We start from the raw sequence: 60,948 nt of genomic DNA, 5'->3' as shown, positions 1-60,948 counted from the left end.
CATTTTGTGTGTGTTGCTATTATTCACAGCGTTCAATCTGATTGTATAAAAGGTACTCTATCGTTTTCATCTTTTTTGATGTACCTGATATTGCTCTCCTCCAAGCGACACACACAAAATGCTGGTGGAACACAGCAGGCCAGGCAGCATCTATAGGGAGAAGCACTGTCGACGTTTCGGGTTGAGACCCTTCGTCAGGATTAACTGAAAGGAAAGATAGTAAGAAATTTGAAAGTAGGAGGGGAAGGGGAGATCCGAAATGATAAGAGAAGACAGGAGGGGGAGGGATGAAGCTAAGAGCTGGAAAAGTGGCAAAAGGGATAGAGAGCTGGAGAAGGGAGAGGATCATGGGACAGGAGGCCTAGGGAGAAAGAAAGGGGGAGGGGAGCACCTGAGGGAGATGAAGAACAGGCAAAGAGAAAAAAAAGTGAGGGGGAAATAAATAAATCAAGTATGGGGAAAGAAGGGGAGGAGGGGGTTTAACAGAAGTTAGAGAAATTAATGTTCATGCCATCAATGTTATGTATCCCTTTTGCCAATCACCTTTCTAGCTCTTAGCTTCATCCCACCCCCTCCTGTCTTCTCCTATCATTTTGGATTTCCCCTTCTCCCTCCTACTTTCAAATCTCTATCTTTCTTTCAGTTAGTCCTGACAAAGGGTCTCGGCCCGAAACGTCGACAGCGCTTCTCCCTATAGATGCTGCCTGGCCTGCTGTGTTCCACCAGCATTTTGTGTGTGTTGTTTGGATTTCCAGCATCTGCAGATTTCCTCGTGTTTGCTCTCCTCCAAAGCCTCTTCAAGTTGGCAACAATTAGACCAGTGCCTAAGAAGAATAATGTGAGCTGCACTAATGACTATCGTCAGTAGCACCCACATCGACAGTGATGAAATGCTTTGAGAGGTTAGTCATGACTAGACTGAGTTCCTGCCTCAGCAAGGACCTGGACCCACTGCAGTTTGCCTATCGTCAACGGCAGACAAAATTTCAATGGCTCTTCACACGGCCTTGGAACACCTGGACAAGACAAACACCTATGTCAGGATGCTGTTCATCGACTATTGCTCAGCATTATACACCATCATTCCCACGATCGTGATTGAGAAGTTGTAGAACCTGGGCTTTGGTCACACATCCGTACCAACATGAGTGACTGTCTTTATCATCTGTCTCCACCCTTGCTTTAACTTATCCGGAGGATGTACCTGTTATTGCTCAGGGGTGGGGGGGGGGAGAGAACAAAATATTCATAAAAGAGTCCTTGTATTTCAACATTTTCCTCCATATTTCACAGATAAATTGATAATTTATGCATCAAGTATGTTAACTGTTATTTTCCCATTTCTGTGCTCGTAGTTGTATTTTTGTATCCCATGCGTGTATTGAAAAATACTGGAGTTACTCGAGAAGGTGGACTAGAAGAGAACAGGTGGAAATATGAAGAATAGGAAGAATTATTATGGAGAGAGGAAAGAGATCTTACATTCACCTTGATGATTATCTATCAGAACTGCAAAAAAGTAAAAGATGTCTGTAACTGAAATGAGAGTAAAAGCGATGGGTAATTCTATTGCAAACTGAGTATCTATATAAAAGAGTGAAAAGCTATGAGACTTTAGATGCTACCCAGCCGCAGGAACCCTACTATCAACACTTCAGAATCCATGGGTAACCCTCCCACGTCAGGTGACGCGGACCGAGCTTTCCCGGATGTGACGCAGACAGTGTCCCCTAGCAACCATGAGCTCGTTAACAGCGGAGGACTTGTGGCAGGTGATGAGGCTTCAGGTAAAAGAAAGCCGCCCGGTCAGGACTGGCTGTCAGTGGGATGTAAATCAGGAGCTATCCCGAGGTGGGAGTGAGGTTAGGGAGGGCTGGATAGTTGTTGGTCCTCAGAATGGGGAAGGTGACGAGAATGGATTGAGATGAATAGGAGATCTCCAACTCTAGTGCAGTGAGGATAGACTCGTGCAGATTACATGGAGTATCAAAAGAAACACGCTTGTCTCCCTAATTATAAGGAAAGACGAGTATTTATGCAATACCTTTTACAGCTTCAGAGTTGTGTAAATTTGAGTTCGTTTATTGATATATAAACCTCTGATTTGCAGCCAATAAAACACTACTTGGAGCATTCATAATGTTTTAAAAGTGTGGTAAGTTTAGATAGATAAAAAGTCAATAAACATTTAAAAAGTACACACCAGATAATACTTTTCTAGTGTGCTTAGATTAAAATAATTTAATGGTGGACTAAACTACCCTCACCGCTTAAGAACTTGACCAACTCTCGTAACTTTCCTGAGGATTACACTCCAGTAAAAGCTTTAAAGCATAATGGATGGAAAGAAGTTTTAAAATACTGTATTTGTACATGGTATTTCATTAAACGAGTGAATATTGTAATCATTATTTTGTACGCAATGAAATACTGAAAATGTAAGTTATATTGATTCATTTTATGTCCTTTTGATTCAAGAGGATTGACGGGACAGATAATGACTTTCCAGGTTCTGGATGCCAGGTATCATATTGAACTAACATTTAACAGAACCTATTGCCAGGAGATTTGCATCAGATATCACTATATCATTGTGGTCAACATCACTTGAAATTAGTGGGGCATTTTGCTACCTGTAAAATTAAGATTAGTTTGATAATTGAGGGTTAAATGGTGGTCAGGACATTGGGGCAAACTATTGGTGATACACCATTATGGTGCAGCTCAGTTTGGCTGCCATGAAGAAATTATTACTGTGTACAGCTACTGACTACTGCAAGCAGACTAGATCTTGACATTATTCATCATCTAGTGCTGTCACATCAGAATGATTGCTTCCAGCTAACAGCATCTTTTAATCTGGATTTATTCAGGAGATAGTTGCATTTTGTTATCCAGCATTACACTGCTCATCTTCTGCAACTGCAGCCTGAAAACATTATTCCTCCTTGATCTATGTTGTCATTGATCTATATTGGGTGATCATGTCTTCTGACCCACAGCACATTAAGCCGTAGATGGTATATCCTAAAGGCCTGGCTTTGAGACACCCTGTTGGGCCTTTGACAGCATGCTTTTGTCAAAGACCTTTTTCACTGGTTTCAAATATTGCTGAAAGTCGGAAACATTTCAAATCAGGTTGAATAAATTTAAACCAATGTCAGAAAAATTAATCACATAGTCCAAAAATTAACTAACCTCGTTTGTGCTTACATTTTTAATCAAGGATGGAGAAACTAGAAAAATCCAACTCATTACAGGATCCTGCAACAGTTTAAACTAATTTGACAGGGGTATGAGAATTGGAGTGATAGTGCCGAGGATGAGGTAGTTGAATATAAGAGCAAGGATGTAATGTTGAGGCTCTAATAAAGAACTCATGAGACCTACTTGGAGTATTGTGTGCAGTTTTGGGTTCCTTATCTTAGAAAGGGGGGGGGGGAATCTCATAGAAACATTCCAAATGTTAAAAGGCCTGAACAGATTAGATATGGAAAAGTTATTTCCCAAGGTAGGGGAGTCTCTGACAAAAGGGCGCGATTTCAGGATTGAAGGACGTCCATTTAGAACAGAGATGCGGAGAAATTACTTTAGTCAGAGGGTGGTAAATCTGTGGAAGTTGTTGCCACGAGTGGCTGTGGAGGCAAAGGTAGATAGATTCTTGATTAGCCAGGGCATCAAAGGGTATGTATGCGATGTAGGAAGGGGAGTGAAAATGAATGGAGGAATTGGATCAGCCCATGATTGAATGGTGGGCAGACTCGATGTCCAAATGGCCTACTTCTGCTCCTATATCTTATGGTCTTATATTTGTCTCCACCACCACCCTGGCAGCACATTCCAGGCACCGAGCAATTTTTGTGTCAAAATAAAAACTTGCTCTGTACATCTCTTTTGAACCAACCCCCTTTCCCTTTAAATACATGTCCTCTAGTATTAGATATTTCAACCCTGGGTAAAAGATATCTAAGCCTCTCATAACCTTCTGAATGTCTGTCTAATAATAATAATAATTTTTGACAGAAGGTAAAACATCTCTTATCTTAAGGAAAAATCACAAATGACGCATATATTACTTGTTTACAAACTATAAAATTGTAACATCAGGGATCTTGCAACTGCTCACCACTCACTTAGATACCCACAATATACTTGTGGAAGTGCAGAGAGGATGTCATGGGGCATGAAAGGATGTAAAGAACAAGTGATAATAGATTCTGTAATTCTAAATCAAGCCCGGAGGAAAAGCAGAAATCTTTTATGTTGCCACATTGACGACCAAAAAGCACTTGATTCTGTCCCACACTCATGATAAATAGAAGTTCTTAATATATATAAATTATACCCAGTATTCTGAAATTTTAATAATATGTGATGAAGCATTGGTGTGCTATAATCATCCTGTCTATTAACAACCAAAAAAGAACAATCACAGTTATCAGAATAAACTGAGGCATTCTTCAGGGTGACTCTCCAAGACCACTATGATATTGACTAGCTTTAAGCACACTCACTAATTAACTAGATCAGAGGAAAATAGGGTATCATATCAGAAACAACCAAATTAATCATATCTTGACACACCTATATATATGGATGATTTGAAATTAAACCCCCCTTGATCAGTAAAGCTGAAGTAATTAATTCAAGTAGTAGAACTATTTTCAAAAGATATAAACATGAACTTTGGACTAGAGAAGGGCAGAACATAAAGGAAGGTGCAGTAGAGCTAATAGAATACAAGTCAGAGCAGCAGAATGCAATACAACCAAAGAATGAATATGGAATTATAAGTATTTGGCATATCAACAGGCAAAGAAGATAGATCATACTGCAATAAAAGGAAAGTTTTCGACAGAATTTATTTTAAAGTTTCAGAAAATCTGCCAAACAACTTTGTAAAAATATAACAAAGGAAATAAACACCTTCACTATGCCCATATTGACATATTCATTTGGCATAATATCTTGGTCTGAAACTGATCTCGGAAATTTACAAAGAAAAGTAAAAAATGAAATGACTAATTTTAGAAAACACTATGTATATTCACCTGTACAAATACCCTTGTCAGGATGCTGTTCATTAGAAACATAGAAAACCTACAGTACAATACAGGCCCTTCGGCCCACAAAGCTGTGCCGTACCTGTCCCTACCTTAGAAATGACTAGCTTACCTATAGCTGTCAATTTTTCTAAGCTCCATGTAGCCATCCAGAAGTCTCTTAAAAGACACTATCGTATCTGCCTCCACCACCGTTGCCGGCAGCCTATTTCACGCACTCACCACTCTCTGAGAAAAAACTTACCCCTGACAACTCCTCTGTACCTACTGTCCACCTGTGTCCTTTTGTGGCAACCATTTCAGCCCTGGGAAAAAGCCTCTGACTCTCCACATGATCAATGCCTCTCATCATCTTGTACACCTCTATCAGGTCACCCCTCATCCTCCGTCACTCCAAGGAGAAAAGACCAAGTTCACTCAACCTATTCTCACAAGGCAAGCTCCCCAATCCAGGCAAAGTCCTTGTAAATCTCCTCTGCACCCTTTTTATGGTTTCCACGTCCTTCCTGTGGTGAGGCGACCAGAATTGAGCACAGTACTCCCAAGTGGGGTCTGATCAGGATCCTATATAGCTGCAAAAATATGTCAGGAGTGGGATTCGAACCCACGCCTCCAGGGGAGACTGCGACCTGAACGCAGCGCCTTAGACCGCTCGGCCATCCTGACTTGTAAAAAACCCATTCTGACTTGTGGAAAATGTTGACTATAGCTCAGCATTTAAAAATAGGTTATAGAATTTGGGCCTCTGTACCTCCCTCTGCAATTGGACTAACTGGAAGACCACAATCTTGTGGATCGGTGATATATTCTCCTTTTTGCTGACGATCAATATTGGTATACCTCAGCAGTGTGTGGTTAGCCCACTGCTCTACTCCCTCTATACCCATGACTGTGTGACTAGGTATAGCTCAAATACCTTCTATAAATTTGCTGATGATACAACCATTGTTGGTAGAATTTCAGATGGGGATGAGAATGTGTACAAGAGTGAGATATACCAGCTAGTTGTGTAGTGTCACAGCAATAATCTTGCACTCAATGTCAGTAAGACGAAAGAGCTACCGTAATTGTAGATTTCAGGAAGAGTGAGATGAGGGAGCATGAACCAATCCTCATAGAGGGATCAGAAGTGGAGAGAGTGAGCAATCTCAAATTCCTGGGTGTCAAGATCTCTGAGAATCGATGCAGCTGTAAAGAAGGCAAGAATGTGGCTATATTTCATCAGGAGTATGAGGAGATTTGGTTTGTTACCTAAAACTCTCAAAAACTTCTATAGATGTACCATGGAAAGCATAGTATCCAGGACATCTTCAAGGAATGGTGTCTCAGAAAGGCAACGTCCATCACCCAGGGCATGGCCTCTTCTCATTGTTACTTTCAAAAAGGAAGTACAGTACAGAAGCCTGAAGGCACACACTCAGCAATTCAGGAAAAGCTTTTACCCCTCTGTCTTACGATTCCAAAATGAACATTGAACCCATGAACACGACCTCACTTTTTCTCTTTTTTTTAATATATTTTTGCACTATTTTAATCTATTCAATATACAAACAGACAGACATACTTTATTGATCCCGAGGGAAACTGGGTTTCATTACAGTTGCACCAACCAAGAATAGTGTAGAAATATAGCAATATAAAACCAAAAATAATTAAATAATAATAAGTCAATTATGCCAAGTGGAAATAAGTCCAGGACCAGCCTATTGGCTCAGAGTGTCTAACGCTCCGAGGGAGGAGTTGTAAAGTTTGATGGCCACAGGCAGGAATGACATCCTATGATGCTCAGTGTTGCATCTCGGTGGAATGAATCTCTGGCTGAATGTACTCCTGTGCCTAACCAGTACATTATGGAATGGATGGGAGACATTGTCCAAGATGGCATACAACTTGGACAGCATTCTCTTTTCAGATACCACCGTCAGAGAGTCCAGTTCCACCCCCGCAACATCACTGGCCTTACGAATGAGTTTGTTGATTCTGTTAGTGTCTGCAACCCTCAGCCTGCTGCCCCAGCACACAACAGCAAACATGATAGCACTGGCCACCACAGACTCATAGAACATACTCAACATCGTCCAGCAGATATTAAAGGACCTCAATCTCTTCAGGAAATAGAGACGGCTCTGACCCTTCTTGTAGACAGCCTCAGTGTTCTTTGACCAGTCCAGTTTATTGTCAATTTGTATCCCCAGGTATTTGTAATCCTCCACCCTGTCCACACTGACCTCACACTGACACTGAAGCAAACATATATATGCTTACTGTAATTCATTTATGTGGTTATTTATTCATTTATTTTTCATTCTATGTTATCATGTATTGCATTGAACTGCTGCTGCTAAGTTAACAAATTTCACAACACATGCCGGTGATAATAAACCTGATTCTTATTCTAATAATACACTCGGACACACTTAGATTAACATTACCTAGGACAGAAGGAGGAAGTGGAATAACAGACATTAAAAAAATTACACAACAGGATATATTTTCATCAATGGAAGCAGGATCCAACACTTTATGTGAGTAATTCTGATAAGAACTACATAGCACTAAAATGAAAGCACAACCCAGAAAAGTGAAGAAATTACCACTATAGAAGAAAAAGTTAACCAGTGGAAAAGCATGATCCTCCATGGAAGACATCCCCATGATCCGAATAGACTAGATGTTGGTAAGGAAGCGTTGAACGTCTGGCTTAGGGTTGCAGACCTCGTGTCTGAAAAAGAGGGGTTCCTTGTCGCAATACAGAATTAGGTGATCAACACAAAAAAATCAAACACGCACAATAAAAGACCAACAAATTTCAGATGATAGATGCAGAAAGTGCCAAGAGAAACTAGAAAAATCCAACTCATTACAGGATCCTGCAACAGTTTAAACTAATTTGACAGGGGTATGAGAATTGGAGTGATAGTGCCGAGGATGAGGTAGTTGGTTTACAAACAAAGGTAATGCAAGCAAAGCAAGGAGAGGCTGATAGGGCAAAATTGCAGTTAAAAGGATGAATTACAATGTAAAAGGCGAACAAAATCGAAAAAGTTGAATACAGGACTGAAGGTGTTGTATTTGAATGTGTGCAGGATACAGAACAAGGTAGACGAACTTATAGCATAGTTGATGTATGATGTTGTGGGTGTCACTGAATCATGGCTGAAAGAAGATTATAGCCGGAAGCTTAACGTCCAAGGATACACATTGTGTCAAAAGACAGTTAGGTAGGCAGAGGGGGTGGCATGACTCTATTGGTAAAAAAATTAAATCAGTGATGTTGCCTGGGTTGGGGAGCATGCCTTACGAGAATGGGTTGAGTGATCTTGGTCTTTCCTCCTTGGAGCAGCGGAGAATGAGAGGCGACCTGATAAAGCTGTACAAGATAATGAAGGAATGCATTGATCATGAGGACAGTCAGAGGCTTTTTCCCAGGGTTGAAATGGCTAACACCACAGGGCAGAGTTTTAAGGTGCTTGGAAGTAGGTACAGAGGTGATGTCAGGGGTAAGATTTTTATGCAGAGAGTGGTGAGTGCATGGAATGGGCTGCTAGTGACTACGATGGAGGTGGATACGATAGAATCTTTTAAAAGACTCCTGAATAGGTACATGGAGCTCAGAAAAATAGAGGACTATGGGTAACTATAGGTAATTTTGAAAGTAAGTACATGTTTGGTACAGCATTTTGGGCTGCAGGGCTGTATTGTGCTGTAGGTTTTCTATGTTTTTCCCTGAAAATAACTGCTTTATATTGGCATTTTTCTGGGAAATCCATGCATTTCTAAAGCTTATTTAAAAGAAACCTCATTATTAATGTGAATACTGAGTACATGAACCTTGAACACCTGAAATCAAAATGAAAACAGTAGTAAGCATAATGCAATTGAACAATTGCCTCAGAATGACTAGCTCAGAAGTTAGGAATGGTTATAAAAATGAGGGGAACTCAATCTATTTTTGTGTATTTTAAGAACTTATTTTAGGTACAGAGGAGATATCGGGGCAAGTTCTTTATGCAGAGAGTGGTGAGTGCATGTAATGGGCTGCCAGCGGTGGTGGTGGAGGTGCAAATGATAGGGTCTTTTAAGAGACTCCTGGTTAGGTACATGGAGTTTAGAAAAATCGAGGGCTATGGATAAAGCCTAAGTAGTTCTAAGGTAAGGACATGTTCGGCACAGCTTTGTGGGCTGAAGGGCCTGTATTGTGCTGTAGGTTTTTTATGTTTCTATGTTAACATGAGCAGACAAAGCAGCACATGGGAATAGATTACAGGATGCAATCCAGAGTGGAATTGTAGACTGCCTTGTTACAGTTTGTCATAGAGCCATGCGGCATGGAAACAGGACCTCCAAGATGACCATTAAGCAGACATTTACACTTATTTCATTTTAATTTTATTCTCTCCACATTCCACAATTTACCCCATCCTTGCTCTAATTCTATCACATGCCTATGTATTAGGGGCCATTTGCTGTGATCAATTAACGTACCAACCCACATATCCACGTGATCACAGGGATAATTTGCAACTTCACACAGGCAGCATCCAAGGTCAGGATCAAACTTGGAGTTGTGAGACCCCAGTTCTACCAGCCGTGCTATTGTGCCATCTCTTGCATGCTTCAGACCTTTGGGAACTGTGTCCAGTTATTGAGGTATGCAGTTTGTTTGTAAACTTAATTACATTCATTAGATTTGTCTCAAGATATATATATATATTTTGGTTTCAGAAAGAAGATGGTCGTCGACTTTTAACAAAATTGCTAAAATGGGAAGATTTTGATGAAGAGAGAGATTTAAAACCAGGCATACTTCTTGACTATCTATATGACACTATTATATTTGCTGCTGACAAAGGATTTCCATGGCCCAGTATTGCAGTGGCCATTTGCTTTTCACAGGAATTACTTTGTGAAACTAAAGGTAGTAACAAAATTCAGTTTATTGCAATTATTTTTATAATGGAATTAGCTCAGGAACATAGCTGTTTTAAAAGGTGTTGATGATTAATGCACTTGTTTACACGTAATAATTATTTCTTGAATACTCTATATGATGTCCTTGGATATTGCCTACGTATCGCATGGAAATTGGGAATTCAAATTCTGATGTACAGATTGAAACTTTCTAATCCAGCACCCTTGGAACCCAACTGGTTTTGGACTACAAAAAATGCCAGATTACAGAAATAGTCCCAAGGACCTCTTGTCAGATTCTAAAGTAAATCTGTGAAGTCCCCTCCCCCCTTGAATCAGCGTCCTCCAATGGCACAAGTATCAATAGAAGAGATTACGTTGTTGGTTTCCATAGCAAATCCTTTAGGTGGCCTGTGTTGTGAATCAGCAGTCTGTAATCATAGACTTTGGTAAACTAATTCAATTCTCTGTATTGATTTATTGTTAATTAATTATTTAAATTATTTAATTTATACATTCATTCATTACTTGTTCACAGAAATTTCATAAAAGCATATTTTGATTCTACATCTCTGTTTGCTAGTAGTGATAAGTAAACTCCATAAGGGCAAATCTCTTTTACCATTACTGTTGTAATTCTAGGGTACATTGTATATATTATAAAGTTTAAAACAGAAGTAAAAAATGATTTTACTAATAAATTTGCTAATACCTTTGAGAGACACTCTGCAAACCAAAGGTGCCAGATTCAAAACATACTGGACCAGGAGTGTTGCCAGATCATATAATGCTAGACCAGTATTTTAGTATTTACTAAAATGATATAAACTGCATTTATTTTTTCTCCCTGTTGTTTCGAATGTATTTTCATGCTTTTTTTTTTAACCTTCACCTCCCATTAATGATTTTACCTTTTTAAAGGTGTTGCTATAGTATAGGTCTGATTTATTATTGAGGATGTATTTAACTATTTATGTTTGAAAGATTGAATATTTTCTCCTACATCAGTTTAATCTGTAACTGACTTTAGTCTTAAATGGATTGAAGAAGGTAGGTTAGCAATACCTTATAAATAATGGTTTTATCAGCTATGATCAAATAAAAATGTGTGAGATAATATATTGTGAACATTTCTGAGATGTGACTTTGAAAGAATACTTGAAAGATGACCGTAAAATATGTTCTTTAAATAACAAATGACTAGAAGAGAACTGTGAGTTTAAAAATACAGTCCAAATAGAAACATGTTTGAATGCATCTTCTATGAAAAATAGGAACATGGGAAGTTTTGTGGGATACTACATTCATGCATAAAAGTCTGGTCAACAAAATTTTGTACTAAACTTGAGATATCAGAAATTTAAAGTGTCCAAAATTTAAAGAAACCTGATCAACTATTGGAGATCAGCTGACTCCATCAATGGCTTCTGTTGAAGCTTTTCCAATAAATATTCAGATAATGTGGACCCCATTACGTACTGCACCAATGGTCTTACTTCCATATGTTCCAGAGAACAGCCCAAATTGCATTCAGCCAAATGTCCTTTGCACTTTGACATTTTCCTCACTGGGAAGCATGCAACCCAAAGTTTGCTTACCTTTCTCGCATGAGTTAAGAAATCCTTTGTCACACTGCATCATGAGATTAACTCAATACTAATCTCATGATGTTCTCAAAATCTATTTGAGCTGAATCAGACTCAGAGACATTTCCTACAATGATTTGAATCGTTGAATGGTTACAGTACAGAAAGAAAGGATTTAACCCATTAATTCTCTCCTGGCTCTCAGCAAATTGTTTTTGTGGGCTAAAGGTTCTGCGTAATATGGGTTTGCACTATCGTACTATGACTAGTATTCTCAATGGGCTCCAAAACGCACTCAAGTTATTTTCCCATCGAGCTTTTGATAACCCTAATTATCAATCCTTTTGTTTTGATTTCACTTTCAGGAAAAACTATTCGGGAAGCTATTGGAAGATTGTGGGATAAATGTGAACAATACCAAAATAAACTGAATTCTAATTACCTCCAACATTTAGCCAATTATTTACTTGGAACTTTCTTCAAACATTATCATCTCTACCAATTTGTACTGTGTAAGCTCAGAGAGGTTGATCAAACCGTACATGAACTTGTAGTCCATGTACCCCAAGAAGTTCCACCTTTAAGGAATGGAACAGACATTGAGCTTTGGGAATACCAGCAACAATTGGCAAAGCTCAGTGAAGCTGAAGCCCAGTTACGTAATGGTATGTCAGCATTTCGTGAGGACAGACTGTTAAAAAGTGAACAAGAAATGGACAAGTTTTACAAGGACCTTAAATTTCAAAATAGAGAAGCGATTGATAAAGCAGTAAGTAATCCCTTCTTTTTTTAAACAATTTCAACAATGTGTTCAAGTATATTTAAAAAGGAGAGGAGGAACTGAGAAAAGGAATATCATTTTTACAGGATATAGGGTGGGAAGAGATATAGTCAAGATAGCATGGGAATCGGTAGGATTATAAGACATCAGTTGACAATTTGCCTCTAGAGATGGAGACGGAGAGATCAAGAGAGGAAAGGAAGGTGTCAGAACTGGGCCAAGTAAATTAAGGGCAGAGTGGAAGTTAGAGGCAAAGTTGATTAAATTGACTCACTCAGCATGGGTGCATGAAGCAGTATCAATGCAGTCATCAATGTAACGGATGAAGAGTTGGTAAGTATTACTGGGGAAGGCTTCAAATAGGGACTGTTCTATGTAGCCAGCAAAGAGGTGGACATCCTTGCAGGAAGGTTTGCTAATGCTGCTCCAGGGGATTTAAACTAGAATTGCAGGGGGAGGGGAACCAAAGTGTTAGACCAGATAGTGAGGTGGAGAAGGATAAAGGTCATGCGAGAGCTGCAAGTATAGTACATGGAGTAAAGCCAGATAAAGCATATAAAAAGGCTTTGAGGAAAGAGAAAAAAATAAAGGGTGCAAAGGTAGTAAGGTAGAAGGGCTAAAGTGCGTGTACTTCAATGCAAGAAGAATCAGGAACAAAGGTGATGAACTGAGAGCTTGGATACGTACTTGGAATTATGATGTAGTGGCTGTTACAGAGACTTGGCTGAGACCAAGGCAGGAATGGATTCTCAATATTCCTGGACTACAGTGCTTTAAAAGGGATAGAGAGGAGGGAGAAAGGGGAGGAGGGGTGGCATTACTGGTCAGGGATACTATTACAGCGACAGAAAGGGTGGGTAATGTAGTAGGATCCTTTTTTGAGTCAGTATGGGTGGAGGTCAGGAACAGGAAGGGAGCAGTTACTCTGTTGGGAGTATTCTATAGCCCCCTGGTAGCAGCAGAGATACCGAGGAGCAGATTGGGAGGCAGATTTTGGAAAGGTGAAAAAAATAACAGGGTTGTTATCATGGATGACTTTAACTTCATTAATGTTGATTGGCACCTGATTAGTTCCAATGGTTTAGACAGGGCAGAGTTTGTCAAGTGTGTCCAGGATGGATTCCTGTCACAGTATGTTGACAGGCCAACTAGGGGGAATGCCATACTAGATCTAGTATTAGGTAACGAACCGGGTCAGGTCACAGATCTCTCAGTGGGTGAGCATCTGGGAGACAGTGACCACCGCTCCCTGGCCTTTAACATTATCATGGAAAAGGATAGAATCAGAGAGAACAGGAAAATTTTTAATTGGGGAAGGGCAAATTATGAGGTTATAGGGCTAGAACTTGTGGGTGTGAATTGGGATGATGTTTTCGCAGGGAAATATACTATGAACATATGGTCAACGTTTAGGGATCTCTTGTAGGATGTTAGGGATAAATTTGTCCCAGTGAGGAAGATAAAGAATGGTAGGGTAAAGGAACCATGGGTGACAAGTGAGGTGGAAAATCTAGTCAGGTGGAAGAAGGCAGCATACATGAGGTTTAGGAAGCAAGGATCAGATGGATCTATTGAGGAATATAGGGTAGCAAGAAAGGAGCTTAAGGGGCTGAGGAGAGCAAGAAGGGGGCATGAGGCGGCCTTGGCATGTAGGGTAAAGGAAAACCCCAAGGTATTCTTCAATTATGTGAAGAATGAAAGGATGGCAGGAGTGAAGGTAGTACTGATTAGAGATAAAGGTGGGAAGATGTGCCTGGAGGCTGTGGAAGTGAGTGAGGTCCTCAATGAGTACTTCTCTTCAATGAGAAGTATTCTCCAATGAGAGGGAACTTGATGACGGTGAGGTTGATTTTCTAGTGCATGCTGATATTAAGGGAGAGGAGGTGTTGGAGTTGTTAAAATACATTAGACAATAGACAATAGACAGTAGGTGCAGGAGTAGGCCTTTTGGCCCTTCTAGCCAGCACCGCCATTCTCTGTGATCATGGCTGATCATACATAATCAGTACCCCGTTCCTGCCCTCTCCCCATATCCCTTGACCCTGCTATCTATACGAGCTCTATCTAACTCTCTCTTGAATGCATCCAGAGACTTGGCCTCCACTGCCTTCTGGGGCAGAGCATTCCACATATCCACCACTCTCTGGCTGAAAAAGTTTTTCTGCATCTCTGTTCTAAATGGCCTACCCCTTATTCTTAAACTGTGGCCTCTAGTTCTGGACTCACCCATCAGCGGGAACATGCTTCCTGCCTCCAGCGTGTCCAATCCCTTAATAATCTTATATGTTTCAATCAGATCCCCTCTCATCCTTCTAAATTCCAGTGTATACAAGCCCAGTCGCTCCAATCTTTCAACATATGACAGTCCCGCCATTCCAGGAATTAACCTTGTGAACCTACGCTGCACTCCCTCAATAGCAAGAATGTCCTTCCTCAAATTTGGAGACCAAAACTGCACACAGTACTCCAGGTGGGGTCTCACCAGGGCCCTGTACAGCTGCAGAAGGATCTCTTTACTCCTATACTCATTCCTCTTGTTATAAAGGCCAGCATGCCATTAGCTTTCTTTACTGCCTGCTGTACCTGCATGCTTACTTTCATTGACTGATGTACAAGAACACTTAGATCTTGTTGTACTTCCCCTTTTCCTAACTTGACTCCATTTAGATAGTAATCTGCCTTCCTGTTCTTGCCACCAAAGTGGATAACCTCACATTTATCCACATTTAACTGCATCTGCTATACATTTGCCCACTCACCCAACCTGTCCAAGTCACCCTGCATTCTCATAACATCCTCCTGACATTTCACACTGCCACCCAGCTTTGTGTCATCAGCAAATTTGCTAATGTTACCTTTAATCCCTTCATCTAAATCATTAACATATATTGTAAACAGCTGCGGTCCCAGCACCGAACCTTGCGGTACCCCACTGGTCACAGCCTGCCATTCTGAAAGGGACCCGTTAATCGCTACTCTTTGTTTCCAGTCAGCCAGCCAATTTTCAATCCATGTCAGTACTCTGCCCCCAATACCATGTGCCCTAATTTTGCCCACTAATCTCCTATGTGGGACTTTATCAAAAGCTTTCTGGAAGTCCAGGTACACTACATCCACTGGCTCTCCCTCGTCCATTTTCATAGTTACATCCTCCAAAAACTCCAGAAGATTAGTCAAGCATGATTTTCCCTTCATAAATCCATGCTGACTCAGACTGATCCTTCTACTGCTATCCAAATTTGTCGTAATTTCCTCTTTTATAATTGACCCAGCATCTTTCCCACCACTGACGTCAGGCTAACCGGTCTATAATTCCCTGTTTTCTCTCTCCCTCCTTTCTTGAAAAGTGGGACAACATTAGCCACCCTCCAATCAGCAGGAACTGTTCCTGAATCTATAGAACATTGGAAAGTGATTACCAATGCGTCCACAATTTCTAGATCCACCTCTTTAAGTACCCTGGGATGCAGACCATCAGGTCCCGGGGACTTATCAGCCTTCAGACTCAACAGTCTATCCAACACTGTTTCTTGCCTAAGATAAATTTCCTTCAGTTCATCCCTAGTTCCTTTGGCCACTATTACATCTGGGAGATTGTTTGTGTCTTCCCTAGTGAAGACAGATCCAAAGTACCTGTTCAACTCTTCTGCCATTCCTTTGTTCCCCATAATAAATTCACCGGTTTCTGTCTTCAATGGCCCAATTTTGGGCTTAATTATTTTTTTGCTATTCACATACCTAAAGAAGCTTTTACTATCCTCCTTTATATTCTTGGCTAGTTTACCTTCGTCCCTCATATTTTCTTGGCATATTGCCTTTTTTGTTATCTTTTGTTGCTCTTTAAAAGCTTCCTAGTCCTCCAGTTTCCTGCTCATCTTTGCTATGTTGTACTTCTCTTTTATTTTTATACTGCCCTTTACTTCCCTTGTCAGCCACAGCCGCCCCTTACTCCCCTTAGGATCTTTCTTCCTCTTTGGAATGAACCGATCCTGCATCTTCCGCATTATTCCCAGAAATACCTGCCATTGTTGTTCCACTGTCTTCCCTGCTAGGGTATTGTTCCATTGAACTTTGGCCAGCTCCTCCCTCATAGCTCCATAGTTCACTTTGTTCAACTGTAATACTGACACATCCGATTTTCCCTTCTCCTTCTCAAATTGTAGGTTAAAACATATATTATGGTCACTACCTCTTAATGGTTCCTTTACCTCGAAGTCCCTGATCTCATCCGGTTCATTGCACAACACTAAATCTAGAATTGCTTTCTCCCTGGTAGGATAAGTCCCCAGGCTGCTCCACAAGGTGAGGGAAGAGATTGCTGAGCCTCTGGCTAGGATTTTTATGTCCTCGTTGTCCACGGGAATGGTAAAGAAGGATTGGAGGGAGGCGAATGTTGTCCCCTTGTTCAGAAAAGGTAGTAGGGATAGTCTGGGTAATTAAAGACCAGTGAGCTTTACGTCTGTGGTGGGAAAGCTGTTGGAAAAGATTCTTAGAGATAGGATCTATGGGCATTTAGAGAATCATGATCTGATCAGGGACAGTCAGCATGGCTTTGTGAAGGGCAGATAGTGTCTAACAAGCCTGATAGAGTTCTTTGAGGAGGTGACCAGGCATATAGATGAGGGTAGTGTAGTGGATGTGATCTACATGGAGTTTAATAAAGCATTTGACAAGGTTCCACATGGTAGGCTTATTCAGAAAGTCAGAAGGCATGGGATCCAGGGAAGTTTGGCCAGGTGGATTCAGAATTGGCTTGCCTGCAGAAAGCAGAGGGTCATGGTGGAGGGAGTACATTTGGATTGGAGGGTTGTGACTAGTGGTGTCCCACAGGATTGGTTCTGAGATCATTATTTTTCGTGATTTTTATTAACGACCTGGATGTGGGGGTAGAAGGGTGGGTTGGCAAGTTTGCAGATGACACAAAGGTTGGTGGTGGTGTGGATAGTGTGGAGGATTGTTGAAGATTGCAAAGAGACATTGATAGGATGCAGAAGTGGGTTGAGAAGTGGCAGATGGAGTTCAACCCAGAGAAGTGTGAGGTGGTACACTTTGGAAGGACAAACTGCAAGGCAGAGTATAAAGTAAATAGTAGAATACTTGGTAGTGAGGAGGAGCAGAGGGATCTGGGGGTACATGTCCACAGATCCCTGAAAGTTGCCTCACAGGTAGATAAGGTATTTAAGAAAGCTTATGGGGTATTAGCTTTCATAAGTCAGGGGATAGAGTTTAAGAGTTGTGAGGTAATGATGCAGCTCTATAAAACTCTGGTTAGGCCACACTTGGAGATCTGTGTCCAGTTCTGGTTGCCTCACTATAGGAAGGATGTGGAAGCTTTAGGAAGGGTACAGAGGAGATTTACCAGGATGCTGCCTGGTTTAGAGAGTATGCATTATGATCAGAGATTAAGGGAGCCAGGGCTTTACTCTTTGGAGCGGAGGATGAGCGGAGACATGATAGAGGCATACAAGATATTAAGAGGAATAGACAGAGTGGACAGCCACTGTCTCTTTTTCAGGGCATCACTGCTCAATACAAGAGGATATGGCTTTAAGGTAAGGGGTGGGAAGTTCAAGGGAGATATTAGAGGAAGGTTTTTCACTCAGAGAGTGGTCAGTGCATGGAATGCTCTGTGAGTATATGTTTCGCATAGCATTGTGGGCCAATGGGACTGTATTGTACTGTAGATTTTCTATGTTTCAATGACCACAAAATGGTCATTGCAATTGCAGTACCCTAATTAAGTGATGCTCATGCTTCTTCAGAAAATATGTTAAATTTGTGCTACCAATTGCTCCTAGATTGCTACGTGCAGCTACCTGTACTTGCATTGTTCATTTCATATTTACTTCAGCAGAGGTTTAACTGGGAGAGGGTAGATGGTATGAAAATGCTGTGGACATGGGATGAGGTGGCATAATATATTAAGGGTGGAACCAACATTGCAAGTTGCTGTGGCTATTGAATGCTAACCTTCTTTAGTATTTGCAAGAAATAATGAGAGACGATTCAAAACTGAATCTTGTGCTGTAAAATATGGTTCTCTGTCACAGCTTCAGTGTCTTAGTGAGTGAGAAGATGAAATGTCCTGTATCCATAGAAGGGCAGCAGGCCCACATGGCACATACCCAAGAGACAGAGTGAAGAAATAACAGTGGAGTTCAGTGCCAAGAATTTACTTTCATCAGTATCAGTGTTGTTTTGCAGAAGATTAACAAACTGATAAAGATTTTCAAGGTTTTATAGAAATACTTCCAGTATCATTTGCATTAGTTATTGCTCATTTCTCCATCAGCTACCTTCCCATAATTTTCATTAGTCAGTACATAACCTATGTTTAGGGATTGAATTTAAGAGCAGCAGGGTTATGCTGCAACTGTACATGGTAATGGTGAGGCTGTACCAGGAGTACTGTGTGCAGTTCTGGTCTCCTTACTTGAGGAAGGATATACTGGCTTTGGAGGTGGTGCAGAGGAGGTTCACCAGGTTGATTTCAGAGATGAGGCATTAGAGTATGAGGAGCGATTGAGTCGCCTGGGACTGGACTCACTGGAATTCAGAAGAATGAAGGGAGATCTTATCGAAACATATAAAATTATGAAAGGGATAGTTAAGATAGAGATAGGAAAGTTGTTTCCACTGATAGGTGAGACTAGAGTTAGAGGACATATCCTCAAAATTTGGAGGAGTAGATTTAGGGTGGAAATGAGGAGGAACTGCTTTTCCCAGAGGGTGGTGAATCTGTGGAATTTCCTGCCCAATAAAGCAGTGGAGGCATCCTCACTAAATATATTTAAGATAAGGTTGGATAGGTTTTTTACATATCAGGGGAATTAGAGGTTATGGGGAAAAGACAGTTAGGTGGAGATGAGTCCATGGCCTGATCAACCATGATCTTATTGAATGGTGGAGCAGGCTTGATGGGCCAGATGGCCGACTCCTGCTCCTATTTCTCATGTTCTTATGTTCCATAGAACCCTCCCTCCTCCCTCCTCCATCACTAACCATGACCACTGGTGGCAGCAATCGAATGATGATGATAAAACCTGCTTATTTAACATTTCCCCCATCCCACAGAATTTTTTTTTTACAGTACTTGAATGCTACATAGACAGTAATGTAAATGTGCACCACATTCCCTTCATCAAAACCCAACTCTTACCTGCTTTTTACTTCAGGTATCCAATAACTGGGTCCTCTCAATCAGAGAGAAAGAAGGAAGGAGATTATGAATATGGGGAGAAATGCGCACTTCATCTGACACACTTTTTCTAAAAGCATTGTAGGAGTGATATGGATGTGGTATAAACCAGGTTAGGGATGGAGTATAACACAGGAACCAGCTTGCTGGCAGACATGGTTGCGCAATAATTCTGCTTCTGCTGTCAGAACTTCTGACAATTAAGCTACAGTTGTACAAAACAAAGTAGGATGAGGGAAGCCTGAAAGAAGGAAGATATTCTCAATTTATTCATCCCAGCCAACTCAGATATTTACAGGCCTGGGACATTGGTTATTTCTCTTTCCATGGATGCCATCTGACATGCTGAGTTTTCCCAGCATTTACTGGTTTATTTCAGATTTCCAGCATCTGTGTTTTATATCCTTGTGCTTCAACTCTTGGGGAAACACCTTGGAGAAGCATTTAAAGGATTGGCACCGAAGAAATTCTGAAGGGTTAAATGTTTGATTTCATGTACGTTATTAATGCAAATTTATAAAATTGAAATTGAACTTTGTTTTTATAGAGGATTTTTATTTTGTTTTGGTAACTGTATGATCATAGTAGCAGATATAAAGGAAAAGCATTGACTGGAGAAGTATGTTTCAAAATACTGAATTGCTTATGAATAGTATCACTTGGAAATTACCATATTGTAGACTTTCTTGTCTGTTATGTTCTTCCAGATGTACGTATATATTGCTGTTTTGCAAAGTCTTGTTTCATTATAATAATAAGATAGTACAATAAGTAAAATGCTATCACTGTCTTGGTCTGCACAACAAAGTAGGCTTGGGTTCCTCCAAAAGTTCAAGGCATTGAAAACAATGCTTGAGAATGTCTTGAAGATACTGGATGGATGTTGCTGCCAGCTGAGTACCCTCTCCTCTCTTTCCTTCTGTAACTTCTAGCAACTTGTTTTTCTCTGTGGTCTCTTTTCATTATTTCAGTCACGTTCAATTTCCAGAAGCCTAATTAAGTATCTCCTTTCATCACAAATTCTTAAATATTTAACTAGACTATTTCCTGTATACAATGCAAACATTACTCTAGTGCAGAACAGGAATGCAACAATTAGACCAGTACGCAAGTAATCCAGCTACCTATTTGCAACTATTTCATGATCCTTTTAAATATTGCTGATGGGGGCTTTATCATTCTATTTAGTGCCTGTTAGGCAGTAGAAGCTTTTTTTAAAGATTGGAATATAGTGTAATTACCTTACTGCTTTACATTTTGTTGGAGTAGCTCTCAGATCCCTTTTGGAACTTTGTGACAGTAGGGTGAGTAGAAAGAAAGAGCATTCCTCAGTTTTCTAGAAGGTTGGTAACTTTTGTGTCTTTGATTTTGATCATAATACTGCTCAGTTGACCTAGAACTACTTTAATTTTGCAGGAGTGCAACTCTTGAGTTTTATATTTTTAAATCTTTTTATGTTGCATTTGGTAAATTTAACAGCAGAGGGCAGATTTTCTAACCTGTGACCACCTTGCAGAAATTTCTAACGATTTATAAATGAGGAAGCTCACTTAAGATTTTGTATTAGAGTTTCCTCTCTTCATTCTTTCCTCACCAAGTTTATGTCTTTGTAAGGTGATTTAGAAACAGAAAAAGCAGGTTTTTGCTGCATTTTGACAAGCAACCCAATATTAAAGCTTTAAAACACTGCACTCAAGTTGATGAAAGTGGAGCTATGTAATGTAGAAGTACATTTGCATGGTGCATGAGCAAACTGTGTTTCTTAACTTGCTTACAACTATATAGTGCATAATGTGTATATAAATATCTATATATTGCAAAAGAAACCAGACATCCAACTGTGATGTCATTCATTATGGCCAATGCCTCTTTGCAACAGTGGAAACACGAGGAAATCTGTAGATGCTGGAAATTCAAACAACAACACACACAAAATGCTGGTGGAACACAGCAGGCCAGGCAGCATCTATAGGGAGAAGCGCTGTCGACGTTTCGGGCCGAGATCTTTCATCAGGACTAACCGAAAGGAAAGATAGTAAGAGATTTGAAAGTAGTGGGGGGAGGGGAAAATGCGAAATGATAGGAGAAGACCGGAGGGGGTGGGATGAAGCTAAGAGCTGGAAAGGTGATAGGCGAAAGTGATACAGAGCTGGAGAAGGGAAAGGATCATGGGACGGGAGGCCTCAGGAGAAAGAAAGGAGTGGGGGAGCACCAGAGGGAGATGGAGAACAGGCAAATAACTAAATATGTCAGGGATAGGGTAAGAAGGGGAGGAGGGGCATTAACGGAAGTTAGAGAAGTCAATGTTCATGCCAGCAGGTTGGAGGCTACCCAGCCAGTATATAAGGTGTTGTAACAGTGGATCTCATTTTTAATGAAAAAGCAGCATTGTCTAAAAACAGTACAAATGTTCTTAATTTACCCCAAGCCATTGCAGTTAAACATTGCATTTTATGATCTATGACCTATACTTAACATCATGTAATTTTGTACATAATCTGTGTGCAATTACAAAATAAAGAACAGATCGACAGCATATTAAAATCCAGCATTTGTTAATAAGTAAGCTAATTAATATGCCTGGCTCTCTGCCTGACATACCATTACTTTCTACTGTTAGATTGAAAAGTAGATTCTCTTTCAGAGACTTCCAATTATTTTAAATGTGTTCTTTACAGTGGTCTACATGTTTCTTTCTTTCTTCTTTCAATCCTTCTTGGTAAAGCTTGGCACATTATTCCCAATGTAAAAAATTCTGTATGTAAAATTCTATCTAACTCTCTGCTTTTAACTTTAAATGATGATTTTTTTTTAGAAAATATAAGCCTCTGAAGATGTTAGCTTATTTGGCATACTGAAGAGTTTGGCTGGCAGCAAAAATATTTACATCCAGAAGTATACATCAGGATTTGAATTCTAGCTTAATTCTAGTTTTTAATTCTAGTATAAAATATTTTATACCATTATGATCTCAAGTGCTTTGCCAAATTTACAAGGGAAGTAAATAAAGGGCATAAGACCAGAAGACATAGGAGCAGAAGCATGCCCATCGAGTCTGCTCCGACATTCAATCATGGGCTGATCTCATTCTTCCAGTCATCCCCACTCCGCTGCCATCATCCCATACCCTTTGATGCCTTGGATAATCAAGTACCTATCTATCTTTGCCTTAAATACATCCAATGACTTGGCCTCCACATCCACTTATGGCAGCAAATTCCACAGGGTTACCACTCACTGATTTCTCCACATCTCAGTTCTAAATGGACATCCTTCAATCCTGAAGACGTACAAAAAAGCTGGATGAACTCAGCAGGTTGGCCAGCATCCGTTGACTGCTTCGTTCAACGGAAGTCCTGACGAAGGGTCTCGACCTGAACCCGCTTCTTTCAACGGATGCTGCCCGACCTGCTGAGTTCATCCAGCTTTTTTGTACCTCTTGATTTGACCACAGCATCTGCAGTGTACTTTGTGTCTTCAATCCTGAAGTTGTGCACTTTTGCCCTAGTATCCCCCACCATGGGAAATAACTTTGCCATATCTAATCTGTTCAGGCCTTTTAACATTAGGTATGTTTCTATGAGATTCTCCCCATTCTCCTGAACTCCAGGGAATACAGCCCAATAGCTGCCAGATGTTCCTCATATAGTAACATTTTCATTCCTGGAATCATTTTTGTGAATTTTCTCTGAACCCTCTCCAATGTCAGTATATCCTTTCTAAAACAAGGAGCCCAAAACTGCACACAATAGTCCAAGTGTGGTCTCACGAGTGCCTTATACAGCCTCAACTTTACATCTCTGCTCTTATATTCTATACCTCTAGAAATGAATTCCAACATTACATTTGCCTTCTTCACAACTGACTCAACCTGGAGGTTAACCTTTAGGGTATCTTGCACAGGGACTCCCAAGTCCCTTTGCATCTCTGCATTTTGAATTCTTTCCCCATCTAAATAATTGTCTGTTTATTTCTTCCACCAAAGTGCATGACCGTACTATTTCCAACATTGTATTTCATTTGCCACTTCTTTGCCCATTCCCCTAAACTATCTAAGTCTCTCTGCAGGCTCTCTGTTTCCTCAACGCTACCCGCTCCTCCACCTATCTTTGTATCATTGGCAAATTTAGCCACAAATCCATTAATACTGTAGTCCAAATCATTGACTGACATCATAAAAAGCAGTGGTCCTAATACCGACCCCTGTGGCACTTTACTGGTAACCGGCAGCCAGCCAGAATAGGATCCATTTGTTCCCACTCGCTGTTTTCTGCCAACCAGCCAATGTTCCACCCACACTAGTAACTTTCCTGTAATTCCATGGGCTCTTATCTTGCTAAGCAGCCTCATGTACAGCACCTTGTCAAAGGCCTTCTGAAAATCCAAGTACACCATGTCTACTGCATCTGCTTTGTCTACCCTGCTTGTAATTTCCTCAAAGAATTGCAGTAGGTTTGTCAGGCAGGATTTTCCTTTCAGGAAACCATGCTGGCTTTGGCCTATCTTGTCATGTGCCTGCAGGTACTCTGTAATCTCATCCTTAACAATCACTTCCAACAACTTCCCAAACACCAATGTCAGGCTAACAGGTCTATTGTTTCCTTTCTGCTGCCTCCCACCCTTCTTAGATAGCAAAGTAACATTTGCAATTTTCACGTCATCCAGTACATTGCCAGAATCTATCGATTCTTGAAAGATCATTGCTAAAAAGATTGGATGTATATTCTAATATGTATTTCCTTGTAATAGTGCATGCAATAATTCAAATCCAAAGTTATAGACTTGGATTGTGATTTGTACATCTAGGACAGGAACTGTATTTCAGAACAAAATTGCTTTGCCAGTATGTTCAGCAGGAAGTAGGAAGAAGGAAGGATTAGAGTATTTACACAGCCCCAAAATGACATGATATATATGAGTGTATTGCAGGACTTTAAGAGCATGTGCATTTCTTGGAGTATCATGATGACCATTACTTTTGCTTCACCAAGATTACTATGTGAAGACTCTTAAAAGACTGATGTTTATAAGCTTCTGTTTGTAAATGTGATAACCATTGATTGTATGGTTAAAAATCAAAAACTTGCACATGCTGGAAGTCTGAAATAAAAAAAATATAAAATGCTAAGGAAAAAACTCAGTAAGTTGGGTAGCTTCTGTGGAACTAGCAACAGTCAGAGTTTTAGATCTGCAACAATTCATCAGAACTGAGAAAGTGTGTGGTAGAGTTTTCAGTAGAAGAGAGGGAAGGGACATGGAAAACAAAGGGAACATTTGTGATTAGTTGAGTTAAAATGTCTTAATGTTGCCTGAACACCTGAATGTTTCTGTTTATTGTAAAGTTATGCTTTCATCCCTCAGAAACACTTTACTTCATCATTACTGGATAAATTGTTTGAAGAAGATAGTCCTGTCTCTTGAATTTGAGAAATGAGCAGTATTATTCAATGTGAAAGTAAAATCACATCGAACTGATCTGTTGGAGTTTGAAAGATGGAGATAATTCGGTTGATGAGAGGGAGTCAATGGAGGTGGTGCGTTTGAATACTCATAAGACTTAAGGTTGACACGGGAGGTTGGTGAACAAGGTTTGAACATATAAAATTATAGATAATATACAACCGTGAACTGAGAGCTGGTTAACAGATGGACAATAAAGAGCAGGGATAAATGTATCAATGTCATCTGAACAGGCTGTGATTAATAAGAATTGCACCAATCAGTGTATGGAGCTTGGATTCAATCTTTAGCAACAACTTGGCTGAGGGAGCCAAATATATATTAGCTTTTTGATCATAAAAATTGGAAAAAATGAGTTGTAGGATGCTAGGAGGCATCAAGGGGATAGGAACAAGCATGTTTGCAAATGGGATACATGTGCAAAATTGGTAAATTATCCATTTGGGCACAAAAAAACAGATGTTCTATCAATTGAGTACTACATCATTACTATTTAATTTCTATTTGTGCATGGCTTATTTAATTTAACTTGTGTAGATACACACACACACTCACACACACACACATGTGCGCGCGTGCAGTGGGGCTGGAAAGTTTGTGAACTTTGTAGAATATTCCCTATTTCTGCATAAATATGACATAAAATGTGATCAGGTCTTCACCTAAGTCCTAAAACAAGATAAAGAGAACCCAATTAAATAAATAACACAAAAAACATTATACTTGTTCATTTATTTTTTGAGAAAAATGATCCAATATTTCATGTATTTTTTGGAAAAAGTATGTGAACTTTGCTTTCAGTAACTGGTGTGATCCCCTTGTACAGCAATAACTTCAACCAACCATTTCCAGTAATTGTTGATCAGTCCTGCAAATTGGCTTGGAGGAATTGTAGACCATTCCTCCGTACTAACCTGCTTCATCTCTGGGATGTTGTTGGGATTCCTTGCATGAGCTGCTTGCATTAGGTCATTCCACAACATTTCTATAGGATTAAGATGAGGACTTTGACTCAGCCATTCCGAAGCACAAATTTTCTTCTTTTTAAACCATTCTGCTGTAAACTTACTCTTGTCTTTCAGATCATTGTCTTGTTGCATTATGCAACTTCTATTGGGCTTCAGGTGACAGACCGCTATCCTGACATACTCCTGTAAAATGTCTTGATACTACTTAGAATTCATTGTTCCCTCAACGACTGCAAGCTGTCCAGTCCCTGAGGCAGCAACGCAGCCCCAAACCATGATGCTTCGCAGTTGGAATGAGGTTTTGGTGTTGTTGTGCAGTGTATTTTTTCCTCCAAATATAGTAATGTGCATTTCTGCCAAAAAGTTCAACTTTTGTCTCTTCTGTCTACAGAACATTTTCCCAGAAGTGTTGTAGAACATCCAGGTAATGCAGCAATTTTTTTTGGAGAGCATTGGCTTCCTCTGTGGTGTCCTTCCATGAACACTATTCTTATTCAGTGTTTTTCTTATAGTGGATACATGAACAGAGACTTTAGCAAGTTAATAGAGATGTTGTGGTGATGGGAGATTTTAACTTTCCTAATATCAATTGGCATCTCCTTAGAGCAAGGGGTTTAGATGGGGTGGAATTTGTTAGGCATGGTCAGGAAGGTTTCCTGATGCAATATGTAGGTAAGCCAACTAGAGGAGAGGCTGTACTTGATCTGGTATTGGGAAATGAACCTAGTTAGGTGTCAGATTTCTCAGTAGGAGAGCATTTTGGAGGTAGTGGCCACAACTCTAACTCCTTCACTATAGTGCTGGAGAGGGATAGGAGCTGACAAGTTAGGAAAACATTTAATTGGAGTAAGGGGAAATATGATGCTATTAGGAAGGAACTTGGGAGCATAAATTGGGAGCAGATGTTCTTAGGGAAATGCATGGCAGGAATGTGGCAAATGTTCAGGGAACATGGAGTTCTGCATAGGTATGTCCCATTGAGGCAGGGGAAGGATGGTAGAGTTAAAGAACCATGGTATACAAAGGATGTAGAAAATCTAGTTAAGAAAAGAAAAGTATACAAAAGTTTCAAACAACTAGGTACTGTTAGAGCACTAGAAAATTACAATGTTGCCAGGAAGGAGCTTAAGAATGGAATTAGGAGAGCCAGAAGGGGCCACGAGAAGGACTTGGTGAGCAGGATTAAGGAAAACCTCAAGACCTTCTACAAGTAGGTGAAGAGCAAGAGGTTGAGCCATGTAAGAATAGGACCAATCAGGTGAGATAGTGAAAACATATGCATAGAGTTGGTGGAGGTAGTGCAGATATTTAATTAATACTTTGCTTAGGTATTCACCAGGGAAAAAGACCTTGACAATTGTGATGACTTACAGTAGACTGAAACACTTGAGCAAATAGACGTTAAGAAAGGATGTGCTGGAGCTTTCTGAAAAGTATTAGGTTAGATAAGTCACCAAGACCAGATGAGATATACCCCAGGCTACTGTGGGAAGCAGGGAAAGAGATTGCTGAGCCTCTTGCGATGATCTTTGCATCATCAATAGGGACAGGAGAAGTACTGGAGGATTGGAGGGTTACAAATGTTGTTCCCTTGTTCAAGAAAGGGAGTAGAGATAACCCAGGTAATGACAGACCAGTGTCTGACTTCAGTGGTAGGAAGTTGTTGGAGAAGATCCTGAAAGGCAGGATTTATGAGCATTTGGAGATACATAATCTGATTAGGGATAGTCAGCATGACTTTGTCACGGGCAGGTTATGCTTTACAAACCTGACTGAATTCTTTGAGAATTTAACAAAACACATTGATGAAGCTAGAGCAGTGGATGTAGTGTGTATGGATTTCAGTAAGCCATTTGATAAGGTTCTCCATGTGAGACTCATTCAGGAAGTAATGAGGCAAGGGATCCAAGGATACCTTGCTTTGTAGATCCAGAATTTGCTTTCCCACAGAAGGCAAAGGGGGTTGTAGATGGTTCATATTCTGCATGGAGGATGAGGCCAGTGCTATCCTGCAGGAATCTGCTCTGGGATCCCTCCTCTTTGTGATTTTTATAAATTACCTGGATGAGGAAGAAGTAAGGTGGGTTAGTGGATTTTCTGATGATACAAAAGTTGGGGGTGTTATGGACAGTCTGGAGGGTTGTCAGATGTTACAATGGGACATTGATAGGATGTGGAACTGGGCTGAGATGTGGCAGATGGAGTTCAACCCAGATAAGTGTGAAGTGGGTCATTTTGGTAGGTCCAGTTTGAGGACAGAATATAATATAAATGGTAAGACTCTTGGCAGTGTAGAGGATCTGAGAGATCTTGGGGTCCATGTCAATAGACACTCAAAGCTACTGCACAGGTTGACAGTGTTCTTAAGAAGGCGTATGACGTGTTGGCATTCATCACCTGTGGAACTGTGTTCAAGAGCCATGAGATAATGTTACAGCTACTTCAGACCTTGCTCAGAACCCACTTGGAGTACTGTGTTCAGTTCTGGTCAACTCACTACAGGAAGGATGTGGATACTATAGAGAGAGTACAGAAGAGATTTACAAGGATATTGCCAGCATTGGAGGGTGTACCCTATGAGAATAGGTTGAGTGTACTTGGCCTTTTCTCCTTGGAGTGACGGAGGATGAGAGGTGACCTGATAGAAGTGTATAAGATGATGAGAGGCATTGATTGTGTGGATAGCCAGAGGATTTTTCCCAGGGGTGAAATGTCTAATATGAGGGGGCATAGTTTTAAGGTGCTTGGAAATAGGTACCGAGGGAATGTCACGGGTAAGTTTTTCCACATGGAGAGTGGTGGGTGTGTGGAATGCACTGCTGGCGGTGGTGGTGGAAGTGGATACAATAAGGTCTTTTAAGAGCCTCTTAAATAGATACATGGAGCTTAGAAAAATAGAGGGCAATGCGCTAGGGAAATTCTATGCAGTTTCTAGAGTAGATTGCATTGTTGGCATAACATAGTGGGCTGAAGGGCCTGTAATGTGCTATAAATTTCTATTTTCTATGTTCTATTTCTGCAGGTCTTTTGCTGTTACCCTTGGGTTCTTTTTCACCTCCTTCAGCACTGCACATTGTGCTCTTGTTGTGATCTTTGCAGGATGCCCACTTCTAGAGAAAGTACCAACAATATTGAGCCTCCTTCATTTGCAAACAGTTTCTCTTACTGTGGACTGATGAACACTCAGGTCTTTAGAAATGCTTTTGTAGCCTTTTCCAGCTTCATGCATCTCTACAATTCTTCTTCTAAGGTCCTTTGAAAATTGTTTTGATTGAGGCATGGTGCACATATAACAATTACAGCACGGAAACAGGCCCTTCTAGTCTGTGCCGAACGCTTACTCTCACCTAGTCCCACCGACCTGCACTCAGCCCATAACCCTCCATTCCTTTCCTATCCATATACCTAAACAATTTTACTTTAAATGACAATACCAAACCTGCCTCTACCACTTCTACTGGAAGCTCGTTCCACACAGCTACCACTCTCTGAGTGAAGAAATTCCTCCTCGTGTTACCCCTAAACTTTTGCCCCCTAACTCTCAACTCATGTCCTCTTGGTTGAATCTCCCCTACATAAACAGATCTTTCTTGAGAAGAGCAGGCTTTGTCAGTAATCTGACTTCATGTGTCTTTTATTTTTAATAGAGTAGTGCACCTCTACAACACACAGTTCCAATCTCATCTCATTGATTGGAACATCTGACTCCAAATAGCTTTTGTAGAAGGCATTACCCCAGAGGTTCACATACTTTTTCCAACAAATACATGTCATAGTGGATCATTTTTCTCGATAAATAAATGAATAAGTACAATGATTTTTTTGCATTACTTATTTAATTGGGTTGTTTTTATCTAGTTTTAGGACATGCATGTGGACCTCATCACATTTTAGGTCATACTTAGGCAGAAATAGATAAAATTCCACAGGGTTCATAAACTTTCTAGCACCACTGTGTATATGTTTTGATTCTGACATGATATGGTGTCTTTTATTGTAAAAGGATTTGACTACAAGAGAAAAGGTGAATTACTACAATTATATAGGAACTCAGTGAAGCCAGGTCTGGAATATCTTGATTTCCTTCAGCTTAAAAAAAAGATATTTACAGTACATTTATAGAAGGCATTTAGCGATTGAATATTCACCAGATAGTTCTTGAAATGTTGCATCTCCAACATGAGGAGAAACTAGGCCACCATTTACTTAAATTTAGAACAATAAGACTTGACCTCATTGAAATAAACAAAATTTGTTGAGAGATTAACAGAGTAGATATGGGGAGAATGTTTTCACTTACTAAGAAGTCTAGAACTAGGAGTCACAATTGAAAATGTGGGATTGGTTATTTATGAAGCAATGAGGAGAAATAACTTCACTCAGGGCAAAGTAAATTCTCTACCTTCAAGGATTGCATATATTCAGTAATAAACTACATTCAAAACTGATTGATCTGTTTCTGATATTAAAGAATCATGGAATATGGGAATAGAAGAGGAAAATATGTTAAGTTAAGAGATTGGCCATGATCTTGCTGGGTGGTAAAGCAAGATCAAGGGAGTCAGTGCCTTTTTTTCCTGATAGTCTTAATATTGCGAAGTAGATCTAACGAGGAAGATTACCTCTTGTCTAATGTTTATATTTACTTGCTGACTTAGGAATTGCTTGTTTGATTACTGTAAATACTTCATTTTCAGAAATTAGAAGAAATTGTCAAGGTTGCACACAATATGCAGATGACAGCGATTTCTGAAGTACTGCAAAAAGAGATTGAAACTACATTTCAAATTCTAGATGTAAAACTCCAGAAGACAACCATACCCGTCCCAGCATCTAAATATTCTCAATTTTCTTCAATGATGGGAACGAAAGCTAGAAAATCAAGCAAGAAGAAATAGACAATTTTAAATATTTCTATTATTAATTACATTGTTAGCAAGAAATTAAAGTAGTCTTTATAAGTGTAAAAAAAGTCAGGTTTTTCTGTTAGATTGTATGTCAACAATCAAAGCTATCACAATAGCACTTTACTGAATACTTGCACATTTGGAATTTTAATTGCAGCATTATGCATGACCAAGTTGCTTCACATTCAATTTTTTTCTCTGTTGATCAAATTAAGAATATCCAAAATGAATATTGAAGTAATTTATGAATTATTTGCATCTGTAACACACAAGTACTTATGATGATTTAGCCCTATCTAAATTGAACTCTATTGGCTTGCTGTATACTGTGCAGCAGCACCTTGTCCCATCTTTTACCTGAGAGATGTACAAATGAAAATAGATATTAATCTCCTCCCTCCACTCCCCCCCACCCTTGCCATATGAGTGAAGCACAATAATGTCAGGAAATTGAATTGGATACTTCCTTGAGTGAATACTCCTCTAAGGAATTGCAAAGGAACTTGGACCATGTTGGGCATTCCTATGAATGCACTACTAAACTAGGAGTCCTGAAATGTACATTCCTGGGCCAACACCCACCCCTACTTCCACATTAACAATACACTCTTTACTTCTCTACAAATCTGAATTCCTCGTAACACCACAATCCACCAAGCAGAGTGTTTTTCCCTGTCCACAAGCCATTCTGAATCCTAGTCCCTTACCCCTTCTGTTCCTCCAACTCTGGGTCTCCAAGCAGCACTATTTCCTTTCTCCTAATACTCACACCAACTTGACAATCAGTTTCCTTCCTTCCCCAAGCTAGCAGAGTGGGGAAGGAATCTCTTTTTTTCCACCCCTCTCTCTCCAACACGAACCATATGGCACAATCCTTAAGTAGAGTCAGTTCCTTCATCATCTGCCACTGGAGTGGAGAAATGGGAAGCAATTTTTAAAAAAATGTCCAACAACCAGTCTGGATAGCTACAATAATAAATGAGCTTCAAAATAAAATGATCATCAAAATGGTTGTTGGCTCATTATTGTATTCATACCATTTTGGCAAGGCCTTCAGGCTGTGAAGGAGCTGAGGTTTCTTTTGGAACCTCTTAGCAGTTTTATATCTTAAGAGAATAAATAAATTATTTTAGAATAAATAAATAATAACCTTTTGATTTAATTAACTGCAATCAGTTAATTTTAAACCTCACTACAATCAGATAATTTTAAACCTCACTAAGATGATGTGTGAAAGGCAAGCTCATAATCCACATATTTCAAATAGGATCACAGTATTCACCAAATATGACATTAACATTGTTAATATTTTGTTCAATATTTTATGGACCTATCAATCATAACTATTAGCAGAACTTAATTCTTGATCTGCTGTTTGTTAGGAAAAATACTTCTTAATCTTATGCGGCTACTGCTCCCCAATGATGTTAATCAGCAAATTTCTTTTATTTCCCCTACCAACCCATCCCCCCCCCCCCCCGATTAATATAATTAATTGTCCGTTCTTCGGTCTGGTGACTGGTAAAATAACTACAAACATCCTGATAGGGTAGTAGCTGTGTTATCAACCAGGAAACAGAGCTCCATCCACTTCCACCAGCTTCAAAATCAAAGTCCCAAACTCAGGAAAACAGACATCAGTCATGGTTAGTAATCTCATTCCTTTATTTAAAAAAAAAATCAGTGAAACAATATTCGGTACAGTTTAGTTCTGTGAATAGATTTTAAATTATAGCAGAACATCATTTCACTAACGTATACTAATTTAGGAGATCAGCTTGAATTTATAGGTTAGTTGGCAGCTGCACAATTGGATTAGAAATGCTATAAATTTGTTCCAACTGCTCCACTTCAAACATTTTAAAATAGAAACTGAAATTGGGAAAGTAATATACATATTTAGAAATATACAGTTACATAATTATGAAATGTCCTACTTTAATGTAATCTGGAAATTTCAGTATTAAAACAAATTTTATCAATTTAAAGCATAATTTGATACTTTAATAGGTATGTACGTATTACACAAAGCAGACAAAACTGTAAACAAACAATGTTGTGGTATCAAAAACAAAATTAATGACTATATGACAGTAAATAATTTTTAAAAATGCAACCCCAAAGTAACACCTTCTGATAATTGTAGGAAGCTTACCTTGACAATGATACGATTAAGCATTGATAGCTGTTCAAAAATACATTAGGAACTCAATTCTGTGATGAATCGGGTCTACATTTCAAATAGCCCTTTTAAATACATTAAGAATTCTAAATATTGGTAAGCTTGATATACCTTTGTTAAAACAACTTCTAAAGTGCATAAGGCTCTACATGTTTCAAACCATATTGTGTCTCTAACTTTTATGTAGATATTCATGAGAAACCCCAAATATTTCATAAAAATTAATGAATAATTGAAACAATTCTTAGTTTAGTGTATGAACATTTTCAATCTCACAAGTCCAATTTCTGGAAAGCTTCATAGTATGAAATAAAAGGTTATACCCAGGTAATCCATTTTTAGTTCCCCCATTTGTTGCAAGTACATCTAAAAATCATTTATTGGAATACAAATTTTTTTATTGGAAATATTTATATTTTTGCTTAAGTTTGACACAAAGCATAAATTAAACATAAAACTTAAACGTTTCATGAAACAGTAATTAAAATAAATATACTGTAAATCACCATCTCAACTGTTATTACCTAATGGAGTTAAAATTACTTTTATGATCAAAATGGGTGATTCCTTATTTAATCCCTACAACTAATGACACTGAGGGAATGTACATCTTTGAAACTTATGAGCATCTGATTTTAAATAGAATCATTAGTTGTGAAGTAGCATACACATACACCTTTCTATTAAAAACTAAGTTTATTTTGTACATAATGACAAGAAAAATGCTGATAAAGAGCTATGTATAGATGCTTATATAAACGAACAAATTTTAAGTAGTCATTGGATATTAAATGCATCATTAACCACACACACACACACACACTCCATTTAAAAATGTCATAAAGAATTTACCTACATAAATAACTTGGTTCTTCACTTATGAAAGTAACTAATGGTTAGTTTCAAAACCCTGAGGATATTTCCATTCCAAAGATCTTTGTAAGTAATACTGTTATTGGCCAGTAAAGTTCTAGTGCATTAATATTGGGACTAGGAGCCATTATAATATGCTGCAGTAGCATCAGCTAAGACTGAAATTAGACTCCTTTCTGAACTTGTGCCTCCCGATGGACTCACATCATGTGAATGTGAACTCATTACCATCCCTGCTTGATGCAGTTGACTGGAGGTGTTCAAATATTGATCAAACTCATTGCGGTCCACTTCCCCCAACAGCTCAGCCTGGCTGATGTGCTCCAGGTTATCTAGGTGATGGTGGTCCCGTGGGGGAGAAAGGTGGACTGAAGTGCTTGAATTCATGGGCTGGAAGGCTGGATGTTGCATTCGGTTATAATAAGGAGGCGGCGGAGGGTGGCTGACTGAAGGGTGCATGATGGGAGATCTGTTTTGGGGGATAGAGATCTGATTGAGATTTCCACATTGAATGGGGCTTTGGCTGTATTCTGACTGATAGATCACTCCATTCATCTGAGAAGGAGAATCTTCCGTACACGGAGCTGGGAAGAAACTGTGATCAGCATCCACTACGTCTAGAGGGGACATCTCGGGTGTGGGTAGCCCATAGTTGTCGAAGTTATTCTTTGTGCTCTGTGCATCCCTGAATCTGCTGATTGCAGGAAGTCTCGAGGTTGCTAGATAGCCTTTATCCTCTTCCTCCTCCAGAGGCCCCCTACAAATTCTTCCACTGTGAACGGGAGTCTGATCGTGGGGGAAGTTGTTGAGCAGGAAGCTGGGGTCCACACGTTTGCACAGTCGTTTGATCTGTTTTTTCCTCCGAGGCCTGTATTTGTAATTGGGATGATCTTGCATGTGCTGCACTCGTAATCTTTCAGCTTCTTCGACGAAAGGTCGTTTCTGTGAAGGAGTGAGGGCTTTCCATGATTTGCCTAGAATGTATTGAAGGGTTTAAATCAGATGTAGCAAATACTTATTCACAATTTATGAATCTTTATCAGACAGTTCACTTATTGTTTTATTCCAACATCAACAGTTTTAAAGATACTTAAAGGAATGTTTGAAATAGAATACAACTTGTGCTCAGGTGATGTCAGTAAAAGGTATAAACTCCAAAAATAAGCACAAATAAAATTAGAATTAATTTTGGATTCACATTTCACCATGAGATGCTTCACCACATTATCTGGTAATGTTCCCAGATACGTTTTCATTCACAAATCAAACTTAGTCTGTGTAAAATACAGATGTCAGGTACCTTCTCCCATACCTACTGCATGTGCTGTCTAGTGTTTAGCTGAAAACTAAAGCCAGAGAACATACATATCAATCAAATAAAGAAGCTATATTTTGGTATTAACAAAAATTGATTATGTTCTTATTTTAAAGGGAAACACAGAAAAGAACATTAAAGCTTTCATTACTACAATGTTTTCATTTTATATAGGTCTGAAACTTAATATATAGGATTTGTACTATGTGAATACAAATGCCCCATTTGCCCTTGAAATTTTTTTTTTAAAGTTAGTGAAGTTGTTAAAGGCTAATGAAGCTAACTGAAATCCATATTTTCATTTATCACACAAATTAATCTGGTATTTGATGTGAGAACCTCATGCTGCCCAGATGAGGGAGCTCTTATCTGCAGGAGTATAATGGCAAAATGGTCAAAGTTGTCAAGGATGTGTGCTTGAAAAATCATGTAATATTCAATGGGGGAAAAAAAATCACTAAAAATATATCCCTGGAAAGAGCAGTGAACCAAAGATACTGAACAGAACAGAGAAATATTTTGTAGCCAGAGATCTGGTATACTAAAATACTTAAACCTTTTTTCAAATCTGTCTATGTTCTTTCCACACTGCATCAATATGTCATCATGAACAACACCATCTTCCACATACTTGGTCCATCAATGATGGCTCATATACAGTACAGGTCTTTAAATTTGGCAGCCTTATTAAATGAACAAAAGATAGTTTAACAGTGACTATTGTTTAGTACCTTGCCTGAAAAAACTCAGCACAGTAATGAATTTGCAAATACTCAGAAAAACACAAAAATCACACAAAAGAACTGAATATTTTCATGTACCAACATAACTAATATTTATTGCTAAAATGTGATCAATGGCACCCAGTCTCCTTCTGGTGCTCCTGACCTGACCTGACACTAGCTGACAGTTCACACAATAAAATGAATGGCTGCCAAGGTCTCCGTAAATGCTCGTTCTGCTTTAATCTCCCTGAATAGGTATTGTTCCACTGGTTTCAGTCACTTTCCAGACCTCACCCTAGTTATTTGTAAACTATTGCTGGTGAACTGTTTAACAACAGATCATCGCTTCTCAATCTAATCTCAAATCATTAAAGAATGATTTTTAATGATGCATATGTAAACTGATATTGTCCAGCATTATTTTGTTATTTAATAGCTGATGATATCCCTGTCATATATTTATGTATCTAAATAAAGAATTTTTGTTTTTGCTTTCAGTAATATGGAGCACTTGCAAGTGTAGTCCTAATGCATACAATGAAGAAGCATTTTCAGCTAAAACGGTTCATTTCTAAAAGGAATTGAATGAGTTGAGTAAATACAGACTGTTCAATTTAACATTGACGGTCTGTATGTATATCAATGGTGAGATACAAGAGAGAGAAAAAATTATCCCACGGACTGGTATGAGCATTTGGGTCTGACGTTTGTTGAGTCATTTGAGGAAATAATGAAATGAACTGCTAAAGAAAAGGCTTTTGCATATATGATTCAGAGGGTACCAATCTGATATATAATTACAAGGACATGATATTCATCAATTTATCATACTTTATCACGGCGATTCACAAAATAGTTACCATGTGGAGGAAGTCTGTTTGACCCACCAAGTCTGCTCCGCTCAAAGCAGGAGCAATTCAAACGGTTACAGACTTTCATCATTTCCTCAGAGCACATTCAAGCTGCTTCTGTACAGCTCCTTTTAGAATGCATCCACAATTATTCCCAGCAGTACATTCCAGACTCGAACCACATGCAAAACAATTTTTATGCGTGACACCTTCATTTGACACCGTTTCTTGTTGACCCCTCTGCTGATGGGAATAGTTTCTATCAACTGTCCATAATCTTAAAAACTTGAGATTTCCTCTGTTATAAACAGAACAGCCCCTGTTGCCCAATGTATTTATATAACTAAAAACCCCATCATTAGAATCATTTAGTTATTACCCAGTATCAAAATTATATACCATCTAGTGACACAGCAAGGGAACAAGATTTGTGCTGGTTGAATTCATACAGTATCAGTCATATGCAAATCATCAAAAATCTGTATAAATACTAATTCAGATAGCATGAAGAAAAAGTTACAGTCAAATCACATGTATTTGATACTATTGAATAATTGATCTAATATCTTATAATTTGATAAAAGCCATTTTCTAAAGCAAGTTCAAAATAGATATAGTGTTTAAAATTGTGGCTTGAAGAATTTAACTATCAGTAATAATACTGAAAACTTAAGACTTTGTTAGGACAAAAATCATTGGATAATATTAACATGAGAATTCTAGCTCTTATTTTAACAGGAATTCATTTCTTAAAATGGGGTTATTAGAAGGCTATAGGCCTTATAGTCCTTCCTTATGTTACTTAGTATAATTTTACCTCAAACTCCATAAGACGATAAGTCGTAGGAGCAGAATTAGGCCATTAGCTCTGTCATTCAGTCTTGGCTGATTTATTATCCTTCTCGACGCCATTCTCCTGCTTTCTCCCTGTAACCTTTGATGCGCTGACTAACCACAAACCTATCAACCTCTACTTTAAATTTACTCAATGTCTTCGCCTCCACAGCCATCTGTGGCAATGAATTCTGCAGGTTCACCACCCTCTGGCTTAAGAAATTCCTTCTCATCTCTGTTCTAAATTAACATCCCTCTATTCTGAAGCTGTGCTCTCTGGTCCTAGACTCATCTACTATACGAAATATCCTTTCCACATCCACTATCTGGAATTGAATAGATTTCAATGCGATCCCCCTTCATTCTTATGAACTCCAGCAAGTACAGGCCTAGAGCCATCAAAAGCTCCTCATCCATGAACTCTTTTATTCCCAGATTCATTCTCATAATCCTCCTCTGGACCTTCTCCAATGCCAGTACACCTTTCCTTAGATAAGGGGCCCAAGACTGCTCACAGTCCTCTAAGTGCAGTCTGATCAATGTTTTTTTAAATCCTCAGTATTACATCCTTGCTCTTATATTCTGGGTGTCTCAAAATGAATGCTAACTTTACTTTTGTCTTTCTTAACGCCAACTCCACCTACATGTTAACCTTGAGGGAATCCTGCACAAGGACTCCCTTTTGCATCTCTGATTTTTAGAAAAATTTCTCCCCATTTAAAAGATAGCCCCTCCATCTATCAATGTAAATTTGACCACAAAGCTATCAATTCTGTCATCCAAATTGCTGATATATAATGTAAAGAGAAGCGGTCCCAGTTCCAACGCCTGCAGAATACCACTAGTCATTGGCAGACAACTAGAGCAGCCCCCCTTTATTCTGGCTCTTTACCGCCTGCCAATCAGCCTATGTTCTTTGCTAGTATCTTTTCTGTAATATTTTGTTAAGCAGCCTCCTGTGTGGTACCTTGTCAAAGCCCTTATGAAAATCCAAGTAAGCAACACCCACTGACTCTCCTTTGTCTATATTGCCTGTTATTTCCTCGAAGTATTTCAGCAGATTTGTCAGTTAAGATTTCCCCTTAAGGAAACAATGCAGACTTTGGCCTACTTTCTCAGGCGCCTCCAAGCACCCCGATACGTCATACCTAATAATCGACTCCAACATCTTCCCAACCACTAAAGTCAGGCTAACTGGTCTATAATTTCCTTTCTTCTGCCAGTCCTTCCTTCTTAAAGAATGGAGTAACACTTGCAATTTTCCAGTCCCATGCAACCATTCTAGAGCTCATAAAATGGCACTCTTCACAAGAGTAGTCAACTGGAAGTTGCCCTGATTACCTCTGCTAAAGACATTCATTGGTGTAAATTAAATTAAAATTTGGAAGTATATATCCCTGCTGCAATTATGCATGTATCTTTAGCACTATCAGTGGAATAAACATTACTCCTCCTATTGTTGAATGATGTCGTTTTGAATAGGATGATTAGAGAACAGCAAACACAATAGGTAAACCAAGAATTTGTCAGGTAGCTCTATGAAATTTTGATTGTGATCCCATATTATGGCCTGAATTTATAGTTCTAATAGCAACTGATCTGTTACAACTTTCACAGCCCGGCTGTTTAGCCTATTTTTAGACCAATTTACATTTGGGCCAAGTGCCCTGCTCAAACTATCAGCCCCCATTGAGAGGGTCTCGCACAGCTAGTAACAATTCCAGAATAAGCCCAAACACAACAAAAACAAAACGTTGGGGAAAAAATGAGTCAGTCAGCGCCCATGGAGAGAAAATGTAAGTTGTTTCAGGTGTGGGCTGTGAGCTGATAAAAGGTCTATTCCCAGATAATAAACCACCTCCATCAAAATCTAACTCATTTATCCCCCCCCCACAGATTCTGTTTAATGGTTCAAATATTCTTTTTGTTTTATGTTTTAGGTACTGTATTTGGCACCTGCTGTTTTAATTTTGATTTTGTTTCCCAAGTAAGTGTACTAGAAATATGTTAAACTGGCTCTGCAGCCATAAATTGTTGTATTATCCTGGTTGAATGTAGATGATCTGGCTATATTGTGACAGTATGGTAACTCCACTCTGCTTATTGCAGTAAAGCAAGTCTAAACTATCAAAAGACTGATGTGCAACTGATAACAATTAACAATATGACTGATAACAATTATTAACAGTATACCAACAGTGCTGTAAAAATGAAAAGGAAGAATGAGCTAATTTTATGTGGTCTAAACAGCATGCAATCACCATCATTCCTGAACTTTTGTATTACAGTTTTTATGGCATTAAATTAATGTATTTAACAGATACAAAATGACTATTGAAAATTATATCATAAAAATGTATTTAGTCAAAACCAGATCAGCTCTATTTCCCAGGTTAAACTAATCTCTTGGATACAAAACAGGAAAATAATTAGTAATAAAAGGTAGGTAGAAGTGTATAATGCGTTTACCATGTTCCAAAATTTCCTTGTATGAATATGCCAGAATGAGGTACTAATAAGTCAAATTGCCTTAAAAAAATTGCACATTATCTTATTGATCCATTTGATTCATTCTGTGACCAATAATGCAATATAATTTTGTGGCACAGTGCTTTATTTTAATTTGGTAACTTTCTTTCTTTTTCCATGATTATCTCTTTTTTTGGCAGCATGAACTGAACGAATCTTCTGGAATGTGATAAATATTTGCAAACAAAATGCAGGAGCAATGCGCACTCTTGCATCTCGGCTATTTATATTTAGTTTTCTTTTTGGAATCAATTTGCCCCCATCCTTACTCCCCCCCCCCTTTCTCTGTAATACGTGCATTCTGGGATACAAGATCCAATTTGTCTCCATCCCTTGTTTCTCTGTTTATAACTCTAGAAGCTATATCACTCAGAAACACTGCATCGGTGTTGAAGTATATATAAAAAAGCATCTTCCATTTTTATCAAACTTGTTTGAAGAATTTATTAGTTTACAAAAATGTGAATTAATCTGGTCGCTCAATAACACAGGAGAGACACCTTGACCCAAAGCATTGTGACCTTCATTATAAAGCAGGCAAAATTTGAGAGAAAATGGTCCTAACAGGAACAACTCTTGCGTAAAGTTAAACTGGAGCCTTTACTAACACATCGAATTACTTTAGCTTTTATTATAGATGCATGAAAAAGATTGTTAATTCTGATGTTTTGCGACTGTATTACTATCTTCTTTATTGTAATTATTTACAGAACACCAGCCACAACAAAGAAAGGACATAACTCAGTCAGAAATATCCCCAGAAATAGTTTTTCTATTGCTAACCATGAACTGAATGCTGCCAGTAAAACACTGTTTTATGAAAGGGTTTAATATTCCAATAGTTTTGAGGTATTGAATAACATGATGGTGTTCAAGTTCCAAAGTATTTCATCTACTAACCCATCTGAATGAGATAGCAGAGGGCTGGCAAACCCACCCTAAATCAAAATGCATATCTTCAGGTAAGAAGCAGATAAAATGCAAAATTAAGTTTCAAATCTACACCATATGTGCAGTTAGAGGCAAAGCATTTCAGATCATACAATATAAGACTATTATTATACCGAGAAAATATATTATCTGGAAAAATACCTTTTACATTGGCTCATAGCATTTGTCAAGAAAAGATCTTTTTACTTAGATTTATGTTAATTATATGTACACATTTACTATACACTTCTGTTTTAGCTAGGGACTTCCTCTGCCTGAGAGGTCAGTTTCACGAAAAGAGGCTGCATTGCATCTATTTCTTGTTAAAATTTAAATGTGTTATCCGTGCCTGACATTATATGAAAAAAATTATATCTGAAAGAATCAACAATTAAAAGTGTAAAAACCAATGGGACTTAAAATTGAAGTTAATAATGATTTTACGCTCTGTAAATAATACACTAGCTAGTGAGTTTTCAAAATGGTGGCAAAATAAAAGTTTTCCTTTTTAGTTGGACTGCATATACCAACTTATCCCACATTAAATCTTACTTGTTGTCCTTGGGACCAGAGAAAATGAATATAATTCTTAAAGAATAAATGTAGCTCTCATTCAAATAATAATTCAGGATTAATCATTGGTATTTTCTAAATAGCTACAATTATTACACAGTAAAACTGCTACTTAATGTAATGTTACTGTTTTATTGAATAAAAAAGCAGCATGTACTTAAGTTAAGTAATTGGTTTTTCATATAATCTATGCGACCATCTTTATTAAAATTCGGTGAAGTAAATTAAACTCTAGAAGGATTTTTTTGTCAATAGCTATCCTGAGGATGTGAAATTTAGCACTCTAGTTACTTTAATGTTCAGTAGCTAAAATTTATTAAATGTTGTTGTAAAATACAAGTGCAGAAATTATAACTTTTCCTTAATATGAAATATGATATTGAAATTAAAATACCTTTCACAAATAGCTGACTCACACTTAATGTGGAATTTCAAAACTGAAATAATTAGATCTCTACATTTGTAACAAATGATTGTATGTGTTGAAATTCAGATAAAATTTTCAGCTTTTTTGATTAGTCAGATCTGGGTGCAGTATAGCTATTTGTGTGTGTTTTAGTGGAGTAAATACTTCCTGGTAGTACTTTGCAAATATAAGTAAATAAATTAAATCAATAAAAAATTGTCCCTCGCTCCAGCTGCTATTTAATACAAACTAATTCTGATTGTTTTCTGGTGTCTATTTGCTCAGGCTTACAGTGAAGATGGATTTAAAACGTACTATAGATGTTACTATTTAAAAATGCTTCTACCTTTATATTCATTTAACATAAAGGACACTTTTTCTTATCATTGTAAGTAAAATTTACCTCAGGATGTTTTCTTTTTCTCAACACTTACCCAGCATTTTGCTAAGTTCTGCATTGTGTAAATCGGGGTTCTGGATGGCAAGTTTTTTCCTCTCATCCTTAGCCCAGACCATGAAGGCATTCATGGGTCTCCGGATTCGTGGCTCAGCTTTGTTTCTGGCTGGAGATTCGTGACATGCGAGTCCAGCCCTGGGTTTTTCTTCTCTCACAGAAGTTTCCAAACCCTCTGACCATGAGTATGAACTCATTATTGTAGACATCACTGTGAATTGGGTTGCTTTTATCTAAAATAATCTATACAGGTACAACTTTTTTGAAATTTATATAAAAGCAAGTAGGACTAAAATCACTGTGGTGCTGACACTAAAGCTGGTGAGTTGAAGTCCCAAATCAGGAACAGTCTCCCTGATTCATTTATTCCCTGTGTCAGTTGATGACAACATTAACCAATGACCACGAGCCTGTTTTTAATAGAAGCTCCTCCCTTTAACTAGTGCTACAACCAAACAGCTCAGACTTGTAGCAACAAACTTAAAACAACAGAGCAAGGAAATAGATTTCCTTTAGATTCATTCAGGTAATTTTCCAGCTATGTATTTTAAACTAAAGTGCATTTGGCTTAATTCAACTACTTAAAACATAGTTACACATTGCCATAGTATTTTTCTGTTGTCATTCTTTTACTAATTTTATATCTCTAAGACATTATGAATTTTTGTGATGATAAATTTTCCATTCATATTTCTACCTGATTCAAAGTTGGTACATATTTCTCATATTTCTTTAATACAAAGTCCATTTGGACCATTTAGTTAATGTTGGCTTCCTGGGCAGTCCTATTAAAGTCATTTCCTCAGTTAATTGCCTGTAATCCCACTGATTATCCCACTCATTAATTCCCACTGATCCTTCTGCCACCTCTCGACAAAAGTCTGCAAATGTGTGATTTCCTATAGATTTTAATATTCCTATTCTAGTTGTTTGGCTTAGTTTGTGTTGTCCGATTATCTAACAAACTACCCAGATACGTGCAAATCAGGAAGAAGAGACAAAAGGAGAACACCTAACCATGACATTAACTGTAGAATGCAGATGACTTTACCAATCACATTAACTAGAGCTTCAATGTTAATTCAGTGTCTGGCTCTTTCCCCTGTGTTGCATTAATTCCATCTCTATCTAGCTTGACAATAATGATTGTAAAAATAACATTGGAAATATGAAGATGACATCAAAACAAGATTACAAAAATTATCTGACTTTTTTAGACAACGTATGCTCATTTATGAAATGAAGTAAAAGTCAGTAATTAAGTAAAGTTTAAGCAGGAACTTTGAGTTCCCCTCTGGAAGAGACATAATTTCTTGCAGCTTTACTGATTCCTACTTAATGTTTTCTTCAAGAGTAACAGTGATCTCAGTTATTGGTGCTATAAAAATAGAAATTCATATTTTGTTACAATAACAGCAGCCCTTATAAAGATCTATTTTTGTTTTATTTCCTACTCATCCACTTTCAACCAAATCTTCCATTTAGATTCTTTCTTAATCTGAACCCTTGTCAAGTGAAAATAAGTGTAGATATCTGAAATGTATGAAAAACAGAAAATCCTAGAAATACTCATCAGATCAAGCATTGTTTGAAGAGAGAAAAACAGAGCTAAAATTCCAGATCAATAACTTTCTCCCTCCATTGATGCTGCCTGATCTTCTGAATATTTATACCACTTTTGTTTTTATTTCAGGACTTCAGCTTTTTTAGGATTCAGTTTTAAGTGAGAATAGTGTAGTTTGACTAAAACAAATTGGAGGAGAGTAGGCAGAAGATGGAGAAAACAGGAAAACTAGTAGCTAGGATGCCCTCCAATGACCACTGATATACTGTAATTGCCATTATATCATTATCTGGAGGTTTGGATAGGAGAACCTCATTTCATTAACACAAGAGATTCTGCTTGTTTCTCATTTCATTACTTTCTGATCTTCATGTGACCCCAATTGACATCAAGGTGCTCTTTGCAACAGTTAGCACAGTAGAAGCTCATAGGTAATTTGGAAGTCACGCATCTACAGAAATCTAGCTTTAATGTATTGGATATGCAAGAAAACGCGGTACGTAAGCTCATTATATATTAGTAATAACTTCTGGTTTTTTTGGTGTCTAATTTATAAACTTCCAATTGGAGAACACAATTGAAGCCAACTTTGGATGAACCTTCTGATTAATTTACAGCCGTAAGTTCTGAATAGATGATATACTGAGAAGGATGTTCAGATACCAACCATTTCTGAATTTCCACCAGGAATTTCTGTTCAATATTATTAACTGGAGGTTTGTACAGGTGATGCTCATTTCATTACTTTTCTAATCGTAATATGACTCCAACTGATATTTAAGGGGCGGGGGTGGGGGTTGGATCTGGACTCTTTAGCAGAGTAGAAGTTCATAGGACAATTGAGGCACCAACTGTCCTAAAGAAATAGTAGACAACATATCATACAAAAGTACTAGCTAATAAGTGGTAGACAAAATGGCATACGTTTGGATTTACTAAGAACACTAGCATTTCTGTATTCCTATTTTCCTGATCTTCCCCATTTAACATTACATTTTTTCAGGTCTTCTCAACTTGTTGATTTTGCAGTGACTTGAGTGAATTATTTTAGTTATTCAACTATAACTGCTCTACTAACAAATAAATATGTTTTCTCTATGCAAGGAGCATGGTATCGAGTTTTTCTCCTGGGCACCAGTTAGGCAGAAAATGGCCAGAAGTGAGCAAAAATCTGTGCAGGACATTGCCTCACTATATCAATGTTCTTTTCAACTACTGTATGTACTGGAATCCTTAATGACCTGAACTTCTTCACCCCTTGGGAGAAGACCAATGTCCCTGGTCGATCTCTTCCTGCTGTTCATGCTACACCCATGAAGGGCCAATCTGTAGCACTAATACCTGGAAAGAAGAGCTGTTAACTCTGGGTACTTGTACAAAGTAAAAACAGCTCCATGCTGTTGGTTCCACAGCATTGTATTAAAAGAATTACATCTAGCACAATTTAACAGATTGTTTGTGAGAGGGGTACTGGAAATAGACTTGCAGTAAATTGTTGAAGTTGAAATGACATTAATTTAGCTCTATTTTGTCTTCCTTTGATATAATATTATATAGTTTAGCTTTGATTATTTTGTTATATATCTACAAGAGTTTCATACTTTGATTTCCTGAAAGTAAAGATGTCTTTACAAATAAATATTTGGTTGGAAAAATTATAAATGATTTGGTGTAGAAGGTAGTATTGGCCCCTCAATTTTCTTGTAGGCCAACTAAAACCAGAGGGACTTTGTCACTGGTGTTTACACGGAGCTAATGATTCTAGTTTGTTCAGATGTGATTTTTCATACTACCAGTCACTTTTGACATGAGAGTATTTAACTCAATCAAATTGAATGAATAGAGAGAAAATTAACTTGTAATTGATTCCTCCTCAAAGTGATTTATCCTTTGGCACAGATTTAGGGCCAGGTTTCCCCAGGTATGAAGAGATCAGCTGCATTAAAACAAATGTCCCATCACTAGATAGCCTGTCATCAAGCTTTGCCAGCTTAATGATTGAAAGTGGTCAGTCTGCCTCAATCTCCCAATTTTATGCAAATCTGATATTTTTGGTTACAATTTAGAGATTTGACAATAACCTACTGCCATATGTCCAATATACTCATATCTTATTATGAATACAACATTGACAGATGCAGATTTAATTCCCTATTGTTTGTTATTGCGGTAACCTGTCTAAATGACTATTGCCCAATGGCACTTACATCCACAATAATGAAGTATTTTGAGAGGCTGCTGTTGAAGCATTTTCAGTACCCGCCTGAGTGTGACTTGGATCTGCTCCGATATGCCTAACAAAGCAATGGGTCTGCAGCAGGTGCTATCTCTTTGGCTCTTCACACAACCCTGGAACATCTGGATAGCAAAGATGCATTATTGATTACAGCTCAGCATTTAACACCATCACCCCCTCAAAGCTAGTAGTAAACCAAGACCTAGGCCTCAGTACCCCCTTATGCAATTGGATCCTGGATCTCCTGACTTGTAGATCCTAGTCAATTTGAGCAAAAGGATTTCCTTCACAACCTCCATCAGCACAGAAGCACCACAGGGATGTCCCTGCTTAGTACTTAGTCCCCTGCTCTACTTGCTTTACTCCTATGACTGTGTGGCTAAGTACAGCTCCAACACCATACACAAGTTTGCTGATGACACCACTGTTGTGGGCTGTATCCAAGGTGGTGATGAATCAGCATACAGGACGGGGATTGGAAATTTGGCTGAGTGGTGTAATAACAACAACCTCTCACTCAATGTCAATAAGACCAAGGAACTGACAGTAGACTTTGGGAGAGGGAAACCAGAGGTCCATAAGCCAGAAATGATCAGAGGATCAGAAGTGGAGAGGGTCAGTAGCTTTAAATTCTTGGTTGTCACTATCTCAGAGGAACTGACCTGGACCCATCACGTAAATATTATTGCGAAAAAAACGCAACAGTGCCTCTGCTTCCTCAGAAATCTGCAGATTTGGCATGTCATCAAAAACCTTGGCAAACTTCTATAGATATGTAATCTATCCTTATCCTTGTAAGCGGAACAAGTGCTACACCTGCCCTTACACTTCCTCCCTCACCACCATTCAGGACCCCAGACAGTCCTTCCAGGTGAGGTGACACTTCACCTGTGAGTCGGCTGGTGTGGTATACTGCGTCTGGTGCTCCCAGTGTGGCCTTTTATATATTGGTGAGACCCAACGCAGACTGGGAGACCGTTTCGCTGAACACCTACGCTCGGTCCGCCAGAGAAAGCAGGATCTCCCAGTGGTCACACATTTTACCTTCTGCCACATATTCACCTGATGCTTCTTGCTATTCCTGTGCTTGCTTGCAAATGGTAGTGGAAGTAATCCAGCGATATTCCATTCTTGTTACTGCCTTTTAATTTACAACCCAGTTTCCTAAATTCAAATTGCAAGATTATCCAAACTCAGGTTGGAGGAACAACACCTTATATATCGTCTGGGTAGCCTCCAACCTAATGGCATGAACATTGACTTCTCTAACTTCTGTTAATGCCCCTCCTTCCCTTCTTACCCCATCCCTGATATATTTAGTTTTTCCCCCCTCCTTTTCTTTCTGTCTTTCTGCCCATTACCCTGCCTGTTCTCCATCTCCCTCTGGTGCTTCCCTCCCCCTTTATTTCTCCCGAGGCCTCTCATCCCATGATCTTTTCCCTTCTCCAGCTCTGTATCCCTTTTGCTAGTCACCTTTCTAGCTCTCAGCTTCACCCCACCCCCTCCTGCCTTCTCCTATCATTTCACATTTCCCCTCCCCCTCCTACTTTCAAATCTCTTACTATCTTTCCTTTCAGTTAGTCCTGATGAAGGGTCTCGGCCCGAAACATCAACAGTGTTTCTCCCTATAGATGCTGCCTGGCCTGCTGTGTTCCACCAGCATTTTGTGTGTGTTGCTTGAATTTCCAGCATCTGCAGATTTCCTTGTGTTTGCTTCTATAGATGTGTGGTGGAAAGTGTGCTGACTGGCTGCATTACAGCCTGGTATGGGTATACCAGTGGCAAATCTTACAAAAGGTAGTGGATTTGGCCCGGTACATCACGGGTAAAACCCTCCCAACCATTGAGCACCTCTGCATGAAACATTGCGGTAGAAATGTAGCATCCATTGTCAAAGGTCTTCAGCACCCAGGCCATGCTCTTTTCTCACTGCTGCCATCAGGGAGAAAGTACAAGTGCCTCAGGACTCACTCCACCAGGTTCATAAACAGTTACTACCCCTCAACCATCAGGCTCTTGAACAAAAGGGATAACTACACGTATTTAAGGACTTTTATCTTGTTATTTCATGCTCATTATTTATTGCTATTTAGTTATTTATTATCTGCATTTACACAGTTCGTTTACAGTTCCCAATGTTTACAACCTACAGATCCTGTTAGTATCTGTTCTATCGTTTTGCTAAGTATCCCCGCAGAAACCGGATCTCGAGGTTGTATGTGGTGCCTCTGATAATAATTTTTACTTTACTTTATCTCCGGTGACAACAGTTTTGAATTAACTCAAAGACTAAAATTTAATACTTGTTTATCATGTGGTATCGTTGCTGTTCTCAGGCTGGGTTTGCGAATCACTGTTGCACACCACCAATACGTAAAATTCTAGCATTTAAAACTCAGTGAAAGACGTTCGAGTGCACGCAGCAGCTAATGCTGAAGTGGAGCCGAAGCTCACGTGATGCCGCTGGGCTGACACAGGTGCTGGAGCCGGGGATCCTGCTTTGCCCTCGCCCGGTGCGCAGAGTCTCGGTGAGGGGGGAAGCGCATTTCCTTCCACGGCGCTGGGGGTGGAGCTGCTAACAACGTGATTCGTTCTGTTGGATGTTAAAATGACAACTCACGGAGTGGTTGGTGTTTAAAGGTGAACTTTTTATGCTTTGGATTGCTGAAAAGTGTGGAATAAGTTTGAAGAGCTTATAACATAATCAATAAAAAAAAACACCCCCCCCCCACCTAGGAGAATATCATATCCACGTATATTCATTGTGAAGTGAAATGTCCGGGTTTATTTTCTACTGCGTTTGCCTGTAAATATGTCTTTAAATACTTATCCTGCGTCCTACTATACAGTCGTTTTGTTGTATCAATCTGGTTTTGGTTGTGAAGGTTTAACCATGTTGAGGAATTTAAACTGGGGTTGTAAATGGTGTCAGTTTGGTGGAGCTGTTGGAGGTCGTATTTGCAGCTCGGAGTCTTCTTGAGTTAATTCATTACTTCCCACTGTTGTTGGAAGACCCTGTGTACACATTGGCGAAAAGGACGTGAGACTGCAAAGACTTGGAGGGTAGGAAAAGGTACATAATTCATGAAAGAAACGCGCCCTAGGCCTGATAGGCGGACACGATTGGGGAAGTAGTAGAGCTGCAGGAACAGTTATCTGCATATTGGGACAAATGAAAGTTTTCTTATTTATGTTATAGTGGGGAGAGGTGATGGTAAACAGCTAGGCCACCTACAAAAGGAAGAAAACGATTCCTTTCGCAGGCGTCTAAATAACACTTGACGATTTGCTGATACATTCGTACAAAATTGAAGAATCCCTAGAAGATGTTTACGACGTATTGTGAAGCCGTGGTGATCTCAAAGTTTTGAAGCCATGAATTCAGTACGTGTAGTGAAGCCTGAGAAACATGAATGGATTGATTATAGTGTCGTGTGAAATAAATTGTCATGGCACAGATTTTAGGATGTGGACGGATACGTTTAATACACATTCTCTGGAGTCCACCATAATGAAATGGTGGTGCAGACTCGATGGGCCAAATGGCCTAATTCTGCTACTGTATCTTTTGGTCTTGTATAATATTATTATTGCCGTGGAAATAGAAATGCGAGGCAATTCTGATTAGTACGGAATACAGTTGTGCACGTTCAGTGCAAACGAAAGGGTGCTTCATTAGGCCAGAATCACCTGATGGTGAGAACCCCATTATCGTTGTCAGGGCAACCTCTGCTCAACTGTGTCTATTCGAGACAGCCCATTTCAATTGTAACAAAGTAGAACACGTAGCACAATTTTGCAAACTCATTTAAAGTTGATTGAAAGTTAAAACGGATAATAGGAATACACCCTCTACAATCCACAAGGCAAGGAAGTACGTTTTTGAAGCAGGCAAAAAAAACCCTGTATAATATCAAAGCAAATGTAATCCATGAACTGAACTTGGAATAGCGTCTAATTCGCACAAAAAGTCCACGGTCCTAAATCTTAAAGGAAAGATAAGACCATAGCAGAATTAGGCCATTTGGCCCATTGAATTTGCTCCACCATTCCAACATGGCTGATTTATTATCACTCTCATCCCCGTTATCGTGCCTTTTTCCATAATCTTTGGTAGTCTTACTCATCAAAAATATACCCAATGAATTCCACATTCCTGTTCTAAATGGATGTTCTTCAATTCTGAGGTTGTGTTCTCTGGTCCACTGTAGGGAACATCCTTTCATAAATCCACTCTTTATCTAGGCCTTTCAGCATTCCATAGGTTTCAATGACATCCTCTCCCCCATTCTTCAGTGAGTACGGACCCAGAGCCATCAAATATTCCTCATAAGTTAACTCTTTCATTCCTGAGATAATTCTTGCGAACCTTCTCTGGACCCTGTCCAATGCCAGCGCATCCTTTCTTAGATAAGAGGTCCAGAACTGCTAACAATACTCCAAGTGCAGTCTGATCAATATCTTATAAAGCCTCAGGATAAAGTAGAGGTCACTCTAACAGGGGGATACAATTATTTTCAGAATTACAGGAAAGCCCCATTAATCAGCAGCTATATGACAGATCCCTGCAATGTAACATTACAACATTTAGTCAAATTGAGGAAAAGGGTATTTTGAAGATTCAAGATCTCAGACCAAGCACAAAAGTTGCCCACTGATTCGTGTTCTCTACTCTGTGCCTGTAAGTGCTACTAGGTATTTTCTGTGCCTTTGATCTTGAAATTATATATTAGTTACAGAGGAAGGGTGCTTGGAAATATTAGAGTTTCTGATGTCATATTGAATCAGGGAAGGGATGCTGTCTTGAGGGGAAAAACATAGAAGTCCAATGTCAAGAATTAAAGCTGAATATAAATAAACTATCTTCTTGTGGAGTGAGTAGTCGTAAACTTTGTGTCTGTAAACTGGAAAATGTCACAGATCTCGGGTATATTACATACTCTATGTAATTTTATACCAGACCTTGCCAAAACATTAATATCTCTCCATGAGTTATTGAAGGAAGAAGAGCACAGCATTAGGGTGATAAACAGAAGAAGGTGTATTGGTCTAAGGCGAGTCCAAACATTGAGTTGTTTTGTGGCCACTGTGATTCTTGTGAAGACTCCAATTAGAATGTTGCAGCTGTCATCACTCATGGTTGAGAATATGGGTCAGGAGGGATCTATAGATTATCTTTCTCAAATAATGTCGAATCAAATAGACATACTTTCTTAAAGTTAGATACAGCAATTCCCATTTCTTCATTGCACCACAAAATTCCTGATGAAAGAAAGTTATGAATTTTTCAAAGTTTGTATGCATTGTTCTTTATGTTAATTTTGGAATAATTGAAGTCCTCAATATTACCATTCTAGCTCATCTCTGTAGTACATCTTCAGATCCGGTTCTTTCTCTTTGTTTGGTAGCAGATAGCCCCAGTATGTGATGGTGTTCTTAATTCTAACCACACTTCAGTTTTGACCCCTATAGATATTCTTCCATTTCCTTAATTAAAACCACCACCTGCCTCCATTTCTCTTTTTCAATCTGCATTTTTTGAACAGTATTTCAATTATGCTATACATGATATTTCATCCATGAGAAATCATGACTGAAGTTCACCAACACAAGTATTCTGCACCAGTCTTTGTACTTATTGTCATTTCACTTAATTTTCACCAAAACAAAACTGTATTTCTACCTAGTCTAGGTACACCTGCTAAACTGACTCCCTTGTGTACTTTATTACATTGTGAAGGGGCATCAAATAATGTTAAGAAATATGATTTTATCCAGTAATAGCTGGAGAAATATTTAGAATAGCTTTCTCTCTGCTCCCATGCCATCATTTGTAAGGTTCTGCATAGAACTAATCACTTTCTTCTTAGTTCTTATTTATATACTATCCCTGATCAGTGTTGTATTATGTACTGACAACAGTCAATTCTAACATCCTCCCTAGGCCTTAAATATTAATTTTTTTCTGATTAAATGTTAGGAAGAATAAAGCCACATTCATTGGTAGCGAACAACACCTTTGATTCTGAATCCACCCTTTCCATCTCGTTCCCTGACCAGTCTGAATGTGAACCTGAACATTCGCAGCTTTAGCTTTTATTGTCCCACCCATATCATCATCACCAAAGCTACTTAAATCTACCATTACATCACCCGTGTATCCATTACTGTATTGGATGCTGAAATTGATGTCTTTATTGTATGTAGATTGGCCTATTCCAGTATACTCTTGTCTTTTATCCTGCGTGATTTGACATTATCCAAAACTCTGCTATCCCTATTCTAAACGTCATTATTCCATTGACCCATAATGCCATTGCTTCTTAACATATTATTAGCATAACCCTTATGCTTGTAATGTAACTTGCTTTGTGGCTGCCTGTAAGCAGACAAATTTCAAGGTGTGTCATTTAAACATTCTTTGATAATAAATGCACTTTGAATCTTGTCTTCCAATCCTCCAAGTATTCCAATCCAATACTTGCAAGACAATATATTGTCGTCCAATATTCAATATGCTTGTAACATACATTGTCTTCCAATATTCTAAATCTCATTATTCCACTGACCCGTACCCCTGTGCTTGTTAACATATATTGTTAATGTATATCTTCCCGCCATCACGGACATTTACACTACACACTGCATCCGCAAAGGAAACAGCATTATGAAGGACCCCATGCACCCCTCATACAATCTCTTCTCCCACCTGCCGTCCGGGAAAAGGCTCTGAAGCATTCAGGCTCTCAGAACCAGACTATGTAACAGTTTCTTCTCCCAAGCTATCAGACTCCTCAATACCCGAAGCCTGGACTGACACCTTGCCCTACTGTCCTGTTTATTATTTATTGTAATGCCTGCACTGTTTTTGTGCACTTTATGCAGTCCAGTGTAGGTCTGTAGTCTAGTGTAGCTTTCTCTGTTTTGTTTTATTACGTAGTTCAGTCTAGTTTTTTGTACTGTGTCATGTAACACCATGGTCCTGAAAAACATTGTCTCATTTTTACTGTGCACTGTACCAGCAGTTATGGCCAAAATGACAATAAAAGTTGACTTGTTAGCATTAATACCTATGCTTATAACATCCAATGCCTTACAATTCTGCAACACCTTGATTTTAAAAATTTCACATTCTTTCAATTTTTCCAATGCCTTTCTCATCCTTATCCCCATTACCTCCTCCACACCTGCAAACTCCTGGGACCTCTTTGCTGCTGCAGTTGTAGCCTTTTGGCTCTCTGTGATTTTAAATACTCCCTGTATGGTTGGTGCACCTTCAGCTGCCCTGGCTTTAAGCTTGAGCAAACCTTTCTACTCCTCTCTCTTTTCTAATGTATCCTTGTGTAGAACAGTAAAATTTTTGCTTGATTTTTCTATCAATCAGTTTGAACGGCTTCCATCTGGAAATTTCTTAAGAAAAAAGGAAATTGTTGAACGATGCCACAGAAAATGAATTCTGATCTTTAAGGACATTTAGTGTTGTGCAGCTAGAAGTTAGATGCAGTTGTGCATGATTTTCTAGCGTAGGAGTGCAAAGTGATCCATTTTGGGAAGTTAGGCCAGGACATAGTGAATGGCAGGGCCTGAAGAGTGTTACGAAGCAGCAAGTTCTTGGGCTACAAGTATGTTTCCTAGCACAGGTAGATAGGGTGGTGAAGGAGGCATGAGTCATTGTTAGCAGAGCATGTATGTGGGATGTCATGTTATGGTTGTACAAAATGTTTAGGTCTTACTTGGAATATTGTTTATAGTTTTGAGAGCCAGACTATGAGAAAAACGTTAAGCTAGAAAAGGTGCAGAAAAGATTCATAAGGATGTTGCTTGGTTTGAAGGATTTGAATTACAAGGAGAGAATGGATAGGAATCTTCTGGAGCGAAGGAGTCTGAAGTGTGACTTTGTAGAGATATTTATAAGTTATGAAAGACATAGATGGGGTTGATAGATGAACATTTAAAGTTAGAGGGAGGAGATTTAAAGGGGATCTGAAGGGTAAATATTTCATATGGAGTCGTTGGTATCTGGAATGAGTTGCCGGAGGTGCTGGTGGAGGCAGGAGCATTAACAACATTTAAAGTACATCAGGACAGGTACTTGAACGAGCAAGACAAAGAGGGATATGGATTTAATGCATAGACAGGCATGATGGTTGTCATTAACAGTGTGGGCCGAAGGGCCTGTTTCTATGCTGTAGAATGCTATGAATCGAGAGGATGAGTGATCTCCCTTATACAATGGTGCATGGCAAACTGCATGGTGTTGCTAATATTAATAGTCCCAGCCTGGAAAGAGCCTGACACCAACACTAATTTCCATAGTCAGTGCCTACACTGAGGAGGAAGCTATGGATGCAAAGTCTGATACATTTCATTGAAGATGTCCTGACTGAAGCACAGGCATCAGTTCCTTGCTGAGGATGAGGTAGGTGAACTGCTCCCTGAGTATTCTGGCTCCAGCTAAGATCCCTTTTACTCTTCCTCCACCAGGAGTTTCTTCTGCTCAGAGACCTCTTTTCACTCTTTTTTTTCTCTTATGCTGCTTTCCGTGGGGAAAGCCTAGGCCTGGTTGCAAGCAATGACTTACTTTTTTGAAGTTGGGAAAATGTTTTTCAACACCTACAGCATCGGTCCCAATAAACTACTTCAACTTGGAACAATAATAGAATGTACTAAGCATGTGTGCAATCATACCATCGGCCAGAAAAAAATTGGTCAGCACCCAACCGGTGAGTAGCTGCAGTGGGGAATTGCCTGTCCTGTTGCTGAATGCTTGTTGCTTAGGTGTCCAAGTGTAAAGGAGGCCATTAACTGGAACATTGTGTTCCCAAGTTGTGTTATCTACACATTTATTGTCATGGCCTGCCAGTTCTACATACTTGGGAAAGGGATCAGCTTCATTAATGCCCTTACTAATATCCCTTCTAGTATAAACATTCCCACAAATATACTGCTGAATCTATTTTGACTTTCCAGCTTTAAGAAAGGGAGCTACCAAGCTTTTTTTCATATATGTAACAGAAGTAACCAATAGATGGCACCACATATTGACTTTTGTTGAAACTGAGTCACTTCAATGAGAAAATATAAAAATCTTCCTGAATTCTAAGTGTAAGATTACATCCTTTCATGTACATCTTGTGTGAATATACATCGTAAAGGCAGGATATTAATTTGGAAGGATTTTTTTCCACACTTTTCTAGATAATTTTTAGATTGTGGTGTGATTCATTGGGAAAAGCCCCTTTCATATTGATAAAGTTCAGTAAATTGCTTGATATGTATTTTTAACTAAGGTTATCATATTAATTAATAGATCTAAATTTGATTTCAGTATTTCAACTCCAAAGTCTAATTTTCTGAAATCGCCTGCTCATGAGGTATTAAAAGTAAAGTGTGTAATTTTGATTAACATCAAAAATGTGAAGGTTACAATTTAACTGAAAACTGCAGAGAAAAGAGTAGAGGAGCTCAATAAAATAGGAAATAACGAATAAGTTATTTGAAGACTGCAGGCAGAGGAAAGAGTTAGAACTTTGAGGTATTAGATTGACATTTTTGTTTCCCTGAGCTTTTCAGAGATGAACAAGTAGGAAGAAATGTGTGGGCACTGCATATGAAATGTGGGACAGACCGAAGAAGAGGAGTCAAGGAAATTCAGGGTATAATGGTATTACTCAATAAAGATTGTCATTTGAGGCAAAAGAAGCTATCAAATGTATCTTGTCTCCTATTTCATAAGGAGTGATAAGGTCTCTGTAGGATGGTAGTCCTCGGGCACTGACATGTGATTCATCTAAGTATTTAAGAGAAACGTTCAACAGGAAAGTAATATAGAACAGATGGAATGGCTGTGCCAAGAATTAAGAAAACAAAAATTAGCACAGTAAAGCTTAATAACACCCTGACTCAGTGCAAAATAATAGTTAGTGAGCTCATTTGTCAAAGAAGGGTGAACTGGTTTTTTCAGAATGCTGTCATAATGCTTTCTAGTTGGATCATTTTCAAGTTGTACTTTACACTTTTTTAAACTCTGCCTTCGAGTATTTTTTTTTAACTTTATACACTTTTTATTTTATTATACTTCTTTGAATGTTTTATTATCTCAGGCAAAACTTTAACCAGGTCTTGTTGAAAGTGAAAAAGCAAAATAAAATTCTTCTGGAGAAGGCCATGGTAAACTGGGAGATTTAAAACAAAATCATCAAGTACAAAAAATTAGCATAATGAATGATAAATTTCAGGATGCAGCAAAAAGAGGAAAGAACAGAGGTCTGTGGTGGAGTGGGAAAACAGGAGAGATACAAGGAAGAATATGGTGTAAAGAGAAATACAATAAATTAAAGCTCAAAAGATGGATTCAGCAGTGCAAATGACAATAGTTGAATCATGAAATTATTGTGCCAAATGGGCTAGGCTATGCTGGCTCGACTCTGTTTGTTTTCCAATACTTTCCCACCTCCTGTTAACTGGAATTGCCACCTGCACTTATTTAGTGGTATAGTGGATGACCAGTTCTTCTTGCCCTGGGCAGAGCTCACTGGCATCGATTGAACAGCCATTGAGAAAGCCCTGTCTCCAAAACACTCCTTTATAGCTCTGATAACCTCAGAGCTGGAGGCAATACTTCTGTGTTTTAATGTTTCTGATATTCAAAAAAACATTAATCTATCAAAATTAAATGGAAAATTATTTAAGTATTATTATGACAAATAAAATAATAAAACAGTGACAGTGGTAGTACTAATTGGAAGAATTATTTTGAAAGGAAGTTATTTAAAGTGGAATAACATTTTCCCCTTGCCTGATGGTCTCTGTTGAAGTCAATGTGAGTTAATACAAGAGAATCCCAGCAAAACATGCCAAATAATCAGCTTTTTGTTAAAAATAACAGCTAAAGAATCAAGTAAAAAATGAAACAATGGAAAAATTAATCAGTACAATAAACAGGCATTTGTCTAGTTCTTCATGAGATCTTCATTAGACCGGGTAGGTTCTCATCACTTGAATGAAGACTTTGTAAAAGTTGTGGAGGAGGTCCACAGGTTCATTTCCAACTTAAAACAGCTTGGTTGTGTTGAAAAGCTCAGCCCTTGGATCTACGTACATAAAAGAAATGTGAGCAATTTAATTGTAATTTACTAAGTTGTGTTTGTCGGCAATTGAGTATGTTTGGGAATACATAATATAAATGCAGAATTGGATTGAATGTTAGTTACATCCTCATCTTGGAGGTTAGTGAATTGCCATCTCAAGCAGTGAACACTAGTTCAGCTCTCCCAGGAGATTATGTAGATCCAGGTGTGTATGTGCTGTGATGTATAGGGTACTGGAATCTATGAGACAGCATGAATAGAATAGTAGTTCTTTAAGGATATTTTTTAATATCTTGGGAACATGCTGTTCAGTTTCATTACCAGTTTGCTAATTATGCAGAAATCAGATATCTTCCCATATTTTTCCAAATGATTTGTTACTAATTGAAAATATAACTTCAAATTGCTACCTTAGTTCCAGCAGATTTCTCAATGTAGTTCTATTAATCCAAAAAAAATGAATGTTGGAAATGTGAAGTTGAGTATAAAAGCAATGTTAACTGGAAATGACAGGTACTATTTTATCACCTGAAAGGAAAGAACTTGCACAGTCTTGACCAAAAAATCATTTCCTCTTGTTCAAATCTTTTATACATTATTTCAAGTTATGTGTTCTGAACACTCTAGTTGTCATACATCACACATAAACAACTTTGTTACAAATGCCAAATGATCTTTCTGAAACAAAAACAGTTGATTATTACATGACGAATCATCTTGTCAGGAGCTAGAAAGATGCAAGGTGTTATAGCAAAGAAAAATTGTAATTGCCTGACTCGTCTAATTAGAACATTTTGCAGTAAGAAGTCTCCAGTGGTAACTGTAATGGGACGGGCCAGTAAAACTCACGACATATATACTGGACTCCAGACCATTGCCTCTGTGTGACTAAGACAATGGTGCATCTCTTGGAATATGGTAAAGCAGTCAATTCTTTTATAATATATCAGCCAAAAATACGTTAGTGGGATAGCTGTAGTGTTTCTTTCCAAAGTTAAAGGAATGAAAATGCTTAGATATTTGATAATATCAGCCACGTGGTTGAAAACTAGAAGAGAGAAATGTAATACAAGCACTTTTGGATAGTTTTGCTGAACTGACACAAATTCAGCACCAGACATGTACCAAGTGATGTTCCCCATGAATTGCTGTTTTTAGGGAAATTACTCTATCTCCTGTTCAATTATCTGCCGTTGAGGAAATACAGAAGCATCTCTGCACAGACCCCCAGACTGAAAAATAGCTTTTCTCCTAGGGCTGTCGTGCAACTGAAAAATCCCCCCCCCCCCACCCATAGTTCATAGGCACTAGGGACAATCTCAAAGAAATACATGGGCATAATTCTTGTTGCTATTTATATTGATCATTGTATTTTGTAACATGGGCACATCCAACACTTAAATGGGGCAGCACAGTTTTAAAAATTTTTAGAGTTGTTTGTTTTTAATTCATTTGTAACTTAGATTCAGTATCATTCTAAATAACTCTGGTGTTATTTTAAATTTAATCATGTTTTTAGTAATTGAATTGCCAGTTTGCTGTATTGCACTGAATTGAGCAGCACTGCACTCTTGTTGTCCTCAGCAATGTCAATAAAGCTCTAACTTTATAATGTTTCTAACTTTCTCCTTTTTAAGTCTAAATTTCTGTTAAAGTTTAATTGTCATTTAATGATATAATGCAACCTAACAAAACAGTGTTCTTCTGGGGCCACTGTGCTAACACTAACAGTAAAACTACAGCACATATAAAACATATGATAGCAGAAAAGCATACACTTACAAAAATATATGAAAATAATCCTATAGCCCAAGTCCCAGAGTGTTATGACCTGTAAGTTGATTGTGTATGGATGTTGTCCTGGAGCTACATTTCTGTAGAACAAGCCTGAAGCAGTTCCTTGTCTCACACAAGTACAGCTGCAGACAAATGCAATCTACCCCATCTTCCTTCGAGCAAGCACTGGAGAGCAATGTGGATTTGGAGGGGTCAGTACAGAATCCAGCACCACAAAGCCAGCTCCGCGTATAACCACTATTGGCCATTCCTGGTATGTTTGTGCTTTCGTTACTCAATATGAAGGCCAGATAGCACAGATGTACTAGTGAACTACATTTTGTATCTGTCGTGGTTTGCAAAGGTATAAGTAACTTCTTACTCTTGGTTTTTGTCAAATATCTAAACATCCCAAACAGATTCCAAACTACCAATGGCTTCAGCATTTGTGCTCAGTTACCCCAAGTTATTCATTAATGACATTCCCCTTCTAACTCTTAATAACTATGGTGTATATTTTTATTATTCAAATTTTGATTTCCACTCTTGTTTCTTCTGAAACTTGTCTGCAGTTTAGCACAAAGAATCTAAGGCTTCCCTGCCAGTTTGGAGCATTTTTAGCATTGTATAGCTAAAGTGTTACAATCGTTTTCCAAAAAATGATTTTGTGATGGATTTTATATAAAAGTAACTCTGGATAACAAATTTTTTTGTAAGTGGTGCTTCCTCAGAAATGCTTTTTGTTGATGATAGACCACTTGAAGCTGAACACAAATATAATTTCAGACTACTTGTATCATGTAGGAATTTGGAGAAATAAGACATTAACTTGTAATGTGTTTAATTGCATAACAGTGCTGACACTTTGCAACAGTTCAACTAAGCTAAAAATGTTTTGTTGATGATTTTTTGTTTGTACTCAATGTCTGAGGTCTCTCACTGAAGTGTCCAACAATAATCAGCCAGCATTGATGGATTCTAGTTGGCTGATACTGTTTCTCTATGACCGCAATGTCCTGGTGAAACCCTTCACCATGCTCATCAATGACGGCGCCAAGATTTGCCGGGAAGAAGTCTAAACAGAATGCAGAAAATGAATCTTCAGTGACATGTTGTACTTCATGATTTTGTATGCTTGTAGCATATTGTTAACCAACAGCACATAGTTTGGTGCTGTGTAGTTGCCAAGAGAATTTTCAACAACATCCTTGAATGTTTTCCACGTGATTTTCTCCAGAACCACTAGAAGTTCGGGGAATTGGCTGTCATTGATGACCTGTTTGATGTGTGGATCAATAAAAATGTCTTCCTTCATCTTGGCATTAATTATTCTGGGAAACATTTGTCTCAAATATCAAAATCCTTCATGGAAATTTATAATCTTTCTAAAACCGATCCTGCCATGCAGCATCTGTCCTGCCTAAGAATGCCAAAGCATGCCTGGACAAGATAGAGAACTTTTCAGCTTATATTGTGGGCAACATTTTAATTAACTTGACTTGTAGGTGTTTTTTGTTTAAACAAAATGTTGTGCAAAAGGGAAATTTCATGGTGACTCTCATGATCAGCAGCCCAAATTCCATAAGGTACTCCCAAAAGTATCCAGGAAGCAAAATTGTTGTTGTCTAGTGTGATTAATAATAATATTTAATTGTGTAGTCTTATTGAATTTGTGATACTGTATATATCCGAGTACAAAATTAAATACCAAATTAGGAGTAAAGATGTGTCAACTG

At 38.5% G+C, this 60,948-nt stretch overlaps 2 protein-coding genes and 1 non-coding gene across 5 annotated transcripts; 1 reads left to right on the top strand and 2 right to left on the bottom strand.

Moving 5' to 3' along the window:
* Positions 1-1,734: 1,734 nt before the first annotated feature.
* Positions 1,735-32,273, top strand: LOC132400577 (uncharacterized protein C8orf74 homolog). Of its 3 annotated transcripts, XM_059981664.1 has the most exons (6): positions 1,735-1,787; positions 2,479-2,523; positions 9,789-9,981; positions 11,926-12,329; positions 26,359-26,391; positions 30,665-30,796. In XM_059981664.1, exons 1-5 carry the CDS (start codon positions 1,740-1,742, stop codon positions 26,380-26,382), a joined length of 714 nt encoding a protein of 237 aa, XP_059837647.1. In that variant the 5' UTR covers positions 1,735-1,739; the 3' UTR covers positions 26,383-26,391; positions 30,665-30,796. The 3 variants fall into 3 exon arrangements, with proteins under 3 accessions (XP_059837647.1, XP_059837644.1, XP_059837645.1); XM_059981661.1 differs by lacking the exon at positions 26,359-26,391 and having other exon boundaries at positions 30,665-32,273; XM_059981662.1 differs by lacking the exons at positions 2,479-2,523; positions 26,359-26,391 and having other exon boundaries at positions 1,738-1,787; positions 30,665-32,273.
* On the bottom strand, positions 5,647-5,729 carry trnal-cag (transfer RNA leucine (anticodon CAG)). Its single transcript has one exon. It is a non-coding gene; the product is annotated as a tRNA-Leu (tRNA).
* A 136-nt stretch (positions 32,274-32,409) lies between the features above and the next one.
* On the bottom strand, positions 32,410-42,909 carry LOC132400576 (transcription factor Sox-7-like). Its single transcript, XM_059981660.1, has 2 exons — positions 42,527-42,909; positions 32,410-34,903 (listed from the first exon to the last, which is right to left on the bottom strand). Exons 1-2 carry the CDS (start codon positions 42,753-42,755, stop codon positions 34,047-34,049), a joined length of 1,086 nt encoding a protein of 361 aa, XP_059837643.1. The 5' UTR covers positions 42,756-42,909; the 3' UTR covers positions 32,410-34,046.
* Positions 42,910-60,948: the final 18,039 nt, after the last annotated feature.

This window comes from Hypanus sabinus, chromosome 10 (assembly GCF_030144855.1).
Source record: "Hypanus sabinus isolate sHypSab1 chromosome 10, sHypSab1.hap1, whole genome shotgun sequence".
Lineage (NCBI taxonomy): Eukaryota > Metazoa > Chordata > Chondrichthyes > Myliobatiformes > Dasyatidae > Hypanus > Hypanus sabinus.
This window is presented reverse-complemented; position numbering and strand designations above follow the sequence as displayed.

Coding starts and splice junctions, on each gene's coding strand:
- LOC132400577 (XM_059981661.1), top strand. CDS start 1,740: ATGAGCTCGTTAACAGCGGAGGACTTGTGGCAGGTGATGAGGCTTCAG. Junction 2,524..9,788: donor TTCCAGGTTCTGGATGCCAG/GTATCATATTGA, acceptor TTTTGGTTTCAG/AAAGAAGATGGTCGTCGACT. Junction 9,982..11,925: donor ATTACTTTGTGAAACTAAAG/GTAGTAACAAAA, acceptor TTTCACTTTCAG/GAAAAACTATTCGGGAAGCT.
- LOC132400576 (XM_059981660.1), bottom strand. CDS start 42,755: ATGTCTACAATAATGAGTTCATACTCATGGTCAGAGGGTTTGGAAACT. Junction 34,904..42,526: donor AGAACTTAGCAAAATGCTGG/GTAAGTGTTGAG, acceptor AATACATTCTAG/GCAAATCATGGAAAGCCCTC.